Source organism: Hemitrygon akajei, chromosome 5 (genome assembly GCF_048418815.1).
Source record: "Hemitrygon akajei chromosome 5, sHemAka1.3, whole genome shotgun sequence".
Taxonomy (NCBI): domain Eukaryota; kingdom Metazoa; phylum Chordata; class Chondrichthyes; order Myliobatiformes; family Dasyatidae; genus Hemitrygon; species Hemitrygon akajei.
Window position 1 is genome coordinate 179,457,414 of NC_133128.1, and position 60,948 is coordinate 179,518,361.

A 60,948-nucleotide genomic window follows, 5' to 3' on the forward strand; every position below is an offset into this window, starting at 1 on the left:
GTTCGAGTTTATGGTCATCTGACTGTACACACATACAACCAGACAAATCAATGTTCCTCCAGACCATGGTGCATCCTCAAAACATACATTACACACGTCACATAAAGCAAAATATTACCAATAATAAGTTTATAAAATGTACTGTAATTCAAATTGTATGTACTGCGCAGCACTGGTAAACAGTAAACAGCTCGCTGTCCTACTGACGAGCCCTGGACGGTGACAGGTGTTTATTAGCCTCTCAGCAAGAGGGAAGAAGCTGTTACCCCGTCTGGAAGTCCTGGTCCTGATGCTCCTGTACGTCGTGCCTGGTGGTAGTGGGTCAATGAGATTGTGGGATGGGTGATAGGATCCTCAACAATGCTTTGGGCCCTTAATGTACATTGCCACTGTTAAATGGCACAAATCGAGGGGAGGGAGACACCAATGATCTTCTCAGCAGTTTTTACTACCCTCTGTAGGATCTTGCAGTCTGGTGCCTTGTATCTTCCATGCCACACTATGCTGCAGCTAGAGAGGAATCTCTCAATGGTGCTCCTATAGAAAGCTATTAGAATGGGGGCGGGAGGCCTTGCACACCTCAGTCTCCTGTGTCGTACTGAATGAACTTCATGCTCCAAGCTCTCTCCACAGCAGAGCCATTGACGTGCAATGGAGAGTGGTTGATCTGCACCTTCCTGAAGTCTACATCATCTCTTTTGTCTTGTCCACACCATTGACAAGCCTCTCTGCCCCCTCTCTGCATGATGACTCATCCTTGTAGTTGATGCATCATCAGCGAACTGGATGAGGTGGTTTGAGTTGGATCTGGCAGTGCAGTTGTGATTCAGCAGTGTGAACAACGGTGGGCTGAGCACAGAGCCCTGTGGACACTAGTGTTCAACGTGCTTGAGATGTTGCTGCCAACTCGGACTGACAGGGGTCTTACTGTCAAGAAATTCAAGACTTACCTCACTGTCTTACTCTGCCCAATCTGATCAGGTGGTGCTTTCTTCTCTGTAGGAATATTCAGAAAACAGTGCTGGCCAGAAGAGAACGATTCCAACATCATTCTTATAGAGAAAATTTGTTTAATGACAGAAGAAATGCTTACCAGTGATAAATGATCTGCATTCCCCCTATATATAACAGAATATTGCTCAGACTATTTTTGTGAAAAGCAAAGAACCCTCATTTGCAAACTGGATCGGAGAGTGTACCTTATGAGAATAGGTTGAATGTACTTGGCCTTTTCTCCTAGGAATGACAGAGGATGAAAGGTGACCTGATAGGGGTGTATAGGATGATGAGGGCATTGATCATGTGGACAGCCAGATGCTTTTTCCCAGGACTGAAATGGCTAACACGAGGGGGCATAGTTTTAAGGTGATTGGAAATAGGTACCGTGGGGATGTCAGGGATAAGTTTTTCACACAGAGAGTGATGGGTGCGTGGAATGCACTGTCGGTGGCAGTGGTGGAAGTGGATACAATAGGGTCTTTTAAGAGCCTCTTAGGTGCATGGAGTTCAGAAAAATAGATGGCTATGCGCTAGGCAGTCTCTAAACTAGGTTACAAGGTCGGCACAATATTGTGGGCCGAAGGGCCTGTAATGCGCTGTAAATTTCTATGTTTATTTATATGTCACTGTTCTCATCTTCAGTACAGTTTACATCATCAATTAGTTATTTCTAAAACATAATTACTCATGTTTTGTACATGAACTTTGATGAAAATTTGAGAATAGCAAGATGCCATGAATTTTAACAAGGGAAATGACTGGTTATTTTTGATAGAGTTGATTGAATGGCACATTTCATCAATCTTTAAAGTGGTAAGGTTTTGAAAATCTACTTCCCTTGAGCATATTTCCACTGTAATAGCTAAATGGAACATAAGGTTTAGGGTTAACATATTAGCAAGGATAAAGGAGAAAAAAAACAGGCAGTAGGACTAAATTAATTTGCAGCCTTAGAAACTAAGTGTTGAGATCCTGCAAAGATGCATAAGCTATTCAAAATTATATTAGACAAAACGAAAGAATGTGGTATTCAGGGTAACTGATAATACAAATCCACTTGGGAAATGAGGCATAAAGATGCTACAGAGCAATATAAGGAGGTTAAGAATGTGGCATGAAGGTTGAATATAATGTGGAGATTAGTCATTTTGGATGGAAGAAAAGGTTAAAAATCCTCCTAAGTCTAGAAAGATGTATTAAGTTTGCAAAGCATAGTGGGGCATGCAATGAAACAAACATTAGGCAACTAAAAGCTCACAAGCAGCTTTCTTCCATTCAGTCCTCCACTGCAGAGCAAGCTAAAGGATCTGGGTCACAGTGGAAAGAACCCTAGGAGAAGCAGAGGGACAGAGCACCATCTGCAGGCTACATACGTGTGACTGAATGGAACAAGAGTAGAGGCCAAACATACACTGACAGCTACGACAGTCAACCGCATATGCCCACTCTGCATTACGCTTCCAGGAGTACAGAGGACCAGGACAACTTCTCTAATTTCAGCAAACACAAGATACCCAAAGCATTTGTGAACTCACACCGCTAACACTGGAACCTTTGTAAACCACAGAATGAGTTCTATCAACTCAACTTATCAGTGTTAGCTCTATGTTAGAGTCTAGTTTCATCTTTGATAAGTTCACCTCTGTTCATAGATTTCTGTAGAGCACTGTGTCAGTATTTGAGCTATTAATAGCTTTGATTTTGTTGAAAATCTGTCAGTGAGTTTCTGGGCTCCCTCTGTTCTATTGATCATGGACTTCCTGCTGGATCTATGGCTGAAGTGTTGTTTCTGTACCCTTGGGGCATGACCAACTAGTCCTACTTTTTCAGTGGTTCCCCAGTACTCTAGTCCAACAACTCTCTCAGCTCCTTATGACTTCTTTTCCCTTCGGTTGTTTAACCATCTCTCTTCAGGATGTTTAATCTGTTTCCACTGCTGTTTCCATCAATGAGGTTATCAACTTGTTGCATTAGGGTGCAAAGTCCGGACCTGACCCAAAATCTTCAGTGATTTACATAAATTACAAGAGTTCTTGGTCTTCCATATGAATTCTAAGTTTGGGAACCATTATGTCTGCCACTTCTCTTTGTTTCTTCTCTCACTGTAGAGGTTCCCCTTGAAAACTGCTACACACTATATCTTTTTAAAAGCTTTCAAACAGACAATACATTATCCACCGTTCACTGAGCGTCCAAAACACACAGAACTCACCTCCGTTCTACTCCATATATTTGCTAAGGTCAAAGTCTGTATGGGCGGAAATCAATTTGCATGCCACAGTTTAGTAAATGATGCAAAGGAACCCATTCAAAATCCCAATTACTATATGAGGATGCATACCTCTGCCTCGATGGTTCTCATAACATGTCAAGTTTCTTTCATGCCTTCCATATGTATGACCTGGTTACACTTGAGGCATCTAGCAAGTGCTTCAAAGAGACTTCATTTTATATTTCAACAAGTTTTAAAAATCTGCAGATGCTGTAAGTCTGCAATAAAAACAGAAAGCACTGAAAACACCCATTCTGTAGGTTAAAGCAGTGGCATGCAAAAGTGTGGACACTCCTGGTCAAAATTTCTGTTACTGTGAATAGTTAAGTGAGTAGAAGATGCACTGATCTCCAAAAGTCATAAAGTTAAAGATGAAACATTCTTTTCAACATTTTAAGCAAGATTAGTGTATTATTTTTTGTTTTGTACAATTTCAGAATGAAAAAAAGGAAAGGAGAACCATGTAAAAGTTTGGGCACCCCAGGAGATTTGAGCTCTCAAATAACTTTTACCAAGGTCTCAGAACTTAATTAGCTTGTTAGGGTTTTGGCTTGTTCACAGTCAACATTAGGAAAGACCAGGTGATGCAAATTCCAAAGCTTTATAAATACCCTGACTCCTCAAACCTCATCCCAACAATCAGCAGCCATGGGCTCCTCTAAGCAGTTGCCTAGCACTCTGAAAATTAAAATAAATGATCCCCACAAAGGAGGAGAAGGCTATAAGAAGATAGCAAAGCATTTTCAGGTAGCCATTTCCTCAGTTCGCAATGTGATTAAGAAATGGCAGTTAACAGGAATGGTGGAGGTCAAGTTGAGGTCTGGAAGACCAAGTAAACTTTCCGAGAGAACTGCTCGTAGGATTGTTAGAAAGGCAAATCAAAATCCCCGTTTAACTGCAAAAGAACTTCAGGAAGATTTAGCAGACTCTGGAGTGGTGGTGCACTGTTCTACTGTGCAGCAACACCTGCACAAATATGACCTTCATGGAAGAGTCATCAGAAGAAAACCTTTTCTGCATCCTCACCACAAAATTCAGGATCAGAAGTTTGCAAAGGAGCATCTAAACAAGCCTGATACATTTTTGAAACAAGTCCTGTGGACTGATAAATTTAAAATAGAACTTCTTGGCCGCAATGAGCAAAGGTATGTTTGGAGAAAAAGGATGCAGAATTTCATGAAAAGAACACTTCTCCAACTGTTAAGCACAGGGATGGGTCGATCATGCTTTGGGTTTGTGTTGCAGCCATTGGCAAGGGGAATATTTCACTGGTAGAGGGAAGAATGAATTTAATTAAATACCAGCAAATTCTGGAAGCAAACATCACACCATCTGTAAAAAAGCTGAAGTTGAAAAGAGGATGGCTTCTACAACAGGATAATGATCCTAAACACACCTCAAAATCCACAATGGACTACCTCAAGAGGCACAAGCTGAAGGTTTTGTCATGGCCCTCACAGTTCCCCGACCTAAACATCATCGAAAATCTGTGGATAGATGTCAAAGAGAGGCATACAAGACAGCCCAAGAATCTCACAGAACTAGAAGCCTTTTGCAAGGAAGAATGGGTGAAACTCCCCCAAAATCCCCCAAACAAGAATTGAAAGACTCTTAGCTGGCTACAGAAAGCATTTACAAGCTGTGATACTTGCCAAAGGGGGTGTTACTAAGTACTGACCATGCAGGGTGCCCAAACTTTTGCTTTGGTCCCTTTTCCTTTTTTGTTATTTTGAAACTGTAAAAGATGGAAATAAAAAAGTAATCTTGCTTAAAATATTAAAGAAATGTGTCATCTTTAACTTTATGCCTTTTGGAAATCAGGTCATCTTTTACTCGCTTAGCTATTCACAGTAACAGAAATTTTGACCAGGGGTGCCCAAACTTTTGCATGTCACTGTACCATTTGTCAGCCAGGGCACTCTAACTTTAGATTCCCTTACTTTATCCCTCAAGGATTTATTTGTGTCTATTTTGTACCCAAATCATTTCATTTTTGAAGGTCTCACATTTTTCACTTCATCCTTCCTGCCAATTTTTGATTCCAATGAAATCAGGTCAGGTTGCTTTAAGCTTGCTGAGGTTAACTGTCCGCCTTTTTTTTGTATGTATGCCTGATTCTATTCATATTCTATAACTAACATAACTAAAACATTTTGGAAAACATTCTTATAGCTGTATGTGGGATGTTACTAACGCAAAAACTGGCTACTGCTTTTCGTACATGGCTGTGGAGACTATACCTAAAGTAATTCATTGGCTATAAACATCACTGGATCATAACAGTGGGATGTAAATATTCTTTCCTGAGTATCGCACAGCCACATGAGTCCTATTCTCTAAATGTGCAGTTTTTGACGCAGGCCTCTGTTATCATAAACTCAGGGCATCCAAAATGAATTACAATCAACAGGATGCAATCAATATAGACAGCAGTCATTTCTCATCACCAGATTTCACGAATAGTAAGAACTTCCTTTTAATGTCAGTTTCAAAAAAGTGAAGCCTCAATAATTCAGCACTCTCTCAATGTGCAAACAATATTTGGGCATGTGGACATCAAGGATCCTACATCCTTGGCCCTTCAGTGGACCAGTAGGACTTTGGCATTGGAAAGCTTGACAGCCCACCAAGTGATTATTATAGATCCCACTAGGATAAACTTCCTAGCTCAATCTTCCTGGGACGCGACATGGGCCTATAACAATCACAGGCAAGTTCTGAAGGCCCTTTAAAAAAGGTGAATGTTCAAAACAATTTACATTTCAGTGCTATAAAGCCCAGAAGATTTTGAGGTGTGCCCATGAACTCCTGTCATATAAATTCAAAGATTTCAAGGTTCAAAGTACATTTATTATCAAAGCACGTATGTAGTATACAGCCCTGAGATTCATCTTCCCACAGACAGCTACAAAACAGAGGAACCCATTAAAAGGAAACTTCAAACACCCAACACGCAAAAAAAAGAATAAAGTGGGCAAATTGCAAAAAATAAGCAAAAAAACACAGAATATAAAACGACAAACCACAGAGTCATTGCAACAGTCTAGTTCAGTTTAGTTTAGTTCCATTCATTTCAGTGCTGTGTCGCTCATTGACTACAGGCCGCAAAAAATGAAGGGGCTTCTTCCCAACAACAGACTTTGACATCCCTGTACCAGATCTCTCCAGCAGTTGAAACACAATCACTGTTCACAAATTTTTGGGACTGGTTTTGCAACTGTTTACAATATAATTGCTCCGTAGTTTCTCAACATAAATGCACATTTTGGGACTTTCTGATAGAATTGTGATTCTTTTGAAGTAAGCTGCCAATAGCTCACAAACATGACATTCAAATACCTGTGGAAAAAAACTTTAAATGTAAATGTCTCAAAATAACTGCTTTATTAAATGCGACATCATTGCAGTACCCAGAATTGCTTTTAGAAATGGACTTTTAAGAATGTAGCTATTTCAAACAAGCTTGCTATTTATGGTTACAATAACTGCCGTGTAAAAAATAAAATTTTCTCTAACTTAGAAGTTTCTATTGAACAGTATTTGGTGACATTAAAGAGTAGCACTCATCTACTTAAGTCCTAATATTCCAAAACCACAATGCAAAGGTTGTTCTCATTTTTGATTAAATTACCACAGCATTGGGAATTGCTTTAGCTAAAGGACACTACTAGTCCATTTCATAAGTCAGTCAAATTTATAAATCTCACCCTTTGGCTTTTCTACATGAAGTCTTAAATGATGCTGAATTGTTTGGTCATTTACCGTACCTGTCATAATAATCACAGAGGAGTGACACCCTTTGCAGTTTCTTCTGATGTACTGGCTATTCTCACGGTCTCAAATTTTGAGACTACTGGTCAGCCATCCATTATTGTAAAAGGCTATACCCAGTAAAAGTGACCATTATTACAGATTCACCCTGGAGATCAGCTATAACATGAGATTGCTATCATACTTTGGCCAAAGAATTCCTTATCCATTTTACCATCCCTGAGCCATTCTTACCTCATATGTTTAAATCTGTTAGGGGATGCTTTTTAATTGGAAGGCACTCTCAAAAGTACTGTATATGAGTTGTACTTATAGGTTTTGTTGAAAGTTTAAAATAATTGTTACAACCTTTGCTCATATTTTAATTGTCTATGTATTGTTTATTTGATTTTACAATAATCAATTTGAGGCAATTAACTGATCATCGATACATTTTCCACTGTGAATATCATCATGGATTAATTGCATGAATTGTGTATTGTCAACCCCTCATCAGAAAGAAAGGGTATCCCTAAAATGGGATTAAATCATCCAATAATAAATAAGTTGAAAGAAATAATATATATTGTGAAACCAACTAAAATTTACCATTGATAATCTTTCATGTCAAGGGCTCACATCTTTTTTTATGCTGTCGACCAATACCATTAAGCAAGGGATCCACGGACCCCAGGTTGGGAGCCCCTTGTTTATGTATTGATTGGTAATACCTAAGTTCTATTTTAATAACTAAACAATGAAATAAAATTATAGATCAATATTCATTTTTCTTCAGAATGGCCTAAAAGTCAATCCTTAAAAGATCTGATTTTCCTTGTTTTATGGGATAATGTGATAGTTTCATTAAAACAAACCTTTTCCAGGTCCCAAAAGACTGAAAGAATTTAGTGACAAGGAAGAATAATAGACTCCCATTACAGCTGACTCCTCCAAAACTCTCATGTACTCTTTAGCCATTGATACATGGATATGTTTTGTATGCAAGTTGTAAGATTATTGGCAGATTGAAATCATAAAATAGCTTCACAGACTAAATCATTGCAATGGCAAATAAACTGCACTATAGCAAATCAAGATGGACACATCTCTATATGTGCTCGCCCATTTTCTGTACTTCCATGACTAGAAGTTTATAAAGATTGTAAAAGTGTCTTGTTTTGATTTTATTGAATTATTCATAGGATGAGGATGTCACTGTTAAAGTCAGAAGTTAACGTCCATATTTCACCACATCCTAAGCACCACTGGTGGGTCTGGAGACACAGGTGGGACTGAATAAGGATGGCGAGTTTCCTCCCCTGAGTGATATCAGAACTCCGATGATGTTTTACGATAATCAATCATTCCATGGTCACTGTTAAAGACCACTTTTCTTTTTAATTCAGGTGTATCTAAATATTTGGTAATTTAATTTAGTTTGTCAGACAATTTCAGTTTCTAATTTAACCCATGTGTATATATCAATCCTTACTTCAAGCTCTGCAAAATATTAAAGGTAGTTTGATGGCTGTGTGGAAATGATTGACTGCTCAACCAGATTGATGACGTATCTGTTGCTGGATCCCATACAGTGGCCAAGATCAGAAAAGGGCTGTCTTTGTTGCAGTGATTGGTCAGTTTCTTAACTGACAACAATACAGACCTTTACTTCACTGAGCATAAAATTAGGCCAAAATTACTGCACTGAATGCAGAACAAAAAGGCACAAAATGAAAAATCTTCAGTGTGGATCACGGGGTCCCAAGCATTTTTTATGCCACGGACTATTGCCATTAAGCAAGAGGCCTGTGGACCCTAGGTTGGGAACTCCCAGAGTAGAGGAAAGAATAAGAATTATATTCTTATATTTCTGTGGAACCCGGCTAGATATTTCTGTCCATAAAACTTTTGAGGAACAGCTAAAAACAGCTATCAACAAAGCCAGATTCAGGTTAAGTGCTATTTAATTCTTACCATTTACAAACATAGAAGGGCCTAGTACCTGGGAATTGCCCTTGCCAAAGTGCCTGGTTCCAATGTGGTGGCTTTCTTATTGACCCAAGCATCTAGAAATTCAGCAATAATGTATAAGCACTGACTCTGGCAGTGAAAGATATTTAAAAATTATTGGAAATGAAATTAATAATTTCAAAGATATTCATATTATATTTAAATCTACTGCCTGTTCCACTCCTGGCGTTTAGGGCAGCAAAGAAGGTCTTCCACCTCTGGCGGTGTTCAGGGCTTCCTTCATCATGTCAGTAGCTTCCTCTCGGTTTTCACAACTGTCAGTCCTGTGTGGAGACTCAGGAATACCATCACACACAGATGCAGAAGGGTTTCTCGTTGCTGTTTCCGTAGCAGTTTTGTTTTACCAGTCAGGTTATCCTGAGCTGAACCACCCCCCCTCCCCCCAAACTTGGAGGACCAGTGGACCACTCTTAGTCTGGTCTCTACCCTTTGACCTGTGTGACATGGGTGACCCTACTAAGAGCCGAAGCACAAAGCCCTGACTCCAGCCAACATAGTTCCAAGGTTCACTGAGGTGTGCAAGCCTCCAGACCCTATGACGTTTGTGGTCCTCTTGGAGGATTTAAATAGTAGGCTAAAATGATCAAAATTATGAAAGAAAGCCTTTGTTACAAAAAAGAATGGATGTGTTCCTTTGCTTCCTCCTATATTATTATCCAGGATGAAATTGGTAAGACTGCATGCCCACACCTACGTTGGAGACTTCCACGTTAGGCTGCCCATGTACAGAGATCCTAGAACGGCTTCCATTTAAAAGGTAAATATTGGTGTCTGGGTCAATGACTAATTGTTCGGGCCAACAATATCAATGGAAAATCAGACAGGGAAGGTTGCACAGTGCACAAAATAAGCGAGGAGGAAGTGCACAGTTTTCTTCCTTCTTGTGGGTTGAAATAATATTCAGCACTGAAATTGCCATCTTACAATAATGCATTGCTTCACATTAGTTTAGAACAAACTGCTGCCTTTCAACAATTTTATCTGCAATTTTTTTGTTTCAATTAGCCTTGCAAGTATTATTTTCCACTATTTCTGGCAGAATATCCATATTAAATATTTTAATTGCTTCAGTGCATTCAAGTAATTGCATCATTGAGTGTTTCAATATGCAACCAGAATTAACCACCCCGTGCAAGATAAAGAAGTATGCAGGAAGATACGTCTCATTTTCATTGAAAATTAATAGTAAATTAGTACTTACACAAGCAAATCACTAAGGTAATTACAAGAATTGCTCAACTAAAGCAAAAATGAGCATGAAGGTGTGTATTATTAATGGCTGTTACATATTGGGATGTCACAGTGTTTGATAAAGTGCAACTGCTCCAATCCTACATATGTGCATAACAAACAGACCTATTAGCACAAGCATTGTCAGCTTTCTAAAACTGATGGGGCACTACACTGCAAGTTTTTTCAGCAGTCTGAGGATAGAGAAAAATGGGTAAAATTAACAAGTATTGTAAAGACATCCTGGCAGCAATGCAGATGCAATATTTAATTTTATAAAACAACTTGGATTTAAGTATCATCTTTACTGTAGCTTCAGAAAATGAATCCCCATCAACCCTTACCCATTTTTATCGATGCACCATAACAAGCACCCTATCTGGGTGCATAACGGCTTAGTGTGACAACTACCCTCCCTGTGACCGCAAGAAAACGCAGCACAGCACATCACGGAAGCCAGCCTCCCCTCCATGGATGCTGTACTTCTCACTTCCTCAGTAAAGCAGCCTGCATACTCAACCATCTCACCCTCCCAGACGTTTTCTCTCCTCCCCTCTCCTATCAGGCATATACCATGAGCACCGTTCCCTCTAAGCTGCAGGGGCTCACAGCCACACAATAACTGAAATGCTGTCCTGCACATGACCTCTGTTGCCACATAGCTGAAATTTACTTCTATACAGTACTGTGCAAGAGTCCTAGGCACAGACGCATGCCGACGGTGCCTAAGACTTCTGCATAGTATTGTATTTGTCAATGTGGAGCAGAAAGCTAGTTTGAAAATCTGGCATGAGCAAAGGATGCTGGGAATGGCGAGGGGGAGCGCTGCAGAGAAGGAGTGCCAGTGGCGGGGATTAATGCAGGTCCAGACACTCCCAGCCCTGAGGCACCAGGCAAGGTAATTTCATTAAAAACAGTTGGTTTATTAATCATTACACAATGTCTCGCTGGTGCTTTCCTGTCCCTTTCCCCTTTCACCGTCCCCTTCCCACTCTCAGTCCACTGTAGAGACCCATATCAGAGTCAGGTTTATCATCACTCGCATGTGTTATGAAGTTTGTTTTTTTTGTGACAGCAGTACAGTGCAAAACATAAAATTACTACAGTACTGTGCAGAGGCCATATAGCCATATATATGTAGCTAGACTTTTGCACAGTAAATTTATATGTCAACAGAACACATAATTTATTTCAGGGTTTTCACAATTGTACTAACATAGATTTCAAAATTATATCAGCATTATTTAAAAGGAAAGTCCAGCTGTGGGGTAAGAAAAGCCATGTGCACGGGTGCATTTCAGTGACCGGTAGGCTCAAGGACAGCTGTTATAATTCTACTGAATGTTTCCCTAATACAGTGTAATAGACTTGGACTCCTGGTCTCACGATCTAGCTCATTATGATTTTGCACTTTACTGTTTAACTGCACTGTATTCTCTCTGTAGCTGGAATACTTCATTGTGCATTGCTATTGTTTTACCATGCTTTTCTTCAATGCATTGTGTACTGATTTGATCTGTATGAATAATATGCAACCTTTTCACTGTAGAAGTCACAATAATAACCCAATTCCAAATCAGCAAAATTAAAGCAATGAGGGACTATGAACTCACTCATTATCTGTAGTGGTTACTCTGAAATAAACCAAAACCGCTGAGAAGCTGACAGAGGGTCTCGGCACTTTATGACGTGCTTCCAAATAACTGAGTTCCAAGTCCAAAAAGGTACCTTCAATCCTTTATTGTAAAACCAGCAAAGTCTAACGCTGTTGCAGCGATAAACGTCTGATGAAACGAAATTAGCGATACGGCAGAATAAAAGTGATTAGCATTCAATTTAGCAGACAGAAACCTGTCGAATGTTGAAAGGCTAAATAGGGTGGATGTGGAAAGGATGTCAACTATAGAGGGGGAAATCTCAGACCAGAAGGCACAGCATCAGAATAGAAGAATATCCATTTAGAAGAGAGATGAAGAGGAATTTTTTCAGCCAGAGGGTGGTGAACCTGTGGAGTTAGTTGTCACAGGCGGCTGCGGAGGCCAAGTCATTGAGTGTATCTAAGCCGAAGGTTGATAGGTTCTTGATTAGTCAGGGCATGAAAGGTTACAGGAAAAAGGCAGGAGCATGGGGTTGAGAGGGAAAATGGATCAGCCATGATGAAATGACAAGCAGATTTAATGGGCCAAATGGCCAAATTCTGCTCTTATTTCTAATGGTCCTGTGGTGAACTACATATACCTGTCTGGACACGCCCCTCTGCTGACTGCTCCTGTGGCTCCTCCCACAGACCCGGTATAAAGGCGGTTGGAGGCACTGCTCCTCCCTCAGTCTCCAGGATGTTGTGTGGTGGTCTCTTGCTGCTAATCGTGGTCTCTTGCAGCTAATAAAAGCCCATCGTTCGCCTCCCGTCTCCGAGAGTTATTGATGGTGCATCAGGTCCTATGGTGGCACTGTGGATAAAATATATACTCAGTGGCCACTTTATTAGGTACCCTCTGTGCTTAATAAAATGGCCACCGAGTGTATGTTCAATGTCTTCTACACATCCACTTCAAATTCAATATGTTGTGTGTTCAGAATGCTCTTCTGCACATGACTGTTGTAATACATGGTTATTGGAGTTACCATAGTCTTCCTGTCAGCTTGAAACAGTCTGGCCATTCCCCTCTGACCTCTCACATTGACAAGGCATTTTCACCCACACAACAGCCATTCACTAGATTCTTTTGTTTGTTTTTTGCACCATTATCTACAAATCCTAGAGACTATTATAGGTGAAAATCCCAGGAGGTGAACAGTTGCTGAGAAACTCAAACCACCCCGCCAGGCATCAACAATCATTCAAAAGGTTAAAGTCATTTAGATCACATTTCATCCCTGTTCTGATGTCTGGTCTGTACAACAACTGAACCTCTTGACCATGTCTGCATGCTTTTATGCATTGAGTTGCTGCCACATGATTGGATGATTAGATATTTCCATTATTCCATAGTTTTTCATTTTTCACCTTCAACTGCTACAGCAGCAGTCATGGGGATAAGGTTAGCTGTTTGAATGCATTACATTACACTAGGAGTTGTTAGTTCTCATACATTTCTTACCAAAGCTCAGTGATAACTGGGAGGAATTGAATCTGAAGATGGACATAGACCCTACTTGTAAATAAATCCAACTGGACGTGTGTAACGATGTTGTTGAGGATTATGTACAGGGTTTGACTTGCCCTCATCACTGTTAAAGGCAGAACATATGGATATGTACTTGAATAGGAAGGAAATGATAAACAATATTCCACTCTGCTGGGGCCTCACTTTGTGAGCCAACATGACAACACCACAAGAAAAACTACATGTTTAACGTAAGTGCAATTACCAAGAAAGTACGGCAGCACCTCTACTTCCTGAGGAGTTTGTAAGATTATGCATGGCATCCAAAACTTTAATAAACCTCTGTATTCTTGGTGGGGAATATGTTGACTGGCTGCATCACAGTCTGGTATGGAAACATCAATACCCTTGAACAGAAAATCCTACAAAAAGTAGTAAATATGGCCAGTCCCTCACAGTTAAAGCCCTCCCAACATTGAACACACGTACGCAGAGCACAGTCGCAGGAAAGCAGCATCCATCGTCAAGGACCCCCACCACCCAGGTCATGCTCTCTTCTCGCTGATGCCATCTGAAAGAAGGTACAGGAGCCTCAGAACCCAGGCCACCAGGTTCAGAGACAGGTATTACCCCTTAACCATCAGGCACCCGAACCGAAGGGAATAAGTTCACCCAACTTTGCTTGCTACATCGCTGAACTACTCTCACAACCTACAAACTCACTTTCAAGGAGTCTTCATCTCATGATCTCAATATTTATTACTTGTTTATTTATTAGTAATTTTTCATTCTTTTTGTGTTTTCACAGTTTGTTGGCGCTTGCAAACTGGTTGCATGCAGTCTTTCACTGATTCTTTTATGGTCATTAGATTTATTGAATATGTCTTCAAGAAAATGAATCTCAGGGTGCATATGGTGACTTTGATAATAAATTTAGAGTCACAGAGTCATAAAAAGCTACAGCACAGGAACAAGCCTTTTGGTCCATCTAGTCCATGCCGGGCCATTCAAATTGCCTTTTTCCATTGACCTGCACCAGGATCATGGTGCTCCATACCCCTTCCATCCATGTACCTATCCAAACTCCTCTTAAACATTGAAATTGTGTTCATATTTCCCCTCATGTTCCTCTTAAACTTTTCACTTTTCACATTTAACCTCTAGTGGTAATCCCACCCAAACTCAGTGGGAAAAGTCTGCTTGCACTTAGCCTGTATATACCCTTCATAATTTTGCTTTCCTCTATCAAATCTCTCAATCTTCTACGTTTCAAGGAATAAAATCCTAATATTTTCAATCTTGCCTTATAACTCAGGTCCTCCAGACCTGGCAACATCCTTATAAATTTTCTCTGTACTCTTTCAACCTTGTTTACATCTTTCCTGTAGGTAGGTGACCAAATCTGTACACAGAACTCTAAATTAGGCCTCACCAATGTCTTATACAACTTCAACATAACATCCCATCTCCTGAATTGAATACTTTCATTTATGAAGTCCAATGTTCCAAAAACTTCCTTTACAACCCTATCAGCCTGTGATGCCACTTTCTTTGAATTATGGACCTATGTTCCAATCCTTGTGTTCTACTGCACTCCTCAGTGCCCAACCGTTCACTGTGTAAGTCTTACCCTATTTGTTCCTCCCGGTGCAGCACCTCACACTTGTCTGCATTAAATCCCATCTGTCATTTCTCACCAGAACACCAGACTCAAAAACAGTTAACTGCCCCCGGCAATAAGGCAGAGCAACACATCCGCCCACTAACCCACCCTTCCATACCCCTCCACCACCTCTACTTTATAATTCTTCTCCGAGTCACCTTATGTACAGACACCCCTGTGCCTAGTGTCACTTTATGGACATGCAATCAAAACTATATACTTAAGCTACCTTATTGTGTTTTTCTATTGTTGTGTTCACTATCTTACTGAGTATTTTTTTGTGCTGCACCGGATCTGGAGTAGCAAGTATTTCATTATCCTTTACACTTGTGTACTGGAATTGACATTTAATAATATTCAATCTTTGACGAGATTTACGTGGGTGTTGCCTGGACTAGAGGGCCTGAGTTCTAGGGAGAGAGAGGTTGGACACACTGGAGCGTAGGAGAATGAGAGGCGACCCTTCTCCTATCAGGCAAAGACACAAAAGCCTGAAAGCACTACCACCAGTCCCAAGGACAGCTTTTATCCCTCTATTAAATGGTTCCCAATATGATAAGAGAGAGTCTTGACCTCACAGTCTAACTCATAATGATCTTGTACCTTATTGTCTACTTGCTCTGCATTTTCTCTGTAGTTGTTGCACTTTGCTCTGCATTGTTATTGTTTTACCTTGTACTACCTTAGGGCACAGTGTAATGATTTGATCTGAATGAACAGTATGCAGGACAATCCTTTAACTGTACCTTGATACATAGGACAATAATAAACTAGTTCCTCTTCCAAAATCTATTGACCAGTGTGGTGAACTACATATACCTGTCTGGACTGCTCCTGTGGCTCCTCCCACAGACCCCTGCTGACCGTTTCTGTGGCTCCTCCCACAGACCCCTGCTGACTGCTCCTGTGGCTCCTCCCACAGACCCCCTGCTGACTGCTCCTGTGGCTCCTCCCACAGACCCCTGTATAAAGGCGATTGAGGCCTGATGCCCGGCTTCATTCTCCAGGATGTAGTGTTGTTCATTCTTCCAGTCAATAAAAGCCGATATCTCGCTTCTTACGTCTCAGAGTGAGTTATTGATGGTGCATCAACCAGGGGAGTGATAAGCAAGATCTGTACTCATATGTTGATACTGAGTTCCATTACTCAATGTACCATCAGCCAGCAGTCCTGACTGAGTTCTAGGACATTTTGCACTGAAGGAAATGTCATTCATAATCCATTGATAGAACTCCCAATGGCTGATCTTTCAGCTCTGGGGGGGAAATCATTTGCCTCATTTACCAGGCAATATATAACATATGGAAAACAAAAATTTGAGTGGATGAGTGTAATTTTTTTAAATATTATATATCACACTTAAGCACTATTGCCGGGAACTCTCTAACATAATTCACGATTTATATTTAGTGATAAACTTTGTAGGGTTCTGCAGCTGTAAAGTTCAACTCATCCTTTTTCAGCCCACAAGCCCTATGATCTCAATCTCCTTCAAAGAAAAATGATCAGGCCATACCATCTTTCTCGTTAAAAATGGAGACGAGAAGTAAGGAGCGGACATGAGCTCTTCAGATCAGATGCCCTGCAGCAATTCAGGTAATGCCTGATATTCCTGCATCGCCTGCTTAAAGGATGCTGTGAGAACGAAAGACTCTAAAGCTATTAAGGGGGAGAGCAACCCCATCTTTGTCAAAAATGTTTGCCAAATGAAGGAGGAAAATTTGGCAAGTGGTTGACATGATGATGTGACATCTGTCAAAATGTCTCTCTGCATTATGAAAACAATGAAAACGATGAGCACTTGTTTTGTCTTTTCTCTCTCTCTCTCCAGTGACAAGTACAGCGCCTCTTTAATAATGTGCTGTATAACTTTGATCCTGTACTGTGGGACAGTATGATTAAATATTGACTGCAGTTTAGGACCAAAGCTGAAAACTATTGACCCAAAGATTACAGAAGTGATGACATTGTGTTATGATGCCTGAAGCCAAAGATTTTGAAGGCATTATTCACACTTAAGGTCACTTTGGCAACCAGTGGGGCAATAGTTTACCAATTACAGCTCAAAAACTGCCATCAATATTTGCTTTATTATACTCCTGAGATCAATTTATTTTAAAACAACAAAGATTTTCAACTGTTGTTCTTTGTGGTGCCAGTAGCCAACGTTCCTTGTTCTACTGCCCATTGACACCACACGAGAGGCTCTGTTTACTCTTTTGTGGATTGTAAGCGTTCCAGCAAGGCCAACATTTATTGTCCATCTCTAATTGAGCTTGAGAAGACAGTGTTAGCTGCTCTTTTGAACTGCTGTGTTTTAGATGCCCCCTGTTAGGGAACTAGTTCTAGGATGTGGCCTCAGCAGCTTGGAGTGGAACTTACAAGTGATGGTATCCCCATGGAACAGCTGTTGATGTTGTTCTGATCAAGATCACAGGTTTAGGAGTTTGCCAGTGATTTGCAGTGTGCTGTGCAAGTGCTGTGGACTGCAGCCAATTTATGCAAGAGATGGAGAGAGTGGGTAAATTGCCAATCATGGAGGTTGCACCATCCTTGATGGTGGTGATCTTCTTGGAGCTACACTCAAGTTTGCAGATGGAAAGCACCTCATAAGATTCCTGACAGCATTCATGAAGAAGGAGAGGATGTTGATTCGACAGCTTCCGATCTAGTCATCATAGTTATTTAGCTGAATTATCAGATCTTTAGTAGGTGTTAGTGTTACTGAAGGATGAGATGAGGGACATGGATGGAGGGTACATAATGATGTTGCTGAATATCAAAATAAAGTGTTCAACTTCTTAGTCATCAAGTCATACAGCACAGAAGCTGGATTTTTGGCTGAACATCCACACTACCAAGCACCCAGTTATACTAATCCTACATTAACTGTATTCTCACCATGTATCCATCTGCACCTCTTTACTTACAGATTCTAGCATTCACTTACACATTACAGTGGCTGATTTACCTCCCGAAGCTTGTCATTGGGATGACCAGAGCAATAGGAAACCCATTGGTCAGAGGGAGATTGTGCAAACTTAACTCTAACAGAATCAGAGGTCAGGACACTGAGCCGGGGTTGCTGAAGCAGTGAAGCAGTAAGGCAGCAGGTCTATCAGCTGTAACGCTGTGATGCCTATTGCAGATTATCATTGTCACCCATTTCTGTGATATTACAGTACTATGCAAAAGGCACCCACGGGTGGGGTGTTGGACAGGTGTCAAAGGAGTGCCGAGGCCGTGGATGTCATGAGTGTAGGTACACTCAGCCCCGAGACACCAGGCAAGGTCATTAGATTCCAAAAACTGATAATTACAGCGTGTCACTCCGGTGCTTTCTGCTCCCTCCCCTCTCCCTTCCCCTTTTCCAACCCATGATTCCTCTGTCCCTGCCTCCTTCCCACTCTCAGTCCACAATACAGACCCATATTAGAATCAGGTTTATCATCACTCAGCTATGTCAGGAAGGAACTACAGAAGCCTGAAGGCACACACTCAACGATCCAGGAACAGCTTCCGATTTCCGAATGGACTATGAACCCATGAACACTACCTCACTACTTACTTTAATTTTTATTTCTACACTACTTACTTGACTATTTAACATGTACTTACTTAATGTAATTCACAGTTTTTTCCATCTATTATTATGTATTGCAATATACTGCAGCCACAAAGACAACAAATTTCACAACATATGCCTGTGATATTAAACCTGATTCTGATTCTGTTTTTTTTTGTGTGTGGCAGCAGTACAGTGCAATACATAAAATTACTACAGTACTGTGCTATGCATCTAAGGCTTTTTTTTTATTTGCTAATTAACTACCCATTTCAGAACCATAAAATCAGAAATGTAGAGTACACTTCACTCTACTTAAGTCAGAGGCTCACAACATGGGGTTCACAGGCCCCTCAGTTAATGTTTGGGGGTTCATGGCCTAAAAAAGGTTAGGAACGGCTGGCGTAAGTAAAACAAAGAGCTAAGTGATAACGCAATTTTTGCAGCTCATCTTCAGGATCTTATCTTGTTTTGGATCATGTCTAATCCCATAGCCTTTGCTGCATCTAGAATGGTTAACCGTTTCTTGATTACATTTGGAGTGAATCAAGTTGACAGAAGACTCAAGAATTCTCCACTCTACAGGTCCAGAGACTGACTATGTGGATTTTTGGATATGGTAAATAAGGAAGATGGCATTATTGAAGAAAAATTGTGCTGATATAAAACATTTACCATTCAGGCAAGCAGTAATTTATTCGTCTCCAAAATGCTGCAAAACCAATCCCAGGTTACCAGTGCATCTGCCAACTCTGACCATCCTGATCTATCCAAAATGTTCCATTCTTCATCACGATCTTCAGTATAACGTCAACTATTAAAACATTCCTCTTTCTCACTATAAACTCATATTTTCCTTTGCTCTCTACATATACTAACAGTGTTCTAGGTAAGTTTCTAATAAGTGCAGATTCCTTAGCCCCTCTTCGCAACTGCCTCACCAATTCACCTCCTGCTTTATGGTCATTACCTCACCATGCCCATTACACCTTGCTCCTTTGCTAGCTCTCAGCACATGCACTGTACCTATGAAGTACCTTTACACATTTCCACTTCACTTTCTAAAACCTATTCACTAATTCACATCTGCTTCTGCAGTGAACCAAGATGTTCAAATGACATTGAAATCTGCCCAAGGGTTATTGTTATCATCTGTTCCTCTCTACACTAATTATTACTTTGGATTTCATTGCTAGACATCTTTTACTTTATTTATACTTGTTAACTATTTGTCATGCAAAATAATCTCTTATGACCAAATTACTTAAGATAGTTTTTATTTCTTCTACTCCAGGCTGGTAATGAAAAGTCTGTTATTTCAGATACCAATTTTCGGAGTGTGTACAAAGCTCAAAGTTTAAAGTAAATTTATCATCAAAGTACATACCTTTTATGTCACCATATACAAACCTGAGATTTATTTTCTTGTGGGCATACTCAATAACCATAATGGAGTAAATGAAAGATTGCACCAACAGGGCAGACAATCAAGTGCAAAAGTCAACAAACTGCAAATACGTAAAGAAATTTAAAAAGAAGGAATAATAATAAATAAATACTGAGAGCATGAGATGAAGAGTCCTTGAAAGTGAATCCATAGGTTGTGGGAACATGGCAATGATGAGGTGAAGTTAAATGAAGTTATCCCCTTCATTTCAAGAGGGGATGAGGGGTAGTAACTGGTCCTGACCCTGGTGGTGTGTCCTGAGGCTCCTGTACCTTCTTCCTGATGACAGCAGCGAGATGAGAGCATGCCCATGATGAGGGAAGCTGCATTCCTGCGACAACACTCCATGTAGATGTGCTCAGTAGTGAGGAAGGCTACATAATTGATAGACTGGCTGTATCCACTACTTTTTATAGTATTTTTCATTCAAAGGCATTGGTGCTTCCATACCAGGCTGTGACAAAACAATTTGTTTTGGGACTTGTAATGTCCAATTTTTAAAAATAAAGACGACTTTGATCATTTAAGCTGAGCAAATAACCTCTGCACACTTAGAAAGAATTTGGTCTTTTTATCACATATTTTGTGATGTTTGAATATCCCAAATTAATTGAAACTCAATGCATTATCACAAGAGCAAACACGAGGAAATCTGCAGATGCTAGAAATTCAAGCAACACACACAAAATGCTGCTGGAACACAGCAGGCCAGGCAGCATCTATAAGGAAAAGCATTGTTGATGTTTCGGGCCGAGACCCTTCATCAGGACTAACGAAGGGTCGCGGCCCGAAACGTCGACAGCTCTTCTCCTTATAGATGCTGCCTGGCCTGCTGTGCTCCACCAGCATTTTGTGTGTGTTGCATTATCACAAGACTAACTTTAACTGTGCACAATTCAGATGTAGAATTCAAATATTTGGAAAGCATCTGAGGATTAATTGCAAACATAAGAAATTCTGCAGATGCTGGAAATCCAAAGCAACACAGGCAAAATGGTGGGAGAACTCAGCAGGTCAGGCAGCGTCAATTGGAATGAATATTCAGTCAACCTTTCAGGCTGAGACCCTTCTTCAGGACTCAGTGATGAGGCAAGTGAAGATGAGTGAAGTTATCCCCTCTGATTCAGTCTTGAAGAAGGGTCTCAACCTGAAATGGTAACTATTCTTTTCCATAGCTGCTACCTGAACTGCTGAATTCCTCCAGCATTTTGTGTGTGTTGCTGAAGATTAATTGCTGCCTGTTCCCTCACTGATAATAACTACTGAATTTCAATAACTTGTGAATTTCAATCTTGGGTACATTTTATTCATTACTCTAAGTATCTGAATCAAGCCTTAAGGAATTTTCAGTCAACATAGAAATGAAATCTTGGAAAAAAAAACTACACTTGCTGGAGATCTAAAATAAAAGAAGTGAAAATACTGGAAATACTCAGCAGGTCAGACCACATTTGTGGGAACAGAAACAGAGATAAAGTTTTAGATTGAAGGCCCTTCATCAGAATTGAAAGACAGTAGAGAAGTTTGTCTGTGATACGATGAAACCAGAGTAACCACGAAAATAAACTGTAAACATCTGGTCAATGAGTTAGAGAGTATGAAAATAGATAAAAGAACACAGACAAAATAATACAGGAGTTGTTGAAATGCAGGACAGGAAGGCATAGTTGCCAGATCAGCTAGACAGGTCCTCTGTTTCCAGAGGAATTAAAAGAAAAAAAGAGACACAAAAAAAAACAAGCTAAGTCAATATCACAAATTGATGATAAACAGAGAAAGTGAGTTACTTGGAGTTATAGAATTCAATATTGAATCAACAAAGGCCACGATGTCTCCTAATGGAAGATAAGGTTCTGTTCCTCAAACTTTCATTTTAACATGAGTGGGATGGAAAATTGAAATGGCAGGCAACCAAATGCATAGGCTGCCCCTCTGGACTGAACCGAAATACTCCACAGAGTAATCATCCAACAATCTTGGTTTCTCCAATGTAAAAGACACTACGCTACAAAAGGGTGATCAGAATTCAATGCAATACTTCAAATGCGGCCTAACTAAAGCTTTATACTACTGCCACATGAGTTATTAACTCTTGAACTCAATGCCTCAACTAATAAAGACAAACATTCCATAAGCTTTCTTTACCATCCTATCAACTTGTGGGGCTACTTTCAAGGAGGTATGGACTTGGACCCGGTACATCAGTGCTGTTAAGAGTCCTGCCATTAAATGTGCACCTTCACGTTACATTTTATCTCCTAGTACAACACGTCACTTTTTCCTGGAATAAATTTCATCTACAATTCTCCATCCATATCTGCAACTGATCTATATCCCAATGTAATCCTTGAGAAATTTTCTAGACCAGGGCTCCCAAACATTTTTAGGCCAAAGACCCCTACCATTAACCAAGGGGTCTGTGGACTCCAGGTTGGGAACCTCTTTTCTAGATCTTTGTGTCATCTACAATAATAGGAACAAAATTTTGGAATTAAGGGCTGGATATTCGGATCTGATTGGTTGCTGCCTATGAATGTCATTGGGAGCATAAACTAGCAGCACAGCAGCTCCGCAGGAGTGGTAATGGCATGCAAAGAAATTTGGAAGGGGTGCTGCTGGCTTTAAAGGAAATAGGGGTAAATTTGCTGTATATGACTTGTGAGATGATGCAAAGAAAAGCACTCCAGTAATTGAACTGCAAGTTTGTTTCAAGGCCTGGTGTCAGGATTCTGTATCTGTAAGTGGCAGTAGTGTTGTTACAATGAAAGGAGGTAGGCATGCATGAGAGAGAAAAGATCTTAACAGTGACCAGGAGAAACAACTGAAATTAACCTCATCAGCCATTGCCAGATCACAAGCCTTTGGTTTGAATCCCGTAAACTTAGAAATCCAGCTGAAGCTTAAAGAGGTGCTTTCTCAGGAAGTTCATTAATCACATTTTCAGCAGTGACTTGCATTTATACATCTTTAATGTTGGAAAATCTCCAAGGCATGCTTCCAGCACTAGTAATACTTTCATATTTTAAAGCATGGAAAACGTGCAAAAGAAAACTTTAAGCAATCCTTGGGTTTGAAGGGATTTGTACTTGAGGTTTAATATCAACAAAGGAACAAGTACCACCAATGTCTGCCAGGATCATCAGAATTATCAGTGGGGACTGTACAGAAAACAATGAGTCAGAGGCTTGTGTTGCTTCAAGACAAATGCCTATTTGGCAGCAGTGGCAGTCAGCAATAAAGATGATATACATTGATGCCATTGATCAGTTGTGGAGTTCGCAATTAGAGGTAACTCAAATGAATTATAATAGCAAAGAAATGTGAGTCACAGGCTGTCACCCTCAGCTTCTCCTTGCCAGGTCAATTGGGATAATGCAAACTGGATCCAAAGTTGCCCTGTTGATATGAGGCAAACGATGACGGGTACTTAGAAAGTTGCAGAAAGATATGATCCTAATGCAGGCAAGTGTGATTAATGGAGAATGGCATCACAGTCAACGTGGACATGTTGGGCTGAAGGACCTCTTTTGCACTTATTTTCTATGAATTTGTGACTAAATGATGAATACTGAAAAGTAAGTGTAATATTCAGAGATGTGAGCTTTTATCAAATATTTGTTATATTACACTGGACAACAAAGATTTTGCTTTCTGAATACTTTTGGATGTATCTTATGGATTTTGGGCTGCTGATCATTAAAATCACAATGAAATTTCCCTGTCATGCACTGGTTTTTAAACATTATCTATATTTGTTATTTCAATTTGTAATTCAAGTCAGAATAACTGATGCCAAGATTAAGGAAGACAGTTTTGTTGTTCCAGAAATCAAACAGGCAATTTACTCGAACTTCTACTGGGCCCGGAGAAAATTGCATGGAAGGCATTCAAGGATGTTGCTGAAAAACTTCTTGGCAACTGCAGAGCACCAAACTGTGCAGCTTTTGATAATATGCTTCAAGCCTACAAAACCATAAAATGTAACATGTTACTGAAGATTCATTTTCAACATTCCCATTTAGACTTCTTTCCTGCAAATCTTGGTGCTGTCAGTGACGAGCATGATGAAAGCTTTCACCAGGACATTGTGGTCATGAGGAAAAATGGTATCAGGGCAACTGGAATCCATCAATGCTGCCTGTTTTTTGTTAGACTCTTAAACAATAAGCCTCAGACACTGAGCACAAATGAAAATCATCAACAAAAAAAAAACTTAGCCTAGATGGACTATTACAAAGCTTCAACAACATTAAGCAACTAAACATATTAAATTAAATAAAAGTTAATGTATTCTTTCTCCAAATTCCTATGTAATACAATTAGGCTGAAATTATATTTGTGTTCAAGTTCAAGAGGTCTATCACAAACAAAAAAAATTTTGAGGAAGCAGCACTTTAAAAAAAAATTGATGCCCAGTGTTATTAGAGATCGTTGCAACATACTTGTTATTAGAAAATGGATAAATATGATGGAACTGCTGTGACTACAGCAGAATAAAAACCATGCTCCTTGTGTATGTTGTGCTCCTGATAATTGTCAGAACAGATTCAAGGGAACAGTCAGAACTCACCCACCCATGGCAAGAATTCACAGGATATGAACTTTGAGATAAAGGACTAGGATTGCTAGAAATGGACCATTGTCCCTTAATGTCTGTCATGTTACATTTCTTTGACAAGAACATTCTCCCCAGGTCTCAAGGAACTTTTGTACCTTGCTGCTGTGCTGTATAATCTAATTATTAGTCATTAACAGCCAAGTTATGCAACCAATTATGTCTCTTGTGCACTTTCATTTCAACTATTTGCAGATTTAGTACCTCTATTAGACAACAGGAGAGAATGACACCTTGGCAGGGAATAGATAAGTGGTACCTGAAGTGATATGAATTCCACGTGCACCAGTAGTGTTTTGTCAGTCAGACAGCAGAGGAACAGGCCTGTCACCCACCCATGTCAATGCTCACTGTAAACTACGTATCCATAATAATCCCCTTTACTAGCATTAGTCTGTAGCCCACAATGCTTTGCTGAGATGTTTCTTAAAAGTTGTAAGAGTAGCTGCATGTATTATCCGTCACTTCTCAAGTGGTGCATTCCAGATTCCACACTACACCCCCTACTGTTGCCCCAAATGAACAAAAATCTTCCTCTGATCCCTCTCTAAACTTTTATTCCTCATCTTAAATCTAGGGTCTCCAGTCTTCGACATCTCTGCTACTGGGAAAAGAGTCTTACTATTTACCCTATCTACGCCTCTAATAATTTTATTTACTTCTATCAGGTCATCCCTCAGCCTCCTCTGATCCAAAGCAGAGAAACCCAGTCTATCCAGTCTCACCCCATAATGGATGCATTCTTTCGCAAACAACATACTGGTGAACCTTCTCTGTACTCTCTCCAATGCAATTACATCCTTCCAATTATATAGTGGCCAACCAGAACCGCACATAATGTTCCACCTGTTTTAGGAAGTTGTATCAAGACTTCCTTGTACTTACATTTGATGTGCTGTCGAATTGAAACACACATCTCATATTCCTCCTTCACCAATCTGCTAACCTATGTTGCCACATTCATGAACCATTGGACTTGGAAACTAAAATCTTTTTGTTCCTCAATGCTGTGGGTGGCCCTTCCATTTGTGGTGTATGTCCCACACTCATTGGGGTCTTCAAAGTGCAACAGCTCACGCTAATTGGTTTTAAACTCCATCTGCCACTCTCAGACCCATCTTAGCAGCTGATCAAGGTAATAGCCTGTTTAACCTCATGATCAACAATATCATCAATTTTATGTCATCTACAAACTTAATTATCACATCACTTATGTTCATACCTAAGTTATTAGTGTACATAACATATAGCAACTTATTCCTGACAATGGCAACCACCCTGTCTCCCACTGCCAAGCCAAACGTGAAGTCAATTTGCCGATCTACCATGACTCTCATGGACTCTAAGCTTCTAGACCATTCCAATCTTTCCATGTGGGACTTTGTCACTGCCTAAACAAAACGCATATAACTATATAAACCACGTTGTCCCTCATCTATATCTAAAACAAAAACACCATTAAATTAACCAGACAGGATCTCCCACCAGCAAATCTATGTTAATAAATTTCAATTAAATGAACCAGACAGGATCTCCAACTAACAGATCCATGTTGAACATCCCTAATCAATCCTTGCCTTTCCAAGTGATCATTAATCCTGCCCCCAGTACTTTATTTGATAATCTCTTGATCACTGATTTCAACAAGCCTGTTTATAAATACCTATCACTCCTGATTAACTTCTTGAATAAAGTTCCAATGTTCGATGTTTTCCAGTTAGCTGGCACCTTACCGTTGACTAGCAAAATTTAACTATCCCAGTCATGGTCTAAACAATCCCCTTCCTTGCTTCCCATAGCAGCCTGGGTTACATTTCACCAGATCTTGCGCCAGTTGATGATTTCCGCTTCACTGTAGGCACACTAGCAAGCTGGTGGTGTAGTGGAATCGGCACTGGACTTCGATGCGAGTGGTCTGGGGTTCAGATCGGGCCGGCTTCATAAAACACCGACGAGTGCCAAGGAAACCCGATGCACCCACCACAAGGCACAGAGAACACATAATAGGCATTATTCGCCGGCGTTCTGAACTCTCCTTCGGTGATACTTGGCACCCCAGTTTTGTTTCTCCTGTGAAAGAATACTATGTCAAATCCTTCGATAATCTCAGCGGTATCTAACAGATTACCCTAGAACTCTGGTTGTTCGATATGATTGACCAATCAGTGTGAAGGATCCTTTCAAAGGAATATAAATGGGTTATCAGGTTGAGGTGATAAACATTCAGGATTAAGCAAATGCCTGATAGTCCATTACCTGAAGAGGCCAAATCTGGAGTACCGCGGGAAAGCAACAAATCCCATAAAGACAGACTTCTCTTGGGATGTGTATTTTTTGTTCCCTACTCGGTGTCTCATATTTCTGCTGTCAGCTCGTTCCGTATTAAACATGTTAAAAATAATGACTCTGGTAGCAGGCAGCTGACCAGGGCTACATCCTGTCAAGATAAGTGGTTTTGGCTGGTAAACTTACTGCACACTGCATACGTTCAGGCAACTCTAAAATGTGAGTCGTTTCTATAGACATAAAGAATACCCTACTCCGTATAAGGCAAACGCAAATTCTGTGCATGTAGATTTCTCATAGCCGATAGCTCCTAAAACACTGTTACTTTAGCTTTTCACACATGCTAGACAACCAGCTGACCAAAGGAGAAAAGTGCTGCAAAAATTGTGACATTTCCTTTTTTGCACAATGGCGATCCTTGAGGGCTTGTTCAATGAGCAATTTGTGCCAACGATTCCTACATAATGGTAGGTTTATGCTGTGAACTCACCCCTATTATGAACTCATTTCACCCAGCAAAGAGTGAAGGTTTTCTTTCTATCAGTCACTGCTGAATTCAAACACAGAAGGCAGTGTCTACCACCTAGTCACCAGGATTCGGGCTTAGGCAACTTTGTTGCCAAGGAATGATAATGGAGTTGTGACTGGAAACAAAGAATATCTTCCCGTTTTTTTTAAGTTATGCATGTCTTAATCTTCATTCTATCTGTTCAGGATTTAATTTTCTGTGTCTCCTGCTTTCCAGGATGTAACCTTTATATTTTTAGCTATTTCTGCCTTTCCAGACTTGATATCTGTGACACAGTCTTTGTTCCTGTGTTTACAATTATACAACTATGTACTAGCCTACTGATTTTTTTCCATTGTCTTACAAGCTGGTTATAGCCTTCCAAATTATATTTTCTTGCATCCAGATACTTTTTATTGCAAATCATTTCCTCTCTTTTATTTTGACAGGTTCACTATGCTGCTGGCTGCTGACTGTGTTATTTCTTGGCTATATTTTATGTGTTCTGAACTGTATTTGATATATTCCATGTATATTTTTGAAGTCTGTGCTCCAAGTCTTCTATGCTGGTCCATAGTCATTGTAATGTGGATTGTTTTATGTGCATTATCTGTAATCAGTGTCGTATTTTCAGCAACCTAATGGGCTCTGTTCATTGTGATCTATGTTGTGTTCTCTCCAAAGTATACTGAATTCTCTATCTTACAGAGAGAGAGGCCCTCTGTTGGTTTCGGTCGACCATGGATGTTGTGTCCTGCTGTAGCTGTCATGCACAAGTCAGGACAGTATGATATGGAGAGAAAGCTGTTGCCCATGCAGCAAGCTCTATGCAACTAACAAATCCAAAGGAACATCAGAAACCGATACAGTTTGGCACCAGCAATGCCACAGAAGTTGTCAATCTGTGTTGAACTCAACACAGGGCTGCCTTATGGACTCCATCTCCAGATTTTTCCTCAAGGTTTACTCCTGAAGCCTTCCCCATGAGTGGGTATAAACACAAAGCAGCAGAGGTTTGAAATCAGAGATTTCCTTCTCCTAGATGAGCTGCCTTGATGAGCCCCATCTTCCTGAAGTGACTGGTGTTAAGGTGCCAGTAACCTGCATTTGCCCCTACTCTCATCAGTAGAAACAGTTCTGCCAGGTTTAGTAGCTAAGCCTCTAAAGCCAAGAACTGGACTTGGTTTTCAGAGGCTATTTGAGATGTGCTCCATTAGGAGCATTTAATAGGTAGTGGGAGCTTATCATCACTCCACGCCACCCCTCCCCCTCCCCAGCTATGACAACCTTAAGTTACCTTAAGTTATATCAGAAGTCAAATTCATAGTTTTTTGTGTTACTAGGGCATTCATCAAGCTACTACATTTCATATTTAACACTGACTGTTTTGTCAACTTAAATGGTTGTCACTATTGTACTGAGTCTGTTTGACTGTCATGGCAAAAACTGAAGCCAATACATCACCACCCTGGCAGAGATCTGCAATTTCAACCCAGATTTTCCTGATTAGTGTGGCTTAGCCACAAACCAGGGGAAGTCTGGTTTGCATTCAACCAGATTTGCTGCAGCATCCATGATAGCAATTCAACATATTGCTCATTAATAAACCACCCCCTTTTTGATGGAATTTGCGTCTTTATATGCTGTGGTTTATTTTAAATTGCACCTTCTTAAATTTGAAGGTATAAAAATCCTGCAACCTGCTTTCTAACTTATCCAGCTGATCGCTTAAATTGACTCCCAGGGAAGGAATGTTTTTCTTCATATCACCCTATATTCTCAACCTTTTCTATCACTCTAACTGCCAACATCCCTACAGCACTCCGGGATCTCTGCACTTTTTCTGTTTAGGAATTCTCATTATCTATTTAAATGCTCCATTATTGCCATTAGCTGCCAAAACCATGAATCCCTCTGCTTCCTTTTCCTCTTTGAGTCTAGCCTTAAAAGAAAATTCTTTGACCTAATTTGCAGTCATCTTAACCTAATATATTACTATGCATTTCGCTAACAAATTTAATTTGATTATTGTTTTTGTTATAAAAAAAGGCATAACACAAATACAAGTGTCTTGCTGAGTTTTGCAATTTCTGAATTTTATTCTTTCTTTAACCCAGAAACAACTGAAAGCTTATGGATGTTTACTCATTCATGAGAACAAGGTGAAAGTGATTGATTTCAATATTGTTGTGCAACTAAGTTCTTATATTGATTAACAGATTGCGAAATTGTGAATAAAATACACTTGGTCTTATGTTGGTTAGCCTTCTGCTTTGACCAGAATTATCTTGTTTAGACACAAACATAAAACAAAGAAATTACTGTCGGCATAATTGAATGTGATTGCAACTTATGTTTGGAGTCAGCAATATTCCTGATGTTTTTTTTTTACAAGATATAATTTAGTCCAGTTGTATCATTATTGTTGGAAATAAGCATTCAGCAAAAGAATATGACCAGTCCCTCACCTGTGAGGAACTTGTTTTTTAATCAGTCAAGCTTACATAAAAAAGAACTGCTCTGAAACATCAACGGTTTTGTTGGTGTGAGTCTGTTAGGAATCTAGCAAATTAAATACTTCTTGATTTAAAAATATGTCCACTTTACAGCTTTGCATTCAATAGAAGGGCTCAGGGTGAAGAGCCCTCCAAATCAATGAAATCTTGCAATTTGATTAGGGACCAGTTTTATGGGCAATATGTGAATCCACAACTTGTTTAGTTAATCCCAAACTAATTATAATGATATGACTGAAAAAAGTGGAAACCCTATCCTATTTTTTGTGTGTGGAAGATAATACATTGTTTTAACTCCTTTCTGTTCTCTCCTTGTCGCATCTGAAGGCACTGGGTTATTTAAAGTTCAAAGTAAATTTCATTATCAGGGTACACGTATGTCACCATATACAACACTGAGATTCATTTTCCTGTGGGCATTCTCAGCAAATCTATAGAATAGTAACTATAACAGGATCAATAAAAAATCAACCAGACAGAGCACAGAAGACAACAGACTTTTCAGATTCAAATATAAATAAGTTTCAATAAGTAATGGGAATATGAGATAAAAAGTCCCTAAAGTGAGATCATGTGTTGTGGGAACATCTATATGGGTTTATTCGGGACAGATTCTCTAGTGATTCACCCTTCAGCCTAAGCGGGGAATGTAAACTTGCATGTCATCATGAGTGTGTTACAAATAGCCCTGTCTCATACTTTGAGTGTGATTTGATGATGATCCTTTATGATTCTGATGAAGCTAAAACTGATGCCAATGACAGGGGTCCAATCAGCACCCTGACAGAAATCAATGCAGCTTGGGGTCCAAGCACATGCCTTGTTCCCTGTAACTCAGCTCCATATTGAGCAGTCTAGTAACCAAATGAAGACTTAGGGACACAGGAAGGACAAAACCACAGGGTGAATTATCTGCTCCTGTTTCTTTGACCAATTCACCTTATCCCTGGCCCAAAGGAAAGCAGACAACCTGTTTCCTAGTCTCTGACATAGTGTGAAGACAACAAATAACATTTTTATGACAGCAGACCTGGGTGACATTTGCAAAAGTATTTCTTCCTTGCCTTACTGAAGAGAGGCATTTGCCCTCTGCCCCAGATCGCCTAGAGCAGCCTGAGGAAATCATCATGTGAAGGAACTGTTTGTCTGTCCTTGTGGATCTTTCCATTCAGACAAGTTAAAGAGAACATTCAAATAGCTGCTTTTTGTTGGCAGGAACAGCCTTGAATTAGGCTGAAATCTGGCATGAAAGCAAAGCCATCCAGCTTCTCACAATGTGACAATGCAAGCACCAAGACCCATGGAAAATAGAATGTCACAGAGAGGGAAACTTGTAATTATATTCTTTCAAGTGTTTATTCTTACTCAATAGCAGGACAACAGGTGTCCCGCACACATAACCTCGTACAGAACCATTACTTCTGCAGAGGTTGCATTGTCTGCCCTGATTAGACTGGCAGCGTCAGGGCAGATCTGGCGCCAAGTGTGCAGTGGAATGGGCACAGAATATGTGTCTACACTGTCTGTACGCACTGCCGAGCAGAGCCGGTGCACAGCTGAGTATGAACTTCAACATTTGCATGAGGTACCATTTGCCAAGCCTCCAATTCTGCAGGTGGATTTTCTATTGATCGCGTTGACCTGATGAAAGGGTTGGGGTGGGGGGGGGGGGGGGGAATAAACAAATAGAACGCCGCCTTCGCCGTCAATAGTTTGATTTTTTTTAAAGAGAAACCAAAACGAAATAAAAGATAGGCTTCGCACCAACGACAACAAAGCAAATCCGATGTGAAACGATCTCTTGGAGGTCTTCTTGCTTACATCGGAACTTCTGAGAATAGACAGACACTGGCAGTATTGTACAGTATATTTGACAGAAGTACAAGTAAAATCTTGGCATTGCCCCAGAACCAAAAAAAAACGCACTGTAATGACAGCAGAAGTCAAACCAGCTTCGAGATGATTTAGTAGTAGTGTCCCTAAGCAATACGATCGACGGTGAGAGCATGTATTGCTCCACCACCCAGTCGCTTGTCAACAAACCTCAGTTCAAGGAAGTGCTGGATGAAGCCACCCAATTCGTTGCCGCGGCCTAGAAAGAGTATAAATTATCATAAACAAAAGATTGCGTGTGAGGGTAATGCAGGGAACTAATCTGATTAATGGACACAGGTAACATCTTAAGCTGCAAAAACAAGACAGGAATGGATTGAGACCTTTTTTTTCACGCAGAAATATTGCTTGGTAGATACGCCAGGCGATCTGTTCTTTGCAGATGGCTTGGGGTCTGCTTCGGCCTGCAGAAGCTGCCACTGGGTCCCAGATCTTGGATGCATGTTCAGACCGAGGGGTTGACAGATGATGTCATTAGCAAAACAAAAAAAAACGATTAAGGACTAATTTATAGACATCAGGAATTTCTGCGTGTACTTTGCAGAATATTTGAACAAGGTGACGGGACAGCTTTCGCAACACCTGCGAGTATTAGAAATGAGCGCGATTCTGTTCCGCGACTGCAGCTCCCGGAACTTTGGCAGGTTCCCACAGCTGACTCCTGAAGCCCTCAGTACGGACATCTCATTCTGCCGTTTTGAGCTTTACCGTGGTTGCGGAGGTCGGGGGACGGTGCTGGTCCGGGTTTGGGTGGGTGTGGGGAGGAGTGGGTTAGAGATGGCATTGGTTGGGACATTGCTTTCAAGCGTGGCAATGCACAAAAATGTTCCTCGCACTCCTCCCAGTTCAAAAAGATACAGATTACATCTATATGGCTAACCGAAATCCATTCATTCCTCCGTATGCAAAACTGAGCCAAGCCAGAAATTCGTTTGCATATTCAGGGTCAATCTATCCCCAAACTCGAATGGGACCGCATTGTCTGTATTCTACGTTTTATTCTCTGGGGTTTGAGGCATCTTTGTGAGATCTCTTTGTTTTGAGTTACATTCGTGCTCTACGCGCTCCACCGCATGTTCTGGCCATAATTGCCCCCCATCCAAATCCCCCTCTCGCCAGCTGCTTTTACTATATGGCTGCCCCTCTACTTCTTCGTACTTTGCGAGACCGACTTGTCTGCGGCCGCTGGTACCCTGCGCTCCAAGTCCAGCTCTGTAGCGGCCCCAGCTGCCGATCACTCTCTGTGGAACCTCAATAAAGCGCCGTCCATACACATGCACACAGACGTACAAGCTGCCTCCAAATACCACCAATTATGTATGATAGCGCGCTGAGATCTTAAGCTGCCAGTAAACAGACCAACCTTAGTAAAACCACTTAAAAAGACTACTGTACCTCTTTAGGCCGATAGTTGATTTCTTTGAGAACTGCTCAGCAAGGTTGTTTGAAACCGTATATGGGAATTCATATTTTCTGTCTTTTAGAGCTGTTTGATTGCCCTCAATCGAATTGTTTCATACTTAAGGCAATCCTTAATTCCCATGTTTATGAATATCGGTTCCGCCCAGCGCTGGTTAAAATCAGCTTACACCTGCACAGTAAGAAAATTGAATGTATAGAATTTCGATGAGATTTATTTCTCTGGTTCTGTCTTATTGCCTGATATTGTTTTACAATATTCACCGCCCATTAAATGAAACGTTCCGCTATTTGTGATCAAACGGTATTAGAAGTGTAACAATTGCACTAGCGAAACTAATTTAAAAGTTTCATTGAAATAATCAAATTATTGTTGTTCTTGCGGCTCACACACTTTTTCAAAATAGATGCACAACGGCACTTCACATTGAAGGGTGTGTGTGGTGTCTTACTACGTGAAGCCTACGCACGTAGTGAGGACTATTTCGATTTACGCTAAACACTGAATTTATACAAAAATACTGATCCGTATTATGGTGTGAAATGATGCTGTTGTGCATATAACAGGTGCCAGTTGGAACATCTACAGTTACGCATCGAAAAGGCACTGGTTCACATACTACAGTCGAAATTTCCGAACAATAACTTTAAAATGAAATGAAAAGAAATTGTGGTTGATTGAAATTAATACACGTTGAAATGAATCACAGAAGGGAGATAATGCAAAACTAGATGAATTTTAACATAAATTCCACGTTTTCAGAACTAAAAATATACGCCCCTCGTAGCACTTTATGCTGATTTATTTTAGAAAATACCCTCCTACTCAAAAGACCGCAATTCGAGAAGTTTTGGCTCCTCAGTGCCGAGCAGATAAAACAAAAATCAGAATTCAGACGCTGTGCTAAACCAAGTCCGAGACAGGAATTCAATTTACAGAGCAAATTGCAAATACCAATACAATATTTATTAAATAATATTTATTAAATGATGTACTCGGATCGCAACTCAAGCCGTTAAAGAGTATTCAGTATTAAGACGAAAGCGTTCTGCCAACATTGATAATTTTGTTGCCCAACTCAGGTTGAATTTCTTAAATATACCCCTAAAAACTGGCCTAACATTCACTGACACTTCGGTTCTGTTGCGACAAACTTTTTTTAAAAAAATCCGATAATGAGGCCGCTAACAGCATCAGGATTATTTCGAGTCGGCAATCGTGTTAACTTGGATTGATAAACTCGGGGAATTGAAAAAGCGATAAGCGGAAACAGCGGTTTCTGGCTGTGCATATCTTCGTAAGTAATGTCTAGCTATGTCAAGTAATGACAAAAAAAAAGGTTTTCTTCATTCATAGTTACCGAGGCGCTGCACGAAGGAAAAAGTCGCATCTTTTCACTGCGAAACTAATCTGAATTCCTTATCTGAAGACAAGAGAAGCTGATCTTGTGACATTCATGAAATCGAGAAATTCTCTGGGTAGCTATTTCCTTTAATTTATTTGAATCCCAAGACAGAATACATGAATAACCGATATAACCAAATGCTATTCAGATAGGATGTCGGAAACCTTAATTGCATTTCTCATTAGGAAAGGTACTTAAACTGATGGGACATTTCTGACTGCATTATATACAAAGCTTGCAATACAACAGAGAAAGGCTTGGAATTTCGGAGAGCGTTCGGAAAACGCATTCTATTCAGTGCGTTCTCTATTTAAATAAAATTCAGCCCAGTTTACTAAAGTCCAATAAATATTTGCCCAAATGTTCATTTAAAAAATACACTTCGCGTCACATTAAAATTTAGTATTGTGATCATCGAATAAAATTATCAATTCACACATACGCGCATTTGCTGTTTTATTCCTCCCAGCGATTTACAGAGAAAAGTGTTGCTTTGATGAACATGAGGTTGCGCCAAATGTGTGCAGCGGGTGAATTAAATCGAAATACTACGTTTCAATTTGAAGGAGAGACTATAAAGGTAAAATTCACGGTGATTCCGATCAAGTACACATGAATCCACGAAATAGCTATTTGAAGACATCTTTTATTTTTGTAAACATTAAATGTTTCTTTCTCAAAGAAAGAATTCTCAGAAAACATACTTTAAGCATTTCTAAATGTAAGATACACAATAGAAAAGGCAGTGACGTGTAGGTCAAAATGTATACGTACCGCATACATATATATATTTTAATATACAAAGTAAAACCTACATGTATGTAAATACTTTCTTTTAAAAATCCCACTAAAACATGAAATGACAAGTGTCACCTTTTTGCGGACGTTTGGAAAGTAGGACAAAGTGCTCAGTAAATTGCAGGAGATTTCCCCCAAAAGCACTCTGAAAACTGTCAAAAGCAGGAGCATGCAAATTCATGTTAGACGACAAAAATAATATATAAACTTTTATCAACATCAACAGTACATACAACACTTACAAACGATGAATGTTGAACGATCTTTACAAACACAATGTATCTCTTTAAGATGCCAGTCGGTGTATGCTTGTAGCCAAATGCTAAAATTGTACATCTGCTAACAAGATATCAAACACTACATCTGTCTTTAAAAAAAATCTAACAGACTACATAGTGTCTGGAATACTATTTCTTAGGTTCTCATACTGTAGACATAATCCATCAAGAAGATACCAAGTGCCTATAATATTTCCAACATACAAGTATGAAGATTAGTCCTGCAATAGCATTCACATGCTTGGCCTTTATTTTTGCACTAACCACTAATAGATCTCCATCTTACATTTCTTCACTCTTACATTTCAAACCAATCAGAAAAATAATCAGAGCAAAACTTAATTTGATAATTTACAATTGTTGCAGCTTTCTCTTTCGCTTTGGGCGCATCACGTCATCACATATTTGTTGTATTTATAATCACCAATTCTTTATTTTATAGATACTATCGCATATATATGCTAAGAGCACGAGCTTTACTGAGGGTGGAGGTTACAATCCATTTTATACACTGCAATTATGAGTTCTATCAAAAGTTGAACGGATTTTGACAGGAATGCTTGTTCCCCCCATTTGGGGAAGCTCCATCTCGTCAATAAAAAAAGACTAAACGGATAATTAAAAACTGTATATACCACGTTTTGAGGGTTTATTTGCTGTGAATCCTAGCCAGTAAACGATTGTAATACAAAGTTTTAACAAGCGCAAAAAGTTGTCAACCTTTTTGCAAATGCATTTGGCACCAAAGTCCTGTTCCACTGTAGAAATGTCTCTGCCGCATTTCTGCGGCACTTTAATGTCCTTTATTATAGTTTCACTATCTTTTTTATTCAGTCCAAATGCTTAGGGTTGCTTTCAAAATGGTAGTGTGTCCAGAAAGAGCTTATCAATTATTGTCGGCGGTGGGACAAGGTCCTCGAGCTTTAGGTAGAAGATGCGCTGAAGACCTTGCGTGCAGAGGGTGCGCAGCTCTGGCAATTTCCCCAAAAGTTTGGACAAGTGGTTTGGACGATTTAAGTTTCCACCGTTGAAAGTCACGTGGTCCTTGAGACAGTTCACAATTTTATTTTGAAGTTCTTCTACCTTCTTGGGTTCTTTTAGTCCGTGTCTCTCTGAAATAGCAGGAGAAGAAATAGAGGAACGTTACTTAAGGTTGGGCAGTACAGCGCGGCGTTGAAGGGGTTAAAGAGTTTTATTATAGGATTTAAGGAGAAAGGCTTAAAATAAATGAGCTGACCTGTTACCATGGCGAGGGCAGCAATGCAGGAAAAGGCTGAAATGTCTATGTTCATACTGTGCAGGTTGGACGAAAAGTCAATGATTGAATCTATCCATTCCCCAAAGCCGCGGACGCACTGCAGTCTGTGCAGCACCACCCCATTGCAAAATATTAGCTTGCCGTCCACAGGGTTGGACCTGGAATGAACAATAATAACGTTACTAATTACTGTGCAATAATAAGCTCCTTTAATTAGTGCAAAGCAATAAAATTTAGATCATTGAAGCTTGATGGGGCAAAGTGTGGAAAAGCGTCATTGACATATTAGAACTGCCTACGTACCGATAGGCCAGCCTCAGGACGAACAGTTCCAGGAAAGCCGATTCAAAAAGAAGCTCTTGGTCCTCTTTTGGAAGGTCGGTATAACCAGGGATCTTTTCTGCCCAACCGCGGATTATTTCCATAGAGCCTGTCAGAAGGTCGTAGAACTGCTGGATGTGCTCTGTGTCCCCGCCGCTCAGCTGGTATTCGGGGTTGGACTGGAACTAGATTTTCAAAGATCAATAAAGACCCGTTAGACTAAATGTAAAGTGAAGTCACACCTGCTTTGCGCACAGGGCGACCTTCTAATTCTGCTAACAACTACAACTATATGGTGTATTGACCAATTAATAAATATAATTCCTGAATAAATTCGGAAGTGGTGTTTATTTTCACATTTTAAAACAAAAATCTTTCAAGCTGCCCAATGCCGTGCTAGCCAGTTAAATAAAACACTCTCAACCCATTCCAAACATTGTGGATTTTTAAAGTTCATTCATTCTTTTGGTAATCTCTGTAAATGTCATTACAAGTTAACCCTGCTTTACTTCTCTAGTTTAGGAAGATGGGAGTGAAGATATTTGTTTTAACTGCAGTCCCTTAAAAATCAAAGTCATTGCATACCAATTTTCTAATATATTGATGAATCTAATAGGACTGAATCAGTAACCCAGAGATCGCGCAGTCAAATTGTTTTAGACAGACAGAAAATTGGCTGGCGATTTGTGGAAAAGCAATTGTGGGACTCACTCGAGAGTAATCGAGGTTGGACATGGCGGGGTTGGAGTCGACGTGCGCTCGGACCAAGGCTGTTATGAGACTGACTGGAGGAGACGGCGGAGACGGCTCTTGAGGGCTCTTCGGTTTGGACGGGAGGCGTCCCCTGCGACCCTTCAGGCTATCCGTACGAACGACTGAAAAAAAATAGATATGTTTAAGCAAAACTCAGATCTGGGACAATTCCTTTGATAAAAGCGTCATTTGCTTTCTTGCAAAAGTTGGTGCATAATTATAAACCGCGCCAAAACTTACCTTCTTTCACCATGCCAACGACAAGGCACTTCTGAAAGCGACAGTATTGGCACCTGTTACGGCGGCGCTTGTCAACTGGACAATTCTTATTTGCCAGACAAACATATTTAGCGTTTTTCTGCACTGTACGCTGTAAAAGAATAACAAAAATGTTAATTAATAAAAATAACAAATTACCTTCTTCAATATCTGATATATACATGTAGAGATTTTAAGATAAAGGGGATTTAAATGCAAGCTGCTTTTGCACCGCATTTAAAGGGTGGATTTTACAGTGTGCGCAGCGGCTCTAACCGTCTGCTCCTATCCCATGGTCTCGCTGTACTTGATATGCGAAGAAAGGAATACGCAGACACTGGGTAAATACAAATTCGTGGGCATTCATATTATTTACATCCCTCCGAGACCCCTCGATTTAAAATGATAAGATTATTCAATCATGGTGGTGAAATAAAGAGATCACCTTAATTTTACCACAGGGAATTGTGTTCCACTTGGTTAACTTAGACACGGCTTAATGTTGTTACCAATTTAAATCTCAAGGAGTCAGCTGAGTTTGTGACAGACGCTAGCTGGTTCCCACTGCCATCTGTATTTGAGACAATCACACCAAAAGCTGCACTTGTAAATACGGTAAATTGGTGCAGACAGAAACGTTTATTACAACGTTCAGCCCACAGTGTGTTTAACAGTACGCCTTTGTAACCTCTGCTGTGCGACGTCGGGTCCCTTTGCTTTTCGCGGCAGTGGGTTCCATTTAAACCCCATACACATAACGAGCAAACACGCGGAAAATAGCCTTTCCATTTATTCTGCGAACACCATAAAACTTGAATTAAACTGAAAAATGAATCAATTACCTTGAAAAAGCCTTTACAGCCCTCGCAAGTGCGGACTCCGTAGTGCTGGCAGGCGGCGTTGTCTCCGCAAACGGCGCACAGGCCTTCGTTAGATGGAGAGCTTCGAGAAGGAGGTGATGGGACCTGGTTGTCCACCAGCTGAGACCCATGGCCGATCTGGAGACCGGGAAAGCCCACGGATGCCTGTTTTCGGATGGGATTGGGGACAGCGAAGTTCTGGCTGTCCACCACGTGATGCCCACCTCCTGTCTCAGGGTTCATGGAAATGTGTAAGGGGTTATCAAACCTCATTTGACAGCTAGAGACTGGGGTGCCGGGAGGAGACTGCTTGAAGGAAAAGAGAGATAGTCTTGAAACCGATGACTTCCGCTGATCTATCATGTGGGTGGTAGCTACATAGTTTTGAGAAAAGCTATGAAGAGAATTGGGGTCATCCCACAATGGGCTATGCTGGACCTGGAAGCCTGGAGGTGTTGGGGTAGGAGGTGGAGATGGCTTGTAATACATAGAGCCAGAGTGCATCATCTCCTCTGGTGGGTGCTGTAGGTGGTTCTGTTGGTGATAGCCGTTCATCTGGATGTCTTCGATCTTGATGGGGGACTGCTGGTTGGGCAGTGGCATCTGGTACAAGCAAGGCGGTTTCACGTCGTAACTGGTGCTGTAATTCTCCATGAAGGTGCTGAAGCTTGGCAGCGAAGTGGTGGCTGTTATTTCGGTGTTTGTGAGATCCATGCTGAACTTTACGAACTCTGGCGTTAAGAAGTCAGAGCTGTACTCCCCACTGTGGTAGCTGTAGCTCTGAGAGGCAGGACTGGCTCCTTGCGGCGATGACCCATACTGAGCTTGAACACAGGGCATGGCTGTAAATGAAAGTTCTGAACATGTACTCATACCATTTCAATGCATAAGACTTCTACTTTTAAACCGTCTTGCTCTATACACCCAAGCCCCAGCGCTGAAATCTGCACTAACTAAATACGTCGAAATCATTTCACTTCAACCCATGGATTTACTCTCAGGTAATATGGAAGGTATACGATTTAAACGTACACATTTTCACCCTGCCCTCGGTAAAGTACCCCCAAATTACTTCTAAATGGCCAATTTCAAAATACAGCCCAGTTTCTTTTGTTTTGCAATATCCGAGATGAAGTCAAATATCTATCATGCAAATATTTCCATCAACAGGAGCAGAGTTTTAAAAATATGAACCGCCTCGAGAATAGTATCTTCGATGCCGAGTTAAGCAATGGAAAAATAATTTAATTAGCATAATTTGATAAATTAACACTTATAATTGCACAATCAAATTGGCGTACCTTCTGCCAAGTGGCTGTGAAAGAAATGAAAAGTAGACACTGTTGTGGTTTGTATTCCTGAAGAGCAGAATTCGGAATGTTTTCTAAATCGCAGTTTCGGTGATAGTATAATAACAGCTTTTCTGAAAGCAAATGGAAAACAAATAATCAGTAACGCCCGCCACGCCAAGTGTTAATTTTCATAGAATAGTAACTACATTCCAAAGTCTTTCATCGGACACCAAACACTTTATTTTTATCCATTTCAAGTAACATCTTCCTTGATTTCATATTTCCAAAGTTCCCGGCGTGCCCCGAAGGAGGGGATTTAACTCAAGCCCTATAGGGACAATATCGTGAACTGATTTCTGTCCCATTTTTCTCATCATCCTTTGGAAAAAAATGTCGTTTTTCTTAAGTATCTTTCCGAATTCCCTACATATTTTATATATGACTAACTCTAACGTTTTTGCATACCAGATCACATTTCACTGGTTAATCCACGAAAGGAACCTGGGAGAGGCTATGACAACAGATGCAGGAAAATAATCACTTATATTTAGAAAAGATTGTTGGAGGAAGTTGGCTGATTTGTGATTATTAATGTAGCGCTGGCAGACTAAATTATTTCAATGTTAAATTATACCCATGAAAATATGCACCCGCATATTGCTACACGTTCTTTCATACGAAGAGTCACACAGACACGCACACGCACACACACACACACACACATACACAAATTAAAGCAAATCGGCAGGTGTAGTAATGTATATAGACAGCAGGCAGGCAGACACACAGACATAGGAAGAAAGGTAACTGTCTAGCGTTGATTCAAATTACATTACTGCTCCCTAATACTAACATAAGAAGGCGGGGGCTACGTAAAGCAATTGTGTTTTTTTTTAAAAGCACTAATAACCGATTACAACAAAAAAAAACTTGTAAGTTCTTTTGGCAAACCATCTTACAAGGTTCGTGGGAGACCAAGCAGTAAGAGTAATAACCTTTGGCATAAAATAAAGTTTTAGCAATATGCACATTCTTTGCACACATGCCTTTATAAACTTAAACTTGGAACAATTCTGCAACGTTAAAAAAACAAAGTGTCTACTTTAAATTGATCAACCATAAACTGGTGCTTTAATTTACAATTAGTCCAAATAGCTTAGCTCGACATGATTATAAGCAGATCGCCGCAGTTTTTAAGTATCGAGAACCTTTTGGACTTAATATGCCTGTAGTATTCGCCATAACAAAACGCGTCCGTCTAACTTTTTGCCAACTGGCTCGAATCGCTCTGTAAATCTTTAGGACAGTTGGCCGATGTTTATATTTGTAACGCGACTGGTTACTTGGTGGTAGTTTAATCTTTTGGCATTTTTGTACAAGGCTTTTATTTTAATACTTCGCGTTGCCAGTCGCAAGGAAGACACGTGTGAATGGGATCCCGCTATCACGCCCCCATCCTAAACAGCTGTATAGGGTACCAGGTGGAACGTACAGGTCACCGCATTAACAACAAAGCCACGCGGGTGAAACTGGACATGTCCTGTGACTTCTGAGAGGAGGTGTTCAGTCACTGCTTTGAATTATTGCTAGGACCAGTCTTTTAATTGCTTAATAACTGAGCTACGATGACCGGGACAGGAACAAAAAACAGACAGCGCGGAACTGTTGTCCAGCACCTACATTTCCAAAACTGACAAACGCTCTCGATAATTCACGACATCCTCGGTAAAACTAAGCCTTGGCATTCAGAACTGCAGCAACGAACAATATAATGAAAATAGCCGTATAAACACGTATCATGCGAGTGCTCAAACATTGTATACCTACTTGATTATTTTCTCTTTCCGCCTCTCATTTGGATGCTGTAGTCTGCAAGATGAGCAGAAAGTCAGCTTTACGTAGAATGAACTTTGAAGTGCAGCAGTGTTTTGAGTTTAAGCAGCGGCAGTGGTACAGGTTGTTGTTCTCGGCACTCTGAGCAGGCGATCAGACTCGGACTGGCCCTAGTCTCCAATGTGCCTTTGTTTATGTGAGCTCCTCTCTTCCACCGACAGCGTGTAACCAAGTCGCCGAGCGTCAGCGAGCGTCAGCGTGGCCAAACCCAATGAGCGCCCGAGGGCTGGGCCCTCACCACACGGTTGGCTAAATCTCACTTTGGTTAATTTCCGAGGTGACGTTAGCGCTCTGGATTTTTAAGGTAGTAAGGACATGACTTACGGCAACCTTCTCACCTTTTTGCAGCATTTCCAAAACAACATGTTGGAACATTCGCCGTATATAGATTATCGATCCTACTGTTGTTACGTGTCTATTAAACATGTAAAATTCTAGTCAGCCATGAGGAAAATTGAGTGAGTTATTAAGCATTCTAAAGGATTTATTTTCAATCGCTTTATTTTGGGTTAAATTGACACTACTTTAATATTGTTTAAAATGCGCGCATTTCATTTGGCGTAAACCGCAAAGTATTAACTATATTATATTTGAATAAACAGCGTACATGTACTCATTAAGTTTTATAAAGGGGTCTGCTTCTGGAATATCACGCAAAAAGAAACAATCAACAGGTATAATTTCGGATTGTGGGATAGGAAGTTCTGATTCTACAGTTAAGTGCACGTTTCGTGAGAATAATACTGGTAACCAGTAATTAAAATGTTTGTTATAGTTACTACGGAGCACCACGAAGTAGGAAATCCGCAAATGCGTGGTGTGTATGTATCCGCTGAGGTGGAAATTGCAGTAATGTAAGCGGGACTGGACGGCGGAGGGGGAAAGTCTTGTGACCACCTTTACTAGCGGCGGGCTCGGAGGGAGCTAATTAACGCGGCTGGTTGCAGAGCAGCGTCAGCGCTCGTGGGCGAAGCGATTTAATGAACGAAAGGAAAATGTGATAGGGCGCGCGCCGGGGCCGGCAGAGTGCCGCGTGACGCAGGAACGCAGCCATTGACGCAAGGAGCCGGGCTGGGCGGCCAAAAATAGCAGGTCTGGCAGCGCATTGTCACTGCGCGATTGATGCATTCGGGGGCAGGGCGTACTGCGGCTATTTTAAACTCCAGCGGAAACTCGAGAGCACCAAATTAAGACATTGCGGATATTTTTAGAGATTCCACTTTCGCGCCAAGTTGTGTGGATGGGGTTTAAGTTCATAAACGTGAATATGTGGTGTGATTTTGCTTTCATGTTTGTGGTTTTGCTGATGTCTCACAGAGGTATTTTTAAAGGGGTTTCTGCCTTTTGGCACCTTTTCTTCCGCCACGTTTGATGCGCTTCAGTCTGAGGTGTTACAATAGCACGCTCTCCACCTGTTCCTTTCGAGAGAGCAGTGGATCAGTTGGAAACTAAAATCCACGTCTCGGCAATCACCTTCTTGTGATCAGTTACCTTACAGTCCACGGCTTAGTAGTGTAGGACAACAATGGAGGAATGTGATAAATGTATTATACTGTTAAAGGGGAAAATATAAATCACTTCATTGGAGTATGCCTTTATTGGAAAAATATTTAAATCAATTGCTTCCGAATAGTTGTGAACTCATCAGTAAACAAAACGTTCAATTAACGTAAAAGGCAACAACTCAAGGGAAATGTCCATTACGTTCCTATTAGGAAAGATTCTTGGCAGACGACACGTTTCCAGTGGTTGACCGCTTAGCAGACTTACTCCATTCAGAAAACCGGAACTGGTGTAGTAACGCGTTTTCAACAAGAAGAGGCAGTCGCTCTCAAAAGATCCACCCGCGAAAAAAAAAGGATTTACCCCCCTCCCTGCGAACTAAGTTTAAAATTTTCGCCAAAACCAGATCTTGAGCAACTCCACAGAGGTTCTAACCGTAATTTGCTTAAGTACGTGTTCCCCTGTGAATTGAGAACACGCAGATGGCTGACTGCAGAGTGGACAAGGCGGTCATTGGAATTATTGTCAGCCAATTGTAAGCTATGGCCAAAAACTTTAATCACTATATTATCCTGTCGATTCAGTTCCGTTTTCAATTCAGTAGGCAACAGCTTAGGGACAATAGTGAATGGATTGGCTTTCTCCACTCCTAGTTGAAAGTATGAAAGTGGTATGTGGTAGGGGAAATTAAAGACACGAAACAGCAAAACAAATGCACGAAACTTTTATTTAAGATTTCGACTAATTTCAAGTTATTCCACGACTTAAATAATAACAACTGCTATGTTATATTAATTTTGAGAGATTATATTTTGTTTCAAAATCAGCAATCAAAATATATTGAGATGATTATCAGTACAGGTTACCCCAGGTTACCAACACCCAATTTACGGGCACCGCTGCATGTGAATGAGGTTCCATAACATAATTAAATTTTAAAAACACTGTACATACATAGCAACACACAAACCACTGGAGGTACTCAGCTGGTCAGGCAGCATCCATGGAAAAGAGCAAACAGTCGCTATTTCAGGCCAAGACCCTTCTTCAGAATTGAGAAAGATTCCCCTTTTATTCTGGCGTCTTCCCTCTTCCTTCTCAGTCCTGCTGGAAGGTCTTAGCCAGAAACATCAACTGTTCACTCTTTTCCACTGCTGCTGCCTGTCCTGCTGAGCTCCTCCAGCAGTTTCAGTGTGTTGCTTTGTGTTTCCAGCATCTGCACTTCCTTGTGTTTGCAGTGTACATGCATGCCTTTGTTCCGACGAAGGAAATAGTTTCCACTCTCCACTTTCAGTAATGGTTCTTTTTTTACATTTAACATCCATATGCACATTTCATAAATGTTATTGTTACCTGACTCTAGACTCAGCCAAATTACAGGAGAAATCCCATTCAATGGATAAAGTATACATCAGAAACTTTGATGCTTTAAGGTTTGTGATTTTATCAATATGGAATTAATAATTTAAATTCAAATAGTTATTTGCATCATGTTAATCTAATGACCAGATCAATGGTCCTATTATTTTTGTTACTATCCAGCTTAATTTTCTCTGTAAATGTAAAATACAATACAAGCAGAGGAAACAAATCCTTTTCTTAAAGATTCAAACATTTTTCTTTGATTTTGATCTTGCTAAAAGATCTGACTAATTTCAACAAACCAATGGTTCTTACTGACAAAGAAATTGAATGGAATAGTCAGATTCTGCTTAAAGAATTGATTTGCCTGTAGAAAAGTGACTGTACTACTACACTGTTATAAGCGATATCTTGGTTGTTTATAAAGTAATTCATATTCAGAGCACATCCCCAAGGACGTGGTGTAGATTGCTCATCCTCCCTCTCCAAACACACGGTGTAGGTTAGAAATCAGCCTAATCCTGTTAAAAGAAACTCAGATCAAGATGAAGAGAAAGTTCAAACATTAAAAGGTGAAATTTATCAGAACATTATGGAGACACTAGGACTTGCAAAACTCCTAAGTGAATATACCTTGGAGACTGTGTTAGAGGACAAGACAGAAACTTCTTCAAAGTGGGCAAAACCTGGAGTCACATACTGTACATTCTGCAACCCAATGCTTTTAAACTCCAATTCTCCAGCACTGCAGTTCCTAACTACAACACAATTACCTTGTGGGCAAATCAAATATCTTTTCATTATATTCTTCAAAGATAAACTGCTTATTTATATCTTTGACAAATCTCAAATAACCTCTAACAGCGAAATATTCATCCAAGAAAAACAGTTCGAGTAGGACTTCCATTTCTGCTCTTGGTAATGGTTCCATGCTTGAGTATTGTCATGGCAAACACCATTTCTCAACTGTGACCCCACCTGACCTCCAAATCAAACGGACTTGGGCAAAAATTGTGTTTACCGTCACAGATACAATACGATAAACCAAAGTTAAATGGGATCTGTTTTGTTTCTCTAGCATCCAAAATGCCAAATTAGCGTTTTTTGCTTTCTGTGTCAATATAACTGCTGAGATTTTCCCTTTGTGTTTCCCCAGAGACCACATACACCATTTTCCCATTCTCACTCCCCAACATCAACAGTGACACTTGTTCATGCGACTCAATGTGTTCATCCCCAGCATCTAAACCCTCTAACTCTGTAATGTCTCAAAGGGGGATCTAGTAATTTAGATTTAAATAGAAGGGCCACAGTTCAGAAGTTTGCCAATGACTCCAAAAACTGGGATGTGTTTTATTGATGAGAAAGGAGATTAAAGTTTTTGGGGGGGGGGGGGTGTTGTCCACAAAAAAAAACTAAATAGAATTTCAGCTCAGAGAAATAATGGATGGGATGAGGACAAATAAGGAAATGAAGTATTTAATTTATTGTTTGAGAAGCAGAAAGTCCAGGGGTTCACAACCTTTTTTATGCCATGGAACAAACTGTTAAGCAAGGTGTCTGTGGACCCCAGGTTGGGAATCCCTGCTATAATCCATGCTCATTGTACAAACTTAATGGACAGGTAGGTAAAATTGATTAGGTGACTAGATACCTGCCTTTGTCAGCTGAGGCGGAGTTAAGAAGGACTAAAACTAAAGTTAGAACTCTTGACACTCATTAGCAGCACATCAATTCCTCTATGACATTTGAGTTATCACAATAAAAGGATACAAAATATATTAAAAAGTATAAGGAGATTTAAAGATCTCATGTGGACAATTACTATCATGAGTATTTGACTGGTCTTGAGCTGTTTGCAATTGAATAAAATACAAAGGAAAATTTCATGAAGATGTACTAAATTATGAAATGTCTAAACAGGAAGGAATTCTCTGAAATAGGTGTGAAAGAGAGAAATACATTGATTGACAAAAAGTATTCTTTGGGAAAAAATAAAAGATTGCAGCAATAGATGAAGGATTTCACTCTTCTGTACTAATGCTCTTTTTCCTATAGATGCTGCCTGCCCGGCTGAGTGTTCTAATGCACTTAATATATAGACAAGGGTAAGAATTCATTGTCTAAAGAGTTGGAGGCAAAAACTCTCTCTACATTTGAAAAACTTCCCTGATGAATGTTGAAGTTGAAGTTAACCAAATGACTTAATTTTGGCTGATGTTGGCTTCTGCATTGTGTGTATAAAAATGATGCAGCCTGCCTTCAAATTTCCATTCCTCCAAGGACCATCAAGCTTTTAAAAGCCAAAGCTATTACATTTGTCATTTGCACTGATTTATAGGCCTCTTTGTTCAACTCTGGGAACATCCCGTACAAAAATCGCAGTGCTTTGAAATATTTACTGTCTTTTTCCAAATTGAAAGACAATAGTTTCAAAGTGCATCCTTAATTCACTATATATATAGTATAATGTTAAGCTCTTTCTCTTTAACATACTCAGTCATGTATGAAACTGAATTACAGAAATTACCTTTATAAAAATATAATAATCTGTTCAATTAAACAGCAAAAATAGCTAGTGCTGCTTAAGCACTATGTTGAAATTGAATACCAAAGATTCCATCTCTCCCTCAATTCTTCCAAATGGAAAGTTTAATTTAAAATCAAGTCCTTACTATGTTCCAAATGAACAGATATTGCAACTTTTTTTTTGGAGTTCCATATAAATCTGAATTAGAAGAGTAACTGAGTAACTGTTTTCATGTGTTTAAACCAGGTTAACCAACATTTGATACTACACATTTGATGTGTGAAAGGCAGCAAGGGAGTGAACTTAAGACAATTAAACATACAAAGAATGGAACGTCTCTCAATATTCTGTGAATTTTGTAGTTCCAAGAATTTTGAGCAGTAATTTTAGCTGGATTTACATTAAGAAAATGATTTTTGGAAATATTGTAAATCCACAGATTTTTTGGCAGTGTAATTGTAGTATTATAGTCTAAGCTTTGACATTATATAAACAATAAAGCAGCTCATAATAGCTAATGTTTGCAGGTTTAGTTTTGAAAATTAACTTGTATTTGAGCCAAAAGTATGGTGGCGCCAAGCAGGGGAAAAAAATGAACAAAATTCTTCCTCTGAACTACTTGAAATGTACATTTTCACAAATTATTAGCATTATTTCCTTCTTACAGAACTGCCCAATTGCAAATCTCTCAAGTTAATATATCAAATTTAAAATAGGTTAGTTTTATAATTACATGCATTACAACACAAACCCAATACATTGTGGAAAGTTCCAAAGACCTTTGAATGTTGATCCATCTGGGCCATTCTGTAACTGCAAGTACAATTAATGATATAAATTTTGTTTTACACCATTCATAAATTTCTAGCTCCATGTAGTTAGAGAACAATTGTAAAATGAATCACACCTTGACTGCCACAGGGGTAAAGAGTTAAAAAAAGCGATTACCTTTGATTATCCATCATTATGGAATTTTTAAAAATAAAATGTTGAATGCAATCCATCCTTTTCAGCATTACTGGATATTTTGCCCCCCCCCAAAAAAAAAAATCACATCCAATCCATCACAAATGATAGAATACAATGAAATGCTAAATTTATTTTTCTTGTACAATAGATTGTGGTAGAATATAACAGGCAGACAAGTAAATAAAAGTAGGTGATTAACAATTCAAACCCCTTCAGGGTAAGTGGTGGAACCATCCTTCACAAGATAGGAAGGAAACATTGCCTCTGTAACCACAGAGTGTTATGATGCAAGTCAACACCCCACGATTCCCTTTGCAGCAAGTTATCAATTATGTCACGGGCAGGAGTACAATGGAAAAATGAAAGGCCAAATACTTTTTAAACAAAGAAGAAAAGCAAATTAAATGGTTGATTTCCGTGGGCCTGTACTGCACTAACCACAAGTTGTAATCAATGCCATCTATTTTTGCTCAGCTGTAAACTGATGCAATGTGTTAAGAGATCTAAGGAAAAAAGTTTTTTTTTAAATGCAAATGTTTCTGTTCTGAATATGGAATCATGAATTATTACATCCTCAGCATTCAAATCAGGAAATATTGTTCATGAAAATAAATCCTCATTTTAAATATACCTCACAATTACAGCACTGCCAGTTAAAAATAGACAAGTGAATAGTGCTTGTTTAAAAAAAACTATTCAGTTATCTGTTGAATTATTAATAGTTTTTATTCAAATGATTTATATGTTACAAGTTTGTAATCTCAATGTCTTTCCGTAGCTTGTAATAAATGTCAAGGATGGTAGAAAATACTTAATTCTTGTCTTCTGTGCCAGGATAGACAAAGCCAAAGATATACAAAGTTCAAGGCACACTTTCTGGGCTCTATCACCACCAACTACCCCACCCCACTGAAAATAAAACAATATTCTTCAGGACACTGAAGGCTGAATTAGAATCGCAAGCTAAACCCTTCATAAGATGATTCCACAACCTATGGACTCACTTTCGAGACTCTACAACTCATGTTTTCAATATTTCTTCTTATTATTTTGGTTTCTTTGTGTTTGCACAATTTGTTGTCTGTTGCACACTGGTTGTTTGTCCACCTGTTTATGTGCAGTTATTTATTAATTCTATTGTGCCTCTTTGTATTTACTGTGAATGCCTGCAAGAAAATTAATCTCTGGGTTATATATAGTGACACATATGTACTTCAATAATAAAATTTACTTTGAAACAGGGAAAGAATTTAGTCGGAAATAAAAAGAGCCTAAGAGATCAAGGAAAGTAGCAAGCAAGTGGAAAAAGACTTTGAGGTGGCAAGGGGTGATAACAGGGAGTCAGGATTAATCATAACTTTGTGCAAGTGATTCTTCCAGAGATTGCATGGACTGGTTCCCTTTAAGATTTGAAGCCTCACACATTATGAAGGCCTTTGCCATATGTGCATCATAATTTTTAATGCATGGAATGTTGATGGACTTCAATGCACACAACCAGGTGTTCCCATGCTTTGCCCAACAGATACATAAAGAAATTAACAGCAATTTATGACCTTCACTTCCTGCGCAGAAAATACCCAATCTCGTTTAGCAAAAATGTTCGCAAATATTCTCTATGGAGTGCAGAGAATGCACTGCTATTATAAATTTCTTGGCCTTCCACTTCAGAAAAAATACACTAAATAGGTCAAAGCTCTGGGACATAACATCTCAGCTGTGATACTGAAGCCCTGCACTTCAGAACTAGTCACACTTCCAACTAAGCAGTTCTAATACAGCTACAACATTGGCATCCGCCCAGCCACGAGGAAAATTGCCCCGGTGAATCCTGTTCACATAGCAGCAGAAACCAAAGCCAATTACTGTCTAATGAGTTTGCTCTCAATCACCCAACACACTGATGGAAAATGCCAAAGGTCCCTTCAGGCTGTGCCTACTCAACGCCCAGCTGCATTCTGTCGCATCAAAGCGCCATCCAAATATGGAATGGAGCAGAATTCTAAAGGTGCACAGAGAGAACTGTCCTCAACATTCAGACAGCATTTAACCAACCGTGACATCAATGAGTCCTACAAAACTGAAATAAAAACAGAAAACACACTAGAGGTCAGACTGCATCTCTGATAAAGAAACAGAATTAAAGTTTTTGTTTGTAGTAGTTTGGATTGGTACTTGGATAGTAGGAATATGGAGGGCTATGGTTCCAGTGCAGGCCAATGGGAATAGGCTGTTTAAATGGTTCGGCATGGACTAGATGGACCGAAGGGCCTGGTTCTGTGCTGTACTTTTATATGACTTTGTCAGAAACATTCAGACCTTTTGACCTAAGACAATAGTTTCACTTTCCATAGTTGCTGTTTAACTCACTGAGAATTTCTAACATTTTCTGGTATATCTCACTTTTACCAGAGGTCAAAGCACAAAGGTGAACACTCCCCAGATTGGAACTGTACCCATCACAGAAGTAAGACTGTGGTTTGCAGAGAGCAGTGACCCTTTGAGAACATCAGTTCAGAAGTCCCTCAGGAGTGGCGGCCCAGGACCATTTTCAATTATGCCAATCGTGACTTTCCACCTACAACGTCAGAAATGGGGCACGTGTTGATAACTGCACAACGTTCTCCTCGATTCACACTCGCTCAGCAAAGTCAGCCTATGCTTGCAAGCTACAAGACTTAGAAACTTTTCAGACAGCAACTGATAAGTGACATGTAACAAACACACCACATGCCAAATAATATCCATCTCCAGAGAGTCTAATTGTCTACCCCAAACTAACAATTGGTGCCATTATCAGATGTCAATAGCCTGGAGATTTCAACTGACAAGAATCTCATATGGACCAGCCACCTACATCCTAGTTACAAAACCAGATCAGGGACAGTGTGTCATGAAGAAATGGTACACCTCTTTAATTCCCAAAAAATTTGCTGTATCTAAAAGACACAGAACAAGAGTCTGATAGAATATTCTCTTGCCTAGATAACTGCAGTTTTTACAACACTCAAGCAGTTCAACATCTTCCATGACAAAGAAGCCTGTCTAAATGGTAGTCCATTCACTGCCTCCACCATAGGGCCATATTTGGCTACCGTATACACCATCTACAAATGCAATTCCTTTGATACACATTTCAAATCCATCTGATACATCTCCCCAATCCATGGACTCCACCACCAGTTCCTATACAGTCGGTATACAAACACTAGCAACTGCGTATTCTTCTCCAAGGTGCACTATCCTGACTTGGAATCCTTCTGTCCCTAAGGCCTTGTGGGAATAGTTTCACCAGGACTGAAGCAGTTTATGAAACTGGCTCATCAACACCTTCAAGGGTAATTAGGGACATCCAGATTCTTCTCTTGCACCATCACCAAGCAAAAAAAAAACACCAAACAATTCCTCCACCTGACTGTACTTAACTGGAACAGAACGAAATGTGTTGCTGATGGCCACTTCATTGCTTCAGGAATGGTGAAAGCTCCACTGCTGTAATGAAAAGAAATGCAAATCAGTAATTAGGAATTTTGCGAACACAAAATACAGATTTAACATCTATAACAAATGAAACCCAAGATATTCATACAAGCAACATCTCAGTTGGTTATATGTGCTGCTACATCAGAGCTTCACTGACTGGATTTAAGTAACAGGAGTTCCAGTCTCTTGTTACCGAGCCCAAGCTGGAGATTGGCCATGCGTGGTCTTTGGTTGCATGCAGAATAGAATTGATTGGTGACGAGTCCATGATTAAATAATCCACTAACCGATTGACACAAAAGATGACAGCTCACTTTAGTCTTAAACTTCACAAGAGGGGGTGAAGAAATTAACAAAAAAAATCATTAAACATCAAACACCATCTTCAATACTTCCTTTGGGATATTAACGTTAATGATCATCGTGATCAAAAATTTTAACTGCGCAGGCGAGTTCATGTGCTAATTAAGATTAAGGATGCTGATCTCAGAGAATGTAACACATTAACAGTAGTCATCCAGCATGTATATATGTCAGCTATTTTCAGGGGTACAGCAATCTAACAGCAGAAAACATGCCACTGCGAGACCAAGTCGGAATTCAAACCTCAAAACTGCGAATTACATTTGTATAAAAATGTACACCCAGCATCATTCAGAGTGCTACAACTAAAGATACTCCACCAGTTAGGTTTCAGGTAACCACGCTCATTTTGTAAAGGAGTTCCAACTTGTGCGCCATCTCCACACCATTCTAGACCTGCCCACATGATGACATGCCGCAAAAATCGTCCTGTCATCAGTTTCCATGCATAGCGCATATGAGAGAAGGTTCACAGCATAAATTGGAAGGATGGTATCTTGATAAGTAGTAATGGAATTAAATATTGAGAAGATTGTCTTTGTTTCATCACACCTTACAGAAATGATCATTAATGGAAACAGTCCAAACTGTTTTGTTCATATAATCTGACATTGTGGCACTCTGATCAGTAAATCAAAAAGCAATTTGTAAAGGCACGCATAAGAAGTTAAGAAGGGGTTAGTTTGTATAATTTGAGAAGTTTGGATTGGTACATGGATGGGAGGATTTTTGAAGGGATATGGTTCAGGTTCCGGCACAAGATCTCATCAGTACGGGTTAGATGGGCCAAAGGGTCTGTTCCAGTATTGTGGTACTCCATGACTCTAAACATTAATTTTCTCTGGATAAATGCTAGAGAATCATAAAAGGTACTCCACAAGAGACCTTTCTGCCCTTTGTACTAGTGAGGACTCTTTGGAAGGGCCCACGTGCAACACCAGCTACTTACGGACCTATATTACTCTGATTAAGTCCTTTTTCCCTAACAGTACTTCTAATGGTGGTCATTTCTATTGAGAACTATGTTGCTCTATGTCGAAGAAAATCCGATTTATCTGTGTAATCTTTTTGGCAACATACAGGTTAATAAGAAAATGTCAGAGTGGGAAAAGCTTGTACTAACATGCAGTACTCATTAGCAGTGTACGTTTACAGCAGCAAATGAATCATCTCCTGCTTAAAACATCAACACTCTATATTTATAACACTTACCCAATTTAAACCAATCTTCAGTAGGCAGTGCATGATGATTCAATAGTGATTTGAATCTGTGGGAGGTTTGAAGTATATAGAATTAAATTTAACTCACTCGTTAGCATCCATTACTAACTGAGAGAGAAATACGTAAATGCACCTGAATATTTCCCCTTCTACCTCTAGTGCATCAAATGGACCTTTATACACTAGGAAATTTCAAATATGTCAATATACAGAAATAAAACTGAACTAGTGTTAAAAACACACAAGTTCACACTTAAAATTTCCATATAGCAAAACAGAAAGATTACTTTGTTTCATCTTGTTCATTCACAAGAGCTCATATTTAAACATTTATCAGTGATATTGTTAGTGTAAAGGCCCAACAGACAAGACCAGTGTTAAGACAATTACTTATTCTACCTTTCAGTGTATGAACTAGCACCATCACATATCATTCCCTGACAGAAAATCCATCTTGTCATCGAGATGCTACTGTCATTTCACAGATTTGTACGTGATTGATTCCACTGAAGGTTAGAGGCTAAATGGACCATATGGCAACATGTTGCTTTCCGTATGTCTCCAAGCCCATCCATGCTTAACCATTTATAAAGTAACATCTGTACCCAGAAAATGTGTTTCTATTATTTACTCACTTAACTAAATTACATCATTGACACATAACTAATTATTTCCGTAATAAACGACTGTACGTCTTCTATTGATATACAGTATTGTCCCATTTATGAAGAGTTTACTCGAAAAGGGCGAGATAAACTGATTCCTATTTTATTCATAACGTTTTAAAAACATAATGACTAAAATATCTATAAATTAAAAGTCAATAATCGCGTTTCTAGCAGCCACCACCAAACTTATTCTAAAAAAAATATTTGACAACATCATAGAATTACAGAATTTAGCGGAGAATTGTCTGGGTCTTACCAACAAGACGGCTACATTTTAAAATCGAATGAGGATGAAACTAACGTCGTTTTTCATTCACTGCAAAACACAAGTAACCCAGGCACGGCATTCCGAGTCGCACCTCTCCACTTACCGGTGCAGCCGAAGTCCAGCAGCGAGCACACACCGAGAAAGGAGCGGGGTGCGAGCCCCCCGAGGGTCGCGCTTGCACGCTTACGGGAGCCGGTCGCGGGTGGCCGAATCCGGGAAGAAGGGCCTCGCTCCGCAGCCCCGCGCCCGCTCCCGCTTCTCTTTTGTTTCCAATGGAACTCTCCGGATAAAGACTCCATTGTAACAAAAAACGCTATCCGGTCCGCACTGCCGCTCGCGCCCCGGCCCTCCTAACAAACCCCGCACCCGCGTCATCCTGACGTCAATAGAGCCTGGACCCGATGACGCGGTCGCTGCCTGCGTCATTCTATAAATAGAGCCATTTGTTTCAATTAGAGTTGAGCGCCTGACTGATGGCTTTTTCCATTGACGGCATGCGATGGGAAAAAAAAGGGAAAGGGGATCCTCATGAGTACAAAGGAAACAACGTTTGCAGTGTGCGAGGGATGATGTATTTGTCACAATGCTCACTGTTGTCATGCGAGCCGTGTCCGAAATTAGAAACGTTAAATCATGCATTTGCAAAGTTTAAACTGAATGTTAGAAACTCGGTAATCCTTTCAAGAAATTATTTTTCATTATGTGCTGCAATCTTGCAGACCTTGAGAATTTGTGGATGTGTCTAGTATTTTTTTTTGTTTTTAAGTCATATAAGTAATCAACATTGCGGTTCCACAAGAGAACTACATGTCATACATTTATTTTTTCCTTGTGGCTTAGACAGTAATTGAAACTTATTTACGCATTCTGCTCCATTTATCTCACTCTCCTCCCAAATCTAAGAAATAGCCACACCAAAAGTAACTGTGGTCGTTTTTTCAAAGGTTCTATCACCCCACTGACAAATTTTCGTAAGATAATTGGAGAAAACGCTGGGATTTTTTTTTAAAGTAACCCATGTTTAAAATATTACGGTTAACTTTTATAATCTGTTCCTGTTTATCCAGCTTCAGCTATTTATGCAAAACCCAACAGTTACAACATCTCCGCTATAAATAGAAATCGTTGCGTATTCTCGGCTCAGCGGCAAACGTGAGGAAAGAGACTTGATGTTTAAGGCAATGGCTCTCCTTCAGGACCGATTATCCCCGGATAATGCCGGATCTGCAGCATTTTCGACTTTCTACACTAGATTTCAACTACTTCGATTGCAACACTTAAAATGTTTTCAATAATTAGTCAAAAGGACGTTTTGCATACTCTTGAGGACAAACAAGAGAATATCTGCAGATGCCAGAAATTCGAGCAGTACACAGAAAATGATGGAGGAGCTCAGAGGGCCAGGCGGCATCCATGAAAAAGAGAAAACAGTCAACGTTTCCGGCCGAGACCCTTCATGGGGACACCACTTTTTTAGTGACCTCGATCCAATTCAATCGTGTATTTAGAATGACAAATAGGAAAATGGCTCTTGGTGGAAACGGACCCATCTCTGCAACCACAGTTGGCAGATCCACTGAGGAACACCTTAACAATGGAGAGGCAGCTTAGCATGGCTACTTCTGCATTTACCTGAACTTTCCCTTGAAATCTAATCAATGGAACTGCTTCAACTATTTCCCTGAACGAAATCCCTCATCAGATCAATTGTATTAAACTTCTGCCATAATCATTATCAATGTACAACTTTTTCAACGGGGCACCCAAATCTTCACTCATTTTCCCCACAATACCAAATGGGAATTGAAATCACGTTTTGTTATCTGATGTGAAATTTGGTGATTTGCAGTAAGAGTACAGTGCAAAGATACAGAATTAATATAAATGACAAAATAAGTAAATAATTCAAGGAAGAAACAATGATGAAGTGTTTGTTCCTGAACTGTGCAGAACTCTGATGACTGAAGGGAAGAAGCTGTTCTCGAATCACTCCGTGTGGGTCTTCAGCCTCCTTTACCTCCTTCCTGATGGTAGCAACCAGAAGAGGACATGTCCCAAATGGTGAGGGTCCTTAATGATGGGTGTCGCCTTGAGGCCCTGCCTCTTGTAGATGCTCTTAGTAGGAAGGGTTGTGCTGGCTGAGTCTATAATCCTCTATAGCTTCTTTTGATCTTGTGCATTCATACCAGCCTGTGATTCAACCACTCAGAATTGTACGCCTAGAGAAATTTACAAGAGTCTTTGGAATTAATGTTATTATTTTGTTCTTAAGCTCTACATCTTATTTATATTTTTTTATTTATTCATTTATGGGATGTGGGAATCACCATCTAAGCCAGCATTTATTGCCCTTGAGAAGGTGGTGATGAGCTGCCTTATTGAACCACTGCAGTTCCTGAGTCGTAGGTATACCCACAGTGCTGTTGGGAGGGAATTCCATGATTTTGACCCAGTGACAATGAAGGAACTGTGATATGTTTCCAAGTCAGGATGGTGAGTGACTTGGGGGGGGGGGGGGGAATTTCCAAGTGGTGGTGTTCTTGTCTTTCTAGATGGTAGTGGAAGGTGTTGCCTTGAGAACTTCAGACGATACTAACCCAAGTATAGAGGGACAGCCTTCACTCATAAGCAATTAGGTTTACTATTGGAAACTAATATCACTTCCATACCATTGAGAAAGATTTTTTTTAAAGACAAAGTCCAAACTGTGAAACAGAGACATTGTTATACCTTTCATGGAGAGTCTCATTTACAAAAAAATCTCCCTTCAGCACAAAGGCATACCTTTCTTCTTTCAGGGAAACACTCCCCCGAACCGGCACAAACAATTGTTTTCCATAAATATCCTTAACTTTTTTGGTTGAGAGGTCACCCTTTCCCACTATCTGATGGCACGAACCCTTAACCAATGTCATGATAACCTGCAAGGATAATTGCAGCTGTAATTTCTATCCAATGTTGTCAGAGCAAAGACTTCCAGCAAGATTTTGCACTGCAGTAGTTAATTTGGCGTACCAAGTGGGAAAGCAGTACATGTTTGTGTACTCTGTTTGCAGCTGCACACCTCAGTGCCAGGGTCCGAACTATATCATGCATGCAGCAAGGTGTCACATCTTATCTTCTCATTGGCATAAAACACTGTCACCAGCACAAGAATTATTTGCACTCCAGTTGGCTGCTGTTGCTATAGAAATCACACTGAAAATGATTGTTTGCAAATGTGTACATTACGTATGTCTGCCTACACCTGTCAGAAAGCGTTTCCTACAAACTGTGAAACAAATTCCATCCTAGTTAAATATGGTTAAATTCCAAACATCATTTATGGTCAAAAGCTTATCCACACCTGTACAAGTGTTATTTTTTTTGCAACTTTTTTTTTATTTCAGAAGAATACCTGGTTGTCCAGTAAAGAGTTATGACTGAATGGACAATTTATAAGAATAAAAACTACAATGTATTACAGATGGGGCAACACTGTAGCAGTGTTGTCACAACACTCTACAGTACCTGCAATCCGGGTTCAATTCCCACCGCCGTCTGTAAGGAGCTTGAACGTTCTCCCCATGTGCATGTGGATTTCCTCTGGGTGCTCTGGTTTCCTCCCACAGTCCAAAGACGTACCGGCTGATAGGTTAATTGGTCATTGTAAGTGGTCCTGTGATCAGGCTAGGGTTAAGTTGGGCATTGCTAGGCACGTGACTCAAAGGACTGGAAAGGCCTATTCCTCACTGTGTCTCAATAAGTAACTGATATGTTAATATTAGATTACTTCAATTAATATTATCTGCAGTGCAATATTTTATCCTTGTAAAATAAAAACAATTTGTATAATGAACTGCATTTCACAAAACTACAGATTTTTAAGTTACAAATGTCTCTGGCATCTGCTGTGTATCAGATGAGCAGTAATCATGCAGTTTCCTTGAGGATATATGACTTGATAATTTCATACTGTATTTAAGCAATAAATGTAGGAGAGAAGCTGCATAGCTTTCAAAATCTGTAAAGAATAAAATAGCATAAATTCTCAGGTGTAAACCCTTTGAGCATAGACTTTCCATTTCGTTGTTCATTAGTTACATGGCATTAGCAGCAGAGAATCAATCAATAGGAAGGGACTTCTTTTGCATATCCTTTGCCTTCCACAGGGCTATTTATCTCCTTTGTCAATAGGACAGCTCATATGCAAGCCTTACAAGGGGATAACCTCCCAGTTGGTATATTGATGGCATCAGGGGACTCAGCCAAGCTGCCCTCGAAGTAGAGTTAATCTTCAGAACAAATGGAAAACAGTTTAACCTGTGGTAACTACACCCAATAACCAAGGTCATCAGGACTTCATAGTCACATTGAGTATCCACTCGATAATTGCATTTGCACAAGATTAGAGGGTTGTGCAAAAAATCTCTAAGATATGCTTATTTGTTCACCATTGGACCTGAAAAGACAGACCTTACACTCAATATCTGCAAAACCAAAGTTCACCACCAACCTCATTCCTCTACCCTCAGCAATGCCATGCAGACAATGAAAAAGATTCATGGATTTGCTTAAGAGCTTTCTTTGAAGAAACGTGACATGCTCTGGGAACCTCTAGCTCAAAGCCATTTAAAGTGCAGAAGAAATAATTGTGATAAGCTCATTCACTGAGAGTAGACAGGAGTCCTGCAGGAATGGCAGAAGGAGTGAAGTACTTTCCAGGCTTCCTATTGCCTGCCCTGATTGCCACCTCCTGTCCTATCTTACTTACTGCCATTATGCCGCTGGCATTTTGGGGCAGCAATGAAGATATTCCATATCTGCTGGTGTACAGGGCTTCCTTCATCATTTCAGTAGCTTCCTCTCAGTTTTCACTACTGTTGTTCATACAAGTCCCAGGTATACCATCGCACTCAGATGTAGAAGGATTCTTCATTGCCGTTTCTATAACAACTTTGTTTTACCAGTCAGGGTTGTTAGACCTGAACTGAACCTCCGAACCTGGAGAACCAGTGGACCACCTTTTGTCCTGTTTGGCACGGGGGACCCTACCAAGAGCGAAAGCTTAAGCCCTGGCTCCAGCCAACATAGCTCTAGGGGTCATCGAGGCATGTAAACCTCCAAACCACAATAAGGTTGTGGTCCTCTTGGAGGTCCTGTCCCATCTGCAGTTCCTATATTATAGAGTGATGCAGCACAGAAACAGGAACTTTAGTCCAACTCAAGCTTGCCAGCCAAGTTGTACATATATCCTCATTAGCCATTTTAGACCATACAAAACCAGAATGAAAGCAAATCACATTCAATCTAAGTAGTTAGAGCAGACTGTACTATAAGAAACTGCAAAGGATGAAATCTTACACTGGAATTTTACAAGAAGAAAATGGCGCATACAAACAATGCAACTTAAGGGCAACATGCTCCAGGCTGTTCATGAAACTACTTCTTTCACTTCCTTTATGTCTTCTTTTCCATTCAAATGTGGTTCTGCCACTGTTGGAGCCCACGTTCGAAATTTTGGTGGTGTGTTTTTCGGTCCGATTGAGCGATCTAGCGCTTTGCTGTCTCCAAGGGTGTCTCGAGCAAAGCGAGTGGCCTCAAGGCCAAGAAGCCTGGAGATGGAGCACGAGCCCATAATTAACTCCATTTCTCACTAATTAAACTGCCCAGGAAGATTGAAAACATTGAGGCGAGTGATGAAGGCAAGAGGGTATACAGCGCCATCGACCAGCCTCTCGTTTGCTGCCTTTGGAGGAAGGTGTCTGCACATGACAGTCAGTCTCTCTCTCTCTCTCTCTCTCTCTCTCTCTCTCTCTCTCTCTCTCTCTCTCTCTCTCTCTCTCTCTCTCTCTCTCCCTCCCTCCCTCTCTCCCTCTCCCTCTCCCTCTCCCTCTCCCTCTCCTCCCCCCCCTCACTTGTTCCTCCTAAAGGAAAATGCCTGCATTTGAATGGTCTGTCTTTCCCTCGATTCTGTTGGAGAATGGTACCAGAGTCCTGGGTACTGGGCAAGGTAATCGACGTGGTTTGTAGATTGGTATCTTTAGGTCACATTATGATGTGCTTCTGGTTTCTGGTCCCTCCTGTTTTTGTTGCTAATTTGGGTGGTTTTGAATCAGGGTAGCCTGCAGAAAATGAACACTGAGCTGAACTGAATATGCCTGGACTCTTTCAATTTTGTGT

General features: G+C 40.1%; 1 protein-coding gene across 4 annotated transcripts; it reads right to left on the reverse strand.

Annotated features, from left to right (window-relative positions):
• Positions 1 to 35,340: 35,340 nt before the first annotated feature.
• Positions 35,341 to 55,131, reverse strand: LOC140728512 (nuclear receptor subfamily 4 group A member 2). Of its 4 annotated transcripts, none has more exons than XM_073047342.1 (10): positions 54,890 to 55,131; positions 53,842 to 53,897; positions 52,210 to 52,275; positions 40,536 to 40,657; positions 39,217 to 40,058; positions 38,357 to 38,486; positions 38,075 to 38,238; positions 37,346 to 37,548; positions 37,022 to 37,200; positions 35,341 to 36,896 (listed from the first exon to the last, which is right to left on the reverse strand). In XM_073047342.1, exons 3-10 carry the CDS (start codon positions 52,245 to 52,247, stop codon positions 36,640 to 36,642), a joined length of 1,935 nt encoding a protein of 644 aa, XP_072903443.1. In that variant the 5' UTR covers positions 52,248 to 52,275; positions 53,842 to 53,897; positions 54,890 to 55,131; the 3' UTR covers positions 35,341 to 36,639. The 4 variants fall into 4 exon arrangements, with proteins under 4 accessions (XP_072903443.1, XP_072903441.1, XP_072903442.1 ...); XM_073047340.1 differs by having other exon boundaries at positions 39,217 to 40,076; XM_073047341.1 differs by lacking the exon at positions 53,842 to 53,897 and having other exon boundaries at positions 39,217 to 40,076.
• Between the last annotated feature and the right edge of the window lie 5,817 nt (positions 55,132 to 60,948).

Bases quoted from the DNA above. Each gene is read 5' to 3' on its own strand.
- LOC140728512 (XM_073047341.1), bottom strand. From the start codon at position 52,247: ATGAAGTGGCCATCAGCAACACATTTCGTTCTGTTCCA. The intron at 38,239-38,356 runs GTAAGTTTTGGC...ATTTTTTTTCAG, and splicing joins CGTTGGCATGGTGAAAGAAG to TCGTTCGTACGGATAGCCTG. The intron at 37,201-37,345 runs GTACGTAGGCAG...TGTTCATTCCAG, and splicing joins GTCCTGAGGCTGGCCTATCG to GTCCAACCCTGTGGACGGCA.